The sequence below is a fragment of the Lactuca serriola genome, chromosome 8 (assembly GCF_051521515.1).
Source record: "Lactuca serriola cultivar US96UC23 chromosome 8, Lser_US96UC23_V15, whole genome shotgun sequence".
NCBI lineage: Eukaryota > Viridiplantae > Streptophyta > Magnoliopsida > Asterales > Asteraceae > Lactuca > Lactuca serriola.
In genome coordinates, this window is record NC_136415.1 from 89112030 (window position 1) to 89184118 (window position 72089).

The window sequence follows — 72089 nt, forward strand, 5'->3', positions numbered from 1 at the left end:
CCGCTACCTGAGGAAGATGTGTTCAAATATCGAAGCATGGTTGGAGGACTACAGTACCTCACTCTAACACGCCCTGATATTTCCTTTGCAGTTAACAAAGTATGCCAATTCTTGTCGAAACCCACTGATATTCATTGGGAAGCTGTCAAACGAATTTTAAGATATGTTAAGGGAACGGTGAATACTGGATTACGCTTCACACGCTCCACATCAACACTTTTAAGTGTATTTACTGATGCAGATTGGGCAGGATGTACAGATTATCGACAATCCACAAGTGGTTTTGCAATATTTCTTGGTCCAAACCTAATATCGTGGAGTTCTCGCAAGCAACCAACTGTGGCTCGATCCAACACCGAAGCTAAGTACAAGGCACTTGCAAACGGTACTGTAGAAGCTAAATGGATACAGACCTTATTAAAAGAATTAGGAGTACATCAGCCAAGGCCTCCTGTATTGTGGTGTGACAATCTTGGAGCAACGTATCTAACAGCAAATCCTATATTTCATGCACGAACGAAGCATATAGAGGTGGATTTTCATTTTGTAAGGGAAAAGGTGGCCATGGGAGCACTTGCTGTCAGGTTCATCTCTTCTGGTGATCAATTAGCTGATGGACTTACAAAGCCGATGACCAAACAAATGTTACAGCATCTAAGACACAATCTTAACCTTGTATCGGTTAAGATTGAGGGGGAATGTAAACGGATAACTTAGATAGCTTAGAGATAGGATTATGAATCAAATGTTTGTTGTAACTATATGATCCTTGTATTCAGGATCTCATTCCTATCTCTGTAATTTTACTGTATATAAATACACTCAGATACCCAATTGGGTTTTCACGGCTAATACCCTTCTTAACTGAATTAACTAGACGACTGAGTAAAGAGGAGGTGCCATTCTCTCTAGTGCCACAAGCTAAAACCTTTTTGCAATGTGTGCATTCTGCTTTTTTGGCACCTTTAACATATGGAAAATGCTGCCAAACAATGGACCGTAACTTAGTTTTGCATTATTTTTTTCTTCAATATCACCTTCAGTCTGCGGAGTCGATACTCGATGGTTGCTGACTTGCTTCAATGGTTCGATGATTCAATTGTTGGTTGCTCCAGTCGCTAGTCGCCAAAACGGAGGCTAAGGCTTTTTAGAAAACACGACTTGAATGAAAGAAACATTTTGAACGAACTAGAAGTCTGAAACGAGCCTTTTCTTTTTGGATATGTATTTTTATTAAAAAAATAAAACATATATTCAATTAATAATAATATTTTAATATTGCGGTGCGGTTCGGTTATTTTGCGGTTTTATGAGACATAAAACCGCACCGCACCGAAAAGTTGCGGTTTTTTGAATTTCTAAAACCGCACCGCCGGTTATATGTTCGGTTTCGGTTTTTCGGTTATTTTGCGGTTTTTCAGTTTGCGGTTCGGTTTTTGCTCACCCCTAGCAATAGTAGTTCATGAATTGATTAAACACTATGAAGTCGGGACAAGATAACTAGTAACTTTATAATTTGGTAACCAACTAAATAATCCATCGCGTAGAAATCAATCATAGGGAAAAGGTGATTCGAAGCTTAACGAAAGTTCCATTTAATCTTAATTTAAAATCGTTTCTGTTTTGTTTGTTTTAGTATAAGTAATTTTAGTTTAATTGTTAGTTAATAATTTGAGTTTTTCCGAACTAGCGAAATTAGATAACCCCCCCCCTCCCCCCAATTTGCAGTTATTTTTCTAGTTTAATTAGTAGCAATATTTTTTTTTATAAAAATCATACCCTTTTCCCTTGTATTCGACACCATTTCTTACATTTACTATACTATTTAAGCGATTAGATATACTGCTTATTTGTGTTTTAAAACTAGTTAAGATTCGATAGGATTTTATAAATTTAAAACTGTTAGTGCATAATAAACACATCAAATGCATATTGAAATATATAGTATAGTGAGATAAATCACCTGACAATCTCGAAACAACTAAGTATGTAGCTTTGCAGACAACTTTGATCAACATGTATCAACTTGTTTTGACGAAATTCAAATATTTGCGAGCAAAACTTCAATGCCTACTTATCTCTTTCCGAAACTCCCAAAGCTTCACTGCTTAACTACTAAAATTACAGAAAGAGAAGTCGAATCACGAGGGACCGAAATGCTCGAGGGTAATCAGAGAAAGACTCTTGAATCAAGAGAATGGTACTGCAAGAAATGGAGGAGGGATGGCCTCCTATTTATAAGGAGGATGGGGAGGCGAGTCGTGCTTTTGAGGTGGTGTAGAGGTTGGTTCCTAGTGCGCCATGCGTGTCCACTTCTAGTGGTATCACGTCATCAGCTTCGCATGTAAAACTCTAGAACTTCGAAAAGTCATTTCTTTTGCATAAGAACTCCATTTTTTATTTTCTTTATGTCTCTGGTTTCATATCAACGAATACTACAGCTTTCATTTAGACTTATCAGCTAATTCACATTTTATTTTTCATTCTACAGTTTGAGAAGGTTACACTGTAATGCCGCTGCGAAATTCTTAACTTCTTCATACCAACTTCATTCTCGACATTCTTTATATCGACAGATTTATATTTACGTAGACATCAACTTTTATTTAGATCGTTTTGTCTAATACATGACCTATATCCATTTCATATTTTATGACACACATTACGGTATCGTGTGGAACACGAAACTTCAAAAAAAAAACATAACTTCTTTATACGAAGTCAAATTTAAGCATTTTTTATACTCACGGTTTCGTATTGACGTCTACTATATCTTTCATGATGATTACTTTGGTTAAGAATTTATATATATTTCTCTTTTGAATTTTATAACAAACATTTTATATTAAAATATACAGTAAAGTGAAAAGAGGGTGTTACAAAACCTATGACAAATTCACTTCAAAGTGTCAAAGTTACAGTTCCTTATGATAAGCGCATGAGTTTTCCTAGTTAGACATGTAATATAGTCTTTTGAAACACATACATAGAGAAAAAATTTATTGATGTTACAAGACAAATCCTAAAGTCCACTATTTTATTATGTATAATAGATATATTATCATGTTAATCTTGTTGCGATTGAAAATGATGAAAGAAAAACAGGTTTTCCCATGCATGCATACATTGAATTTGAAATGCATTTCATCATGATAAAGAAAATTCACACATATGATGTCTCGAATATAGGTATCCAAAAGACTTTATTGGGGTGTACCTCTCCTGGAAGGGTAAATGCCTTATAAATATGATGTCATGATAAGTTGATATGTTCTTCGTATGTTGGTGTAGACATGTGATGGATTTTGTAACCCCTGGGGTTGTACTAGTTCCAATTTATTTGTTTTATAGACTGGATTTCCACACCGGACATTGACATTATTGCAAATTATAGCCTCTTATATCTGTTAATCCTATAATAAAATTGTTGTGTTACATCTATCGTCCATATTGGCTTCTTGGACCACATCTTCCCGTATGCACCCATAATCTGGCTCTTTGTGCTTGGGATTTATGTGGCACTCTTTAACACTCCTCTCCATCAAGTATAGAATTGGTGGTTACTGGTGTTGAATGAACTTGAAGAAACATATATAGCTAAAAAAAATTTAGAACAAATAACTCTTAAAGAATAACTATTTTTCTTAAGGGTGAAGATTTTAGTATATAATTCTTCAAAAGAGGATTTAACTATAAACCCATGTAAACAAAAACAATAACTTAACTTCCTATTGTTTACCTTTAAAAAAAAATGATGTTAACATGGTTTTCGCTATATTTTTTTTTTCCTAGGATTGATTTATAATTAAGCTTAAAAAAGAAGAAGAAAAGTAAATCGTGTGCAAGGACATGCTCTATGAGAGACTTTAAGTAAATGACATGTCCTTTTTAATATATTTTAGTAAATATGGTTAGAATCTTATTCGACGACGATACATTTATTGAAGTTTTTAAATATCAAATAATAACACCATGACACTTTGATGGTTGTTAATAATTAAAGGTAAATGAAAAAATAACGTGTTTTTATTTGTTTGTGTACTATTTAATTATAATTTTTCCGTTTAAAAAAAATTGTTATACTTTTATTTTATATATTAGAATATTATTTTTAATTCATTATTTGTTAACACAATGCAATTTAAAATTTTATCCATTTATAACATGGTACTAGTTTATAACCCGTGAGAACCACGGGTAAAAAATAAATTAAATTTTCATAGTAAAAATTCATAAATTATTTATCAATTACTTTAAATAAATCATTAATTATGAGATATACCAAAATTTTAAAATTATTATAACTTCAAATCTAACATATACGTAATTAGAAAAATAAATTTGAATTTTGAAGTGTTGCCTAATATATCTTTTTGACATGTGACATGATATTAATGAAGATTTGTTTTAGAATGACAAATGTCAAATGCAGATTAACACTATTTATTTATTAAAATAAGAAGATTTTCAATTGTTTTTCATTAGAACATTATATTTGGAACAATCCATTCAAGTATAGTAACAAAACTGTTTCGTATCCGCCCTGCATATATTAATGTGAAGTTGGAGGAGTTAGGGCTATTCATTATTCGGATAAAACCAAATTATCCAATTGTACAATTTGGATTGAGCTATTTGGTTCGGATATTCGGATTTTTGGATTGGTTTTCAATAAAACCGAATTATTATTTTGAATTTCGGATTGGTTTTGGTTTATAAAATAAGAATCGAATAGTCCAAAAAAACCGAATAAACATTTATTATTTATCTATTTATAATATATATCTATAGTTATTTATTAATTTTGTAATTTACTTTTTCAAATAAGTTCAAAACGTTTCACCCGATAAAAAAACATTAATATGCATTTTCTCTCAAAAGTTTTCTACCTATAAAATATTTGACTACAATATATCTTCTAATTAGTTGTTTATAAATTTCAAATCACAACTAAATAATTTGTTTTTGCTGCTTGTGTAATATTATAATTATATGTCGTTTTAAAATGTTTCGATTTTTGAAAACCGAATTATAAAAACCGATCCAACCGAATTGTAATTGGGTCGGGTCGGATCGGATTTGAATTTTGGTTTGGACTATTCGGATCTATATTTTGAAAACTGAAATCAATTTGGTGATGTCCATGGACCTGTATTCCCAGACTTTTTTCTCCTAAAAACTTGAACCTAAAAATCTTAACACGTGTAAAAAGAAACACCACACTTCGGATATACATTTCCATAATCACAAACTAAACTCTCATTTTCTTGTTGAGATTTGTGATGCTACATTATTATATGAAGGATGCTGCTAATAAGATACCCCTTAGACACCTTTTCATCAATTTTATAAAAAGTCAACCTATAATGAACTATTTGTAATCAGCTTTTTCGGAAAACAATGCAATTTCAACCAATAAAAATATTTCAAAAATTAATTAGAGTTGTCTAAATGGTAAAATGGGATATCTATTTAGCCGACCTTATGAAATATTTCAATGATTATAACGAACGGTCCAATTTTAAGGGTATTTTAAGATACACTATGGCTTGTTTTTAATATGTGAAAAGAAGATCAATGATTTCATGTTATACTTTTGGGTGTAAATATTTAATCTCAAAAGAGTTTCTTTTTTTTCTTTTCTTTTCTTCTTTTTAATTGTTTGGTTTTATCTTACTTTTGGTTTTGGGTTTTTTCATATAAAAACTATTCAAATTATATATTTTTTTAAACTATAAAAACAAGAAAAAATCCAAAACTTTTAGCATTTTATTTGAAAATAGACCACTTAAGCCATATTATAAAAGTTTAGGTACTGAAATGTAAAAGTATCTGAAACAGAAGCACCCAAATTGTAAATTATTTCATATCAGCAATTCATGCTGCTATTCCTTCAACCACCTTTGTGCAGATTTACATATCACGGTACCGGAATCAGCTCATCGGAGATTTGATGCTACACAATGTCGTTGGTTCAACGACAACCGACCGATTCGTCGGACTGCATGCTACCGGGACCACCCTCCCGCAACAATGGTGGATCCGCTGACCTCGTATCAACCGGCCTCCTCGCATATGCCGCCGGTAGCACCGTCCCTATCCTCGATACTCGCTCCATGCAACTCGTCTGCGTCTTTCCTATCCCTCCTCCTGTTGCCACATCCGGCACCAGCAGCACATCCTCCTCCTCCTCACTGTCCCCTTATGTCACCTCCGTCCGTTGGTGCCCTACCTCGCTCCGTCTAGACCTTCTCTCTCATGACCTTTCTTCGTCCCACTCTCACCTTCTCCTCGCCGCCGGCGACCGCCAAGGCCGTATTTGCCTCCTCGATCTTCGCCAGAAATCAGCCCCTCTGCTCTTCCTCCAAACCGATCAGAACTCCAAACTTGGAATCCAAGACCTTTGTTGGATCCAAGCCCGATCCGACTCATGGATAATCGCTGCCCTAATGGGATCATCACTCCTCGCTCTTTTCAACATCCCCACCGGACGTTGCTTCTTCAAATACGATGCATCGCCGGAAATCTTCTCTTGTATTAAACGTGACCCCTTCGATTCCCGCCATTTATGCGTCATAAGTTTAAAAGGCCTTCTCTTGTCAATCAAAGTCCTTGGGGACGTGTCTGATTCTGATGTCGTATTGGAAGAACTCAAAATCCCTACCGATGTCTCTGAGTTGAATAAGCTTGAGAGAGAAGTCGGTATCGGCGTTGGTTCAGCCGCTACACTTAATAATTCCCCGGCAACGGCGACGCTTCCCACTTATGCAGTCAAACTCGCATTTTCGCCTCATTGGAGGCACATTTTGTATGTTACTTTTCCGAGGGAATTAATCGTGTTTGATCTGCAGTACGAAACGGCTCTGTCTCATTCCAGTTTACCGAGAGGATGTGGGAAGTTTCTCGACGTGTTGCCGGACCCAAGTATGGAGCTGGTTTACTGTGCTCATCTCGACGGCCGGCTTAGCGCTTGGCGGCGAAAGGAGTGAGTAAATATTGTCGCTTAACCAAAGCAAAGCATATATGGTTTGCTTATTTGTGCCATTGTTATAATCCATCTCTAATTACAAAGTGTCGTTTAGAATTGCATAAGGTTTAGGAGTTTAAGGGAATTGGAAAACCTAATCATTTGCACATCACTGCAGAGGAGAACAGGTGCACGAAAAGTGTATGATGGAAGAATTGATGCCCTCAATTGGCACATCTGTCCCAACTCCCTCAGTTCTTGCAGTTGTCATCTCTCAATCGGATGCCACCCTCCAAAATGTCGGCAAGCATTTTTCCGATGGACATCAACCTTCATCTCCTGACAACGAATTTGATTTGGATTTTGATAATCCTTTTGATTTCCGTGATGATTCACATATCATTTGTAGAACACATTTTATATCCATTTCAGATGATGGAAAGATATGGAATTGGCTTCTGACTTCTGAAGACCCCACTGATAATCCAAAAGATACATCTGACCCTGCACATGTTACAGAAGTCCGTAAAGATCCATCAGCCTCTACTGTAAGCCAGGATAAGCTAACACTCAAGGTTAATAGTTAATACTTGATACTAAACTATGACTATTCAATTTCTATAAGTTCAAAGCTATGATTCTATTTTCCTTATAAATCAAGCATTTTGTGAATCAAAATCTTGGTGCAGATCAGTCTTGTTGGCCAACTTCATCTCCTTTCTTCAACACTGACATTGTTGGCTGTTCCTTCTCCTTCTTTGACAGCAACTTTGGCAAGTGAGTTGTTTTCTCTGTAATTTCCAATTTTCCATATGCTTCTTTAAAACTTCATTTTTACATTCATCACTTAGTGAATGAGAGATTTATGATATATGATGTGAAGGTGGTGGAAACCATCCTGCTGTGGCTGTTCCACTTGTTGCTTTGGGAACTCAAAATGGTTCGATTGATGTTATTGATGTTTCTGCAAATGCTGTAGCTGCAAGTTTTTCTGTACATAATAATCTTGTAAGAGGATTAAGGTGGCTTGGAAACACTAGACTTGTCTCATTCTCATATAGTCCGGTATTAAACATACTAAAACCACCAAATTCATCTTTGAATTTTTTTTATAAATATTTTATAAAAGTTAGGAACTTAATACAGGGAAGTGAGAAGTCTGGAAGCTATGTGAATAGGCTTGTTGTTACATGCCTTCGGAGTGGTCATAATCGAGCATTTAGGGTTTTACAAAAGCCTGAACGTGCATCAATTAGAGCTCTACGTGTGTCATCTTCCGGAAGGTTGTTCTTGAAAAGGAATATTGGTTGTTTAATTTGCTACTTCACCTAAATATGGAAGTGTTTTTTTTCTTTTTTGTTTAAGTATGGATTCTTGATATATTTTGTAGGTATCTTTTGATCTTGTTTCGTGATGCACCTGTGGAGGTTTGGGCAATGACAAAGACTCCAATTATGGTAAAATGGCTGATTGTTTTCCTACTTTCAAAGGATAATTACAAGTCAACAAAGTGGCCAACTTTTTAACCCTTTATCTCAATTTCACAATGGAAGAAACTGCAAATGTTAAATCGTTCCAACCATAAAAGAACATAAAAACTTTTGAAAAAGAAAGAATCATATTTGCAACTCTACAAAAGTATTTATTATAGTATTTTTCTTTTTGCAGCTTAGGTCTTTAGCTCTTCCATTCACAGTTTTGGAGTGGACTCTTCCTACTGTTCCACGTCCCTCTCACAGTGGAGCCTCTAGGCAATCTGTATCTAATTCTCAAGACAACACTTCTGCAGCATCTGAAGGAGCCTCTACAGACACCAGTGAGCTTCTTCTATTCTCTGCTAAATCTTACATACTTGATTTAACATTTTATACTTTATCTCTTTCTTACTGTAAATTCAATAAGGTTTTCATCCTCAAAACTCAAAAGTAACTTGCAGATGGAGCTCAAGAAGATTTTACAGAGACCTTTTCATTTGGTTTAGTAAATGGCTCTTGTGGGGTGTTTGAAGTTCATGGACGAAGGATCCGAGATTTCAGGTAATTTTTATTATCCATTTCTTCCATATATATATAGCATTTTTTCTTAATCAATTTTTTTTATATATTATAAGTTGATGATACATATTTGTTATTTCCAGACCAAAGTGGCCTGACTCCTCTTTTGTTTCTACTGAAGGGATGGTGACAGCTATGGCTTATCGTATGCCTCATGTGGTTAGTTTCTTTTTTTTTTTTTTTATATATATATAATAGTATTAAAAGATTTTGTCACTACTTATTTATATTTATATATGTGTAAAAAGGTTATGGGGGACAGATTAGGAAATGTAAGGTGGTGGGATGTGACAACTGGACAATCTTCCTCTTTCAACACTCACAAAGAAGGCATCAGAAGAATTAAATTCTCCCCTGTTGTTCCTGGAGATCGCAGCCTTGGACGTATTGCTGTTTTGTTTAATGACAACACATTTTCTGTGTTTGATCTTGTAATTAACTTGCTTTCTTACTCGTCATTTATGTCCCATGTTTTCTGCTACTTCCAATCTTTTTTTTTTATTATTATTATCATTTTTTTTTCAGGATTCACAGGATCCTTTAGCCAATTCCCTATTACAGACACGGTTTCCAGGAACACTTGTGTTGGAGCTTGATTGGTTACCTGTACGAACTGACAAAAACGATCCATTAGTATTGTGTATTGCTGGAGCTGATAGTAGCTTTCGTCTTGTTCAGGTTAACATGTATGCATCACTTTTTTTTTTTTTTTTTTTACTTTGTTTTCAAGATATCTATTTACAACCAAAACATATTATCCAATACTAACATTGTATACTCTTTTTTTTTTCATGCAGTGATAAAAAAAGTGGTTATGATGCCCAACCTGGATCTGTGAAGGAGCGATTTAGGCCAATGCCTTTATGTTCTCCTGTATTACTTCCTACACCACATGCCTTAGTAAGATTGACTTTATTCACACTAATATCATATGGTGTATATCTTTTTTATTTTATACTATTAAAATATCTTTTTTTTTTTTTTTTTAACCATAGGCATTGCGGTTAATCTTGCAATATGGGGTAAAGCCTTCATGGTTTAACACATGCGGTTCAATCCCAGATAAGGGGGGAGATTCAGATTCCCAAATATCAAGAAGTTCATCAGCATCTGTTGGAGACCTTCGTAGTTATTTAATTGATTTATCACCTATTGGTGACTCTGTTGTCCCTGAGTTACTTCTTAAAGCATTAGAGCCTTACCGAAGAGAAGGTAAAGCTTTATTTTCAGCCTAAATGCAACATACTTTTCAAATTTATTAACCATATTATTGCACTTCTTACTATAAGTAGAATGATGTGATAATAAAAAAGTTTGTTTTGTTTTTGGTTTGAATTAGGCTGTGTGCTTGATGATGAGAGGGTGAGACAATATGGTAGTATTGTGAATAAAGGTTGTGCTGCAAGGTTTTCTTTTGCAGCTGCAATATTTGGTGAAACTTTGGAGGCTTGTTTTTGGTTGCAATTGCCTCGTGCATTAAAGCACTCACTGAATATGTTGGCTACAAAGTCTTTGCAAAAAGCACCTGTGAAATTGCCATCTACCATTGATGAGTCATCTGTACTAAGTAGGATGTTCACCATGAAGAGAAGATCTGTACCAAGGTTAACAAACTCAAATTCACTCGTAAGTTTTCTTTTTTTTTTTTCTTCTATTTTTACGTGGTATAATTATTTCAGATGGAATTTTGGAATTTCTTTTGTTTTCTTCATTTCATTCCTTAGCCATATTGTTTATTTATTCCATCATGAATGGATGACAGAGTAATGGTGAACTTAGGATGATGGCTTTTGCACAAGAAGAGTTGTGGGAAAATGCTAGTGAACGTATTACTTGGCATGAAAACTTGGAGGGTGAACAAGCTATTCAAAACCAAGTCCATGAGTCAGTTTTCATCTCTTTCTCATTTTCTCTTAAGATGTTTGTAGTTAGAATTTTTTTTGTTATTAAGGAATTGTGGAGTTGATGAATGATTTATTATTATTTATAATAAATAAATAGGCTAGTGACAGTTGGTAACTTGGATGCTGCTGTGAATTTACTTCTTTCAACTCCTCCAGAGAGCTCCTTCTTCTACCCAAATGCTTTGCGTGCTGTTGCTCTTTCCTCTGCAGTCTCAAGATCTTTGAATGAACTCGCAGTTAAGGTAACATGCAGTTTCCATCTCATCTTTTTTATTTTATTTTTCCACCATAAATTATTTCTTTTTTTATTTATTAGGTGGTTGCAGCAAATATGGTGAGGACTGACAGGTCATTATCTGGCACACACCTCCTCTGTGCTGTTGGGAGATATCAAGAAGCTTGTTCACAGGTGCTGATTGCTCTCATGTCATTCACCTTCATTTTCTTCTTCTTCTTATTATTATTAGATTAGATTTAGAATTCCATCATGAATCAAGATTGTTTTTATTATGTTTGTCAGTTGCAAGATGCAGGGTGTTGGACAGATGCTGCAACCTTAGCAGCAACACATTTAAAAGGAAGTGATTATTCAAGGTATTTTATTTATTAATCTCTTCTTTACAATTCAATTCTTACTTTAATCAGTGGTACATATATATTTACTACTTATCTTGTATGATATTATATATATAATAAAACAAGACAACATTTTATTTCTCTCAAGTCTTCATATTAAGAGAAATATTTCCAATTAGTTTTATGGTATTTTTTTGAGTGTAGGGTAATGCAAAGATGGGCAGGACACGTGTTGAATGCGGAACATAACATGTGGAGGTATCATCATTTATTTTCAATAAAAATAAATAAATAAAGGTTTTCAAAATTACGGAGCGTATATGTATACGTATGTGTCCTTAATTTCAGGGCCCTAATAATGTATGTAGCGGCGGGATGTTTACAAGAAGCATTGGCGGTGCTGCGTGAGGCTCATCGACCAGATAGCGCAGCGATGTTCATCATAGCCTGCCGGGAAATTCATGGGGAGTTTATAGAGGGGTTAGATCCAAACGACGACGCATCTGCTACGATCAAGGAAAAATTGGTTGTGTTACGAGGATTAAACCCAGAAAGTGAAGAAGTTATTGGTGTCGGGGAATTATACACAAAATACCAACAGGAATTAGTTCATCTCTGCATGGATTCACAACCATATTCCGATTAAAATTTGGGAAATTCCCCAACCTACGTACTCATATTAAATCATATTGTACTACACATAACAATAACAAGATAAAACCTCACTATACACCAAATTACGAATTACATCCTTGTGGTTATATATATTCACTTACATTACGAATTTAGACTACACCTTTAAAATTTTAGTGATAATAATATCAGTCCAATGTATGTATTTTACCCTTTTCACCTTGTTCCTTGTTACATTAGGTTAAGTACGTTCATGAGAAGTAAAAAAAGATTAAAAGGAAAACAAGAAAATAATTGCCTTTGGGGTGGGAGTGGGACTCGGACTCGGACTCGGCCACCTCTCTCTTTCCTAGTTTCCTTTCCATATATAGGTTTTTCTTGTTTTTTCAAGGATAAATAATACAAAAGACACTAAGTTTATATCAAAATTCTAATTTAAGAATGTGTTTTTTTTTCTCAAATTTAACACTGTGTTTTTTAATTTTTTTATAATTCTAACCACTTGACCGGTCAACCAAGTTATCTGCTAACGTGACATGATGACGTGTCAATTTTGATTACATGACATGTTGACATGAAATGTTGACGTGTCAAATTGATTGTTTTTTCCACAAAAGACACTAAGTTTACATTTTTTTTTTATTTTGACACTAAGTTTAATTTTTTTATTCAATTTTGACATTTTATTTTTTTTGTTTCAAATTGAACATCATTTTTTCTAATTTTGTTCAATGTTGACCATTTTCCATTTGAAACCGTATAAATATATTTTTTTATTAAATTTGAAACTGTATAAATACATTTTTTCGTTTAAAAACCACATTTTTATATAAATACAAGGTTTTTTTTTACTTTGACCAGGGTTTGACCAATCTTAACCTAGGGGTATTTTGCGTATTTTGATTATATGTTAAGTTTGACCATGATCTAATTAATAAGTGACGGGTAGAGCCGATATTCAGAGTAGAGATTTATTCAGCTATTGTTCGGACTAAGATGTGAGTTTTCCTTACAGTACTTGTGTGTCGAAGGAACCAATGCCGACCCACTAGATTATGTATCCTGGTATTTAGGATGATGTTATGCTAGTTATATGATAGGTGAGTAGATATGTATGATTACCTATATTTGTTGGATATGTGTTTATGTTATTTGTTGCATATGTCGACATATTGTGGTTGGGTTGAGGCGGTCCTTCTTTGTGCTGAAGGTCAAGATACCCTGGTTAGTCCAGACATGCTGTAGGCCCTGCGATGCGGTTCAGTCAGGTCGAAGGCTCATAGAGCGGTCCAGATAGGTTGTAGGCCATGTGAGGCCATCCAATCAGGCTGAAGGCTCATTTTTGCATGCTATTGTTGTTATATTGTGTGATGATACTTTGGGGGAACTCATTAAAGTTTGTCTTACGGTTTCAGTTTATTGTTTCAGGTACTTCAGAGGATCGTAGGAAAGAGAAGGCATGGTCGTGCACATCTTCCTGTTTTTATGACAATGGATCTTAGGATACTTTGATGTTTATTATACTTTTGAAATAATGTTTTTGTAAACACTTTATGGTTAATTGGTTGCTTTTGAAAAAATTAAATTTCTTTGATTTTTGGGATGTTACATGTTTCTAGTAACAAAGTTCCAATAAGATATTCTGTAATATCGAAGACTCGGTCTGTGAGACTTTGGAATCTTGATATCACAGGAGATTAATGCATGTTAAGTTGGAATTCTATCACATCTTAAATAGTGATAGGAATTTGGAATTGTGAAATGAGCATCATTGGAATAATGTCCAATTGATTTGTTCACAAAGGAAGGACCACAGAAAGGCATAGTATGCATGTTCATAACATGGCACGACTGATTTTAATTCAAGTGGTTAGTTGATTACTCGAAACATTATACAATGAATAAAGTCGTAATTATTATGGTAAATAAATAATAAGATTATTTATATTCAATAGATTTGAGACCATAGTTAATTAGTTTATTATTGTGTTTCGGTTTGCATGTTTTACTTCTTCGATGATTTGATTATTTGAAATTCCACAGTCGCTCATACTTTTGGAAGTAAGTAGTGAATGGAGATTGTCATGAATTGAATTGTAGATTGTCTATGAGGATTAGACATTGCAATAAGATTGCTACAATGTTCATGAGTACTTAGAAAAATAAGGATTTTGAGTATTGGATAATCCCACACTCAGATAATTACTTCATGGATTCTATCACGAATAATTATGAGATGATAATATCTTTTATTCTTTAAACGGAGATATATGAGTTGTAATTTACATGTTGGTTATGTACTGGTATTACGAAGACGCATCAGTAACGTGATGTCATAAAACATAGTATCATGCATGATTTGGTGTGTAAAAGATACAAGCATAAAAGTCAAAGTTTATTCGTTCCTTTTGCCCTAAAGGAAAAAAGCGATATCTTTGGGCCCCTCAGTGATTTTTTGTCGACATTTAAAGTGCTTGCTCGAGCCCAGACTGAATGGATGTGTTCAATTAGTAGTCTGAATTCAGTCGTCATAAATCAGGAAATCAAGAAACAAAATCTTGGTTTGTGAGATTGATTCTAATCCATGTCTCATGTCCATACGATATCTTGTAGAATGAAGGAATATATGATCACTTATCTTGGGGCCAATGTCTGATTATATTAGAGTTTGACAGTGGCTTTGGAAAGCACTATTTGTTGTTTGGTTATATTTTCAATTGTAGTTATAGACTTATCCAAGTGGGATATTGTTGGATTAAGGTGTCTAAGCTTATAACTAAATTGGTATAAGCTTGAAAATAGAAGCAAAGTCCTTTTGGGCTGCCCTCATAACCAGAAATAACTAGAAATGATATTAGAGGAGAGAGAGAGAGAGAGAGAGAGGGAGAGAGAGAGAGAAATGTTTTGTTAATATATTATGTGATTCATATATTAATTGGGAATATATAATTGATATGTTATTAATTAATTAACATGAGATCAATAGCTAAATAATTGATTTGTTCATTTATATGGTTTATAAATTAATAATAAATCAATTAGAACTAATTAGTTATTAATCAGAATTAATCTGGAATTAATTTGGGATCAATTGAAATTAATTAAATATGTAAGAGGTGAATTGTTATTGTTCAATAGTTGAACGAAAGAAGCAATTCTAAAAACCTCAATGGCATTGATGGTTTTGGAGGCTCCTCTAGGGTTTCTAGAAGCCTCCTGGTTACATAAAAGGAAGGGATTTGAATTATGATTAAATATAGTATCTAACCAATTCAGATTATTCTTTGCTTGCAAGTTACCTAAACTATAAATATGACCCCAAGGCATCAATTGTCATTCATTTCCTTCCTAAGAAGCATAGGAACGAACTTTATTCACCTCCTCTCTCTCCTTTTTTTCATTCTAGGGTTTCTAGGTTTTTGGGTGTTAGCCATTTGTTAGGCGTGTCAAACCCAACAAATAAATGGGTACGATATACTCCAAAAGAATCCCACTATATTGCACTAAAAGGTAGTACAAGGTAAGTAGGGTCGATCCACAGAGACATGGGATAATCAGTCCATACCTCTTTGCACAAGGTACTATGGTCACTAACAGTAAAAGGAGGGTTTTAGGATGCAATGATTAAAACAAACACTTAAAAACACAAGTAATCAGCTAAATGAGTGAATTAAATTCAGAATTTGTAAGGACTCCAACTCTATGTATGACAACTTAGCAATGCGATTCCAAGATAACATGATATTTGCTCAATTCTATCTTAGTTGGTACTGGTACTTGAAAGTGTTAACAAGCTCTAACACTTCTCATTCGCCACATTAATTAACCAGAACAGGCTCTTTGATTAAACCTAACCTTACTAACCTAATCTAAACAAGCTCTTAGAATTAGATTAGAAATTTGCATTAAGCTTTATGTGAATGTTCCCAACAACACCCAATACTCCTCACAAGCTCGGGAGTGTAAAAGTGTGTGAAACGATTTACACTAAATTCATTCAATGGAAATCAATTTAGTGCTTGTTACTTAGTCCAATTCATAAAACCTCCATTGATGAAGAATTAGAGCTTGGGAAGAGAACTTGAGAAGAAGAAGGTTGAAGATTAAGAGGCTACCATCTGGATATTATTGTAGATCAGGGATCTACTCCTCTTTTGGATCATTTCTGAGGTAACAATCTGTTACCTTGAGTTTCCTTCTTCTTGATTTGTTCTTAGTTGCTATTTTGGGGATTATGGATTGAGTGGATTCAATTGCAAGTTTTGAAGCTAGATCTGAAGTTGAAACTTCAGATCCAAGTTGGTAATGATCCTATTTGTTGTAAAGGTGCTGCCCAAGAATGGTTGATGAAGCCCTTTTGTCCTAAACCCAAACCCTAGAGTGTAAAATGCTTAGATCTACTTGGATTCACGTAAAGTTTGCCACTTTACGTGATGGATGGCTTGTATAAGAGTAGATCTATGGATTTGAGACCCTGCATGGCTTGGAAAGCCTCTGTATGGGTTATGAGCTAGTGGCACTCGGCGAGTTGCATGAAGGTGGGCAGAAACTCGACGAGTTGGAAGAACAACTCGGCGAGTTGGTTGAAGATAGCCTTGGACTCGGCGAGTCTGTTCTTGGACTCGGCGAGTCTGGTCGTGAGGTCCTAACCTTTTTCTGGTTGAGCCGTGAATCGGTGAGTCAAGGGAGGACTCGGTGAGTTAAGTGCGAGGGGACTCAGAGTTGTTGGACTCGGCGAGTCTCGGGGTGACTCGGTGAGTTGAGTCGCGGATTGGGGAGGTTCTGAGCATGGGGACTCGATGAGTCATTGGGTTGACTCGGCGAGTTGAGTCAGTCAAGAGGTTGACTTTGACTTTGACCAAGGGTTGACCAGTTGACTTCCTGGGGCATTTTGGTAATTATTGGCATTTGTTTTGAGTTCAGTGTTGGTGTTGGCTAGTGGTGGAGATTGTGTCAGTGGTTGGAGCATCTTGGTATTATCTTTCAGTCGGCAGTTGCAAGGTGAGTTATCCTCACTATATCGACAGGGTCTACGGCACCAAGGCCGACGCTTTATCGGATTGTGATTCGGGTATCGTTATTATGTTTTGCTTTGCTATGTTTGCATCCGGTAGTTATGATGGTATATGTTAGAGACCTAATTAAGGTCGGTATCCTGGTATATAGGATGATGCTATGCTAGTGACGGGTTAGGTCGGTATCCTAGTTAGGATGATGTTATGCTATGTGATCTGTTAGATCGGTTTGTTTGGATACGATTCGTTATATGATTGAATGTTTATGTGCACATGGTTGTTGGACTGGGGTTGGGTTGAGGCGGGTCCTGCTTTGTGCTGTAGGCCGACATACCCATGGAGAACCGGTTATCCCGAAGGCCCAACGAGCGGTCCGGATAGGCTGTAGGCCCCAAGAGGGTGGACCAGACATGCCGAGGCTCGGAGAGTGGACCAGGCTGACTGAAGGCCCAGTACAGGCGGACCAGTCATACTGTAGACTCAGAGAGTGGACCAGGTGGATTGAAGGTCCGGTACGGGCGGACCAATCACACTGTAGACTCGATGTATATGGCTAGACTCGGAGGGTGGACCAGGTGCACTGAAGGCCGGTGCGGCGGACCAGTCACACAGTAGACCCGAAGTGCATGGCTATTCTGTGTTTTGTTATGATATGGCATGTTGTGCGTGTATGGTATATGTGGTTGGTATTTTGGGGGTATCTCACTAAGCTTTCGGGCTTATAGTTGTGGTTTAATGTTTTCAGGTTCTTCAGGAGACCGTGGCAAGGCAAAGGCGTGATCGTACCGCTCCTCATGATTGTGTTTTATGATGTGGTTCTGGGAAGACTCTGATAATAATTGTATTGAAAACCTTTTTGTAATAACTTTATGAAAATGAGTTGTTTTTGAAAAGTTTAAATTGATTGAATTTTTTAGACCGTTACAGATCGTTTGAAACCTATATACATATGATTTGAGCTTCAGCTTTGGTGAGTTCAAATTTTCCACCGGCCATATATTTTTTTAGATTGTTTTGGATTGGTTCTTATGTCATATTAAATTTATTAAAAATAAAAATTAAAATTGTGGTGATGGTGCATTTATTTTAGATCCAGATAAAAGTTAAAGAAACTTAAAATCCATAGATAATTTAGTAGTGTTATAATTTCTTTATGACAAAAATGTAAATTTGGTCATTGTGGTTTGCAAAAAACTATGGATAAGGTCTAAAAAGTTTCCGACTTGCATGGAAGGTCCAAAATCAAGAATTCTCTGTGGTTTTAGTCCAAAAATTAAGAAATTCTTGTGGTTTTGGTCCTTAGCAAACCTGAAAGGACGGTTTTGCCCTTTTAATTTCCTATTTTCATTTTTATATCCCTTTAACAATTTATTTATTAAAATTAAACAAATAAAAAAATTAGGACCACCTCTCTCTCTCTCTCTCTCTCTCTCTCTCTCTCTCTCTTAATCGGAGAACCACCCACTAGAAGGATTACTTAGAGAAACATCACCACCATGATAACCCTTTATTTCTCTCCAGAAGCCATCCCAATGCTCTTCACCTTCATATCCTTTGCAAATTCAACAACTTAAAGATGGCTTGATTTTACCACCTAATCCACCACAAGTTGTAATCAAGAAGCTATCCAAATTTATGGAGGCAACTAGGAAGGTTGAAAGATGCATTTATCATCGGTCTTAAAAATTCAGATACCCACCAACATCCTCGTATCCCTTTTCCCCCTCCCATCCCGTATATCCATGGAGGTATGATTTCATTAGAAATGGATACATAAATCACCATGAATGAGAGAAAGGAATGTTTGATTTTGTAGTGGTTCTAGGTTTTGATTTCATTAAAGTTGGCTTTGGTTTCTGGTATATTAGATTTCACTTTGGTTACCTGTGCTTTTGGTTTCAAGTTGATTTCACATTTGAGTAATTTCAATCAATTCAGAACATTTGTAAAAGAATCATATATGGATTTTTGGGCATATCAGTATTCCATTCTTACTTTATGCTTGACTGCAAGGATTTGAAGCTCGAAATTACAAATGCCCAGAGGATTACACAATTGCCCATCCCTCGAAACCTACATTTGGGTGTGAATCGACAACGATTTGAAAGATACAATCTTGTGTAGGGGGTTGGCTATAAATCGACAACGATCCCAGATTTATGCATGTTTTTTTTTTATCTAAACTTGATTTTGGTGAGAAGTTTGGGTTTTTTTTTCTCGAGTGGGGGTATGATGTGAAAATTGTGTGTTTATTAATTAATTGTACATAGAGAGTGAGGATAAGAAACGAGACCAAAAAAGAAGAAGGTGAAGTTGGGTCTAAACCCAATTAGGTTTTTAGTGTTCATAATCATCGAGGGGTAGAGTATTGAAGGATATGATTCGCCAGAGAAGAAAAAGTTCATCGGAAAGGGGGTGAGACGCCTATTGATTGATTTTAATCTATTGCGTGTATATGTTAAATTCACTTGTGACTTATAGGAAACGAATTGTGTTCTTGTGAAATCAAAAGGGAGATACAATCTTGAAAGAATTGTTGGGGAGTTGAGAGAGAGAGAGAGAGAGAGAGAGAGAGAGAGTGAGAGAGAGAGAAGGTTGGGTGAGATTTTATTTTTTTATTTTTTTAATTATTTAAATACCAAAATAAATAAAGAAAATTGAAAAAAGAAATGGAAAGTGTTTAACCGTCTTCTCAATTATGAAGTACGATGACGGACTAAGCAAGAGTATGAAAGTCTTTTCCTTTGTAAATCATTTCAACATCTGTCATGTTGGCATTGACAAAGAAGAAACTGTATCCATTTGTTATTGCATATAATTTGCTTGTATAATATTACAAAATTAATATGTTAATGATATTTTTAGTATAAATGAGGTGCATATATATTGTCGATCTGTTATTGCATATAATTTTATATAACTAAACACTTAAAGTAATGGAATTTCTAGCAACATAGGGCATACAATTCAAAAACATGAAGATAGACGATGTCTACGTAATGCTTCACAAACTGATCTGCCATCTGCATTAAACAAACAACGTCCTCGAAAAATTCCAAGCAAAACTAGAAGAAGGATTGACCATGCAGCAGGAGTACTACAACACCATAGAAACTCGCCCACGCTTCCTGAACTTTGCAATATTCAGCAACGTTCTCGAGAAAGGAAAGACACGTCACAACAAGATGCGGATAATCATCGCCTCCCTCCAGGAAAAAATCAAAGAAGCAATTGTCGACCAAGGAAACCCATGAAGGAATTCACTGACGATTAGCTACCGACCATTCCCTATCTTATGTCGGTTATGTGTGATTAGTTAACGTCCAACTAATGTCCTTTTTTGCTATCGTCTATGTAATAGTTTTCTTATCCTTTGTATTAACTCCATGTTCTAAAACAAGACGTTGATAAACTTTTACTTTATCGTTTGAACTTATTATCACATGCAAATACTTAAAACAAAACAAATGAAAACAAATACACACAATTAAAAAAAATATCAATGTTTAACGTTTTTAGAATCCATTTCACTTTTTTTTGGAAACAACACAAAAGAAAAAAGATAAAAAATTCATCTAACTCGGGCAAAGCCTGAATTTTTATTTTAATATATATTAATTCATGGGCCACCCATTTACGTTTCGTATATTGGCATGTTTGCAGGTTTGACATGTCCAGTCACTACATAGAAAATAAAATACAAGAACTGTCCATGTTATTTACGAAATAGGTCTATATATAAAATTATATTTACATGAATGATGCATATGTTAGATGTACTACACTGTCCCACTATACATACACAAAATAGAAACAACAAAAGAGAATAAAAAACCAAAAACACACTGAAATAAGTAGTAAAAAAAATTCAACCAGTACGGATCACCACCTTCTAGTTAATTAAAAAAAATCAAGCTCCTTGCTATTGGCCATATCTAGGGGTGACAAATCGAGTCATCGTGTCGTGTTTTTTCTGACACGACGCGACACAACAATGTTTTATGTAACACGAACACGGCAAGACACGATGCCATGTTTTTTTAACTAACACAAAAACGAACCAATTAAAAAATGATAAACACGACACGACACGAAAAATATAATATAATATAACAATTACTTTATTTTATTAATATTTAATAATTAATAATACATAACACGACAAACATAAAAAACACGACAAACAAATATTAAATTGTGTCAATTTTGTGTCGAATTTTAAACACAAACACAATCACGATACGACAAGATATTGTGTTTTTTATATTCGACAATTACAAGAATTCAAATTTAAGTTTCTTTCCTATTTAATTTCATATTGTATAATTTTTGTCCTCTCTTGTCATGCATATCCATACTACTGCACCAAACGCTCACTATTTTTGTCCAACCGGTGGCACGTGGCAAGTGGCTACGTCCTTCCCCTCCAACATAACAAAGTTTAAAATATTTTTTTACGTTGTCACTTTCGCAGTCCCTTTTGAAAACGGAAAAGCTCACAAAAGACCAAATAAGAATCGAAGATCTGTAAACTCTGTGGTGTCGCCGTATTTGACCCATCAAACGCCATTCCTTCCTCCACTCAATCATTCCGCATCTTCAGATTAGGGTTCCTGAATTTCTAAATCTCCTTATGAACTGAAAGTTCACCATCGAAGCACACAGTCACCAAGACACCAACGGATCTAAATTAACCTTCCATCGATTCGACACCTACTAAGGTTACTCGCATACTTCTGAACTTTCAATATCAATCATGACTATTAGTATTACGGTTGCTAAACAAGTGTGAAGTCGCGCAGCTTAATCCACTTCAATTCTTTCTATTCCTATTTCTTTTAGGAATTGAGCTAATATTCTCTGTGTTCTTTGTTAGTTTGATGCTTTCGCTTTGAATGTCAAACATATAAGTATATTGAATCCAAACAAAATCGGGTAAAACTATGATTCTTTCACTTATGATCTGTATACTAACTAACTATCATGCTTTGTTTAAACACTATCCTTAGGTACATATGGATTTATTAAGTTATGTTCCAACTGGGTTCATGGATCATTTGAAAAATGCATCCGAATTGATCACATTTGCATATGACGCACCTTTTGCTCGAGCTGTTGTTTTTGGAGTCCATATAGGAGGTATGTTTTTCATGAAACATAACTATATATAAGTCTTTGTCAATAGATACCAATAGGCTTTTGATACTGAGGTTGACTTTTTCTTTTATGTTGACTTATAGGTCATCTGTTTGTGGAAGGTCTACTCTTAGTAGTTATATTAGTTTTACTCTCTCAGAAGAGTTACAAGCCACCTAAACGCCCTTTAACGACCAAGGTTTGACTTTTTCTGCAACTTGAAGTTTAATTTTGACTTTTTAATCGTTTTACTCTCTGTGATGTTTGTAGGAGATAGATGAGTTATGTGATGAATGGGTACCAGAGTCTCTTATTCCACCTGTAACAGATGAGATGAAAAGAGAAGTTCCAGTACTCTTAAGGTCTCTCTCTCTCTCTCTCTCTCTCTCTCTCTCTCTCTCTCTCTCTATATATATATATATATATATATATATATATATATATATATATATATATATATATATTATAGCATCCTGCATTTATTTCTTTCTATTACAACATTATAGTTTCAATTAAATTTCTTAGTAAAAAGCATCATACTTTACAAAAATCTATCCAATTATAGCATTGTACATTCAATTTTTTGTATATTGATTTTTCAAGTACAAATGTTGTGATAGGAAGAAATGAAAGTATATTGCTATTTCTTGCACTTAACCTGATTTTAGATATGATAAATCATAAGCTTGACTTTATGCAATTTGTGTGCACCATTTACTTTCTATTTAATATGCTAACTATACACACACATACAAAATACAAAACATGCATTATGCATAAATGAGTAAATGATTGTAATATTTGAACTATTTACAGTGCTGCAGGACCACATACAATCATTAATGGCAGAAAAGTGATTAATTTTGCTTCAGCAAATTACCTTGGATTAATGGGACATGACAAGTTACTTGTAAGAAATAGTATTCTACTTCCATTTTTTCTGATTACAACATTTTATTTTCTATTTTTTTTTAGTTCTTATCAACACACTTTGAAAAGTCTACCAATTTTTTTGATATTAGGATATTGCACTTTAGAAATCTACCCAATTATGTCAATTAAAATTGCTTTGTATTTTTTCATGAGTAGAATACTACAATAGAAAGAAATGAAAGTATGATGCTATAATAAACAAATAAATAAAAATGCATTGCTATTTCTTGCATTTAACCCTATATATATAAATTAAATATCACAGGAATCATGTACTTCTTCACTGGAGAAATATGGTGTTGGATCTTGTGGTCCTCGTCAATTTTATGGAACCATTGGTACAAAACCCATCACTCCTAATTCCCAAAAAATAAAAACTTTTTTCATTTAACTAAATTTTATACACATCAGACTCTCTCTCTCTTTTGACTTTTTGACCTTATCTAGATGTTCATCTTGACTGCGAAACCAGAATAGCAAAGTTTTTGGGAACTCCTGATTCCATCCTCTACTCTTATGGACTCTCAACTATGTTCAGTGCAATTCCAGCATTTTGTAAGAAAGGAGATATCATTATTGTGTAAGTATATATATAAAATTTTGGTCTATGTTATTTGTATGAAGTTAGGAGTTAATGATTTCCCTGACTTTTTCTCTATTAAGTTGTTCTTTCTGTATGAAGTAAGAAATATATAGCTTAACTGATTAAGTCGTGTGTTGTAGAGATGAAGGTGTTCATTGGGGGATACAAAATGGATTATACTTGTCAAGAAGCACAATTGTGTATTTTAAACACAACGATATGCAGTCTTTACAAAGTACATTAGAGAAAGTTACTCAAGACAACAAACGAGCTAAGAAACTTAGACGTTACATTGTTGTGGAAGCTGTATACCAGGTATTTTATTTTATTTTTTTAGTTATTTATAAGTTATGGTTTCATATATGAATAAGAGTTTACACTTTAAAAAAAGAAAGAGAGAGGATCTTGTTGTTATCATTATGGTGTTTAATATATATGTTGTTAAAATGTTCAGAATTCAGGTCAAATCGCTCCACTAGATGAGATTATTCAACTTAAGGAGAAGTATAAATTTCGTGTTTTGTTAGATGAAAGCAACTCTTTTGGTGTTCTTGGTAAATCTGGTAGAGGTTTAACAGAACACTTTAATGTTGAGATTGATAAGATAGATATAATAATTGCTGCAATGGGACATGCATTGGCCTCAGAAGGTGGTTTCTGCACAGGAAGTCACCGAGTTATTGATCACCAAGTATGTACAACTCATAATACCAATATACTTACATTTTCTTTATAAAATACAATGATTGTATTTGTGGAAAATTAGGTATTTTGGTATTATAGGTTAATAAATGTAAAGTAGATTGTTCATGTTTGTGTAGAGGCTGAGCAGCTCTGGGTATGTGTTTTCTGCATCTCTTCCCCCATACTTAGCAAGTGCTGCAATTTCTGCTATTGATGTCATCCAGGAAAACCCTCAACTCATAACAAACTTAAGAGATAATTCTAAAATATTAACCACAGGTTTCTAATTTGTAATTTGTAATTTGTAATTTGTAATTTGTTTGTCTCCCAATTTTATTTTATGAAAATTACAGTATTTTCATATTATTCAGATGTCTTGTCTTATGAATATTACAGGATTGTCAGATATACAAGGGTTGGAACTTGCAAGTGATGTAATGTCGCCTCTTGTTTTCCTCAAACTAAAAAAATCCACAGGGTCTGTGAAGAGTGATCTTCAATTACTCCAAGATCTTGCTGATTGTGTAAGTCTCTTGTAAATGACCATTTTACCCTTTTGGTTGTTGAATAACGAATGGAATAAGTAACTACAGGTATTGAAGGAACACTCGGTGTTTGTAACAACTTCTAAACGATCAATGGTGGATAAATGCAAGCTGCCTGTGGGGATCAGAATGTATGTCTCAGCTGCTCATACAGAATCTGATCTGGAAAAAGCATGTGAAGCATTGAAGAAGGCTGCAGCTTTGGTATTAAATTAACTCATCAAAAAATTCCAATTTTTTTTTTGGTAGTGATGATGATTTATTTTACCATTTTTTGAGATGCTAAGTTGGTTTTTTGTTCATATGTATGTCTTTCTCCTGTTTAACTTTGTAATTTCAGTTTAATTTATACAACATAATTTTTGTAATTCATCCATATTGCTTCCACATGTATAAAGGAGGTAAAACTCTGAGTGATGCTGCAAAAGGGTCTTCTTGGGTAACTGATTGTAATCTCCCGTTAGCATCATCCTTTAGATTCAGAAGGTCTTCGGTTGGCATGGCGGCAGGTGGTGGTTTGTTGTGACTTTCCGGTGGAGGAAGAGGAACTGCCTTTATGTCATCTATTTTTCCATTATCATACACAATCTTTCTTTCACTTAAAAATGTCTCTAGTGAACCCAAAATCTCATCTGTAATCTTTTGCACATTTGGGAACTCTGATGATCTAGCAACACCTATGTCCTCACACCAGTTGTAAAACCCCACAAGTTCATCGCTCATTTTAGCTGCATAAACAAATTGATCAAAAGCCTTCACACCAATATCATACTCCATTTCTGAAAATCCTTGAAGCAAAACTTCAATCATTTCACATACATTCTCATAAACCCTAAAACTTTCCTTCAAAACAAGGTGTAGTGCAATAATCACAATCCTAGAACTTTTCGCATCACCAGTTGGCCTACACGATAAAACCCGATCAAGAACACGAAGCAAATGATGCAATCTCTCCAAAACCTTCTCAAAATGTGAACTATTGTTTGCAATACTTTGGTCAAATGCCATGAATTCAAGCTTTCGAGTGAGATACAAAGCATAAGTTTTCACAAAACCTGAATGCTCCCATGAATTTGAGTGAACCAAATCATGAAAATCAGACATATTCAAAACCCTTGTCCTGTTTCGGTTTACATGAATCATCTCTTCACCAAATCCAGGCTCCCCATCATCTAACAACCTGTGTATAAGCATCAAGACCTTCAATGCCACAATCCAATCATGTGTTTTACTCAATCTTTTAGAAATAGTGCAAATGCAGGCATTTACATAACTTGTAGAGTAAAACGTAAGGTTAAGGATCTCCCTTGTGTATTTCTCTTCAGGTGGTTCATTGTTGTGGCCTGTTGCCTTTACTATAAGCACCTCAACATCCCTTGCGATATTGCCAGAAACCTTGGCTATGCTTATGCTTGTTTGGTCTTTAACCACACCAATTGCCTTTCTGAAACTGCTTGAACCCATACAAAGAAACACGAGCTCTGGTTTCAAACCTCAAAACTGCAGAAAAGATTAATGAATAGTGTTGAAAGTAATCGATAAAAATTAAAAAATCTAATAACATATTATCATTGATTCATTTCCATCATCGAAGATTTAAAAGCGTTGGTGCACAAAATTCGGAGGGAAAATCTAAAATCACCATAATGAATTAATCGTTCTGTTGTTAACAAACTAAAATCGTTCGAGATGAAACTACGATATGCTATGAGAGCGAATATAGCGTCTATAGGAAAATTTTCTAGTTGATACAGCTGATCGTTACTATATTCGCTAAATTCAACAAAATTGATGTTGTAAAGATCGTTTTTGCTTCCAAAGTTACGATCGATCATTATAAATTGATCCAGGAAATGAAATCTGAATGATAAACACAAATCGATAGAATGCATACAGATTACAGAGACTGATGATAAACAGGTACCGATTAATTCTTGGAGAAATTTGATCGATTAAAATGGATGAAGAAGCTCCGATACATGACAACTGAAAGCAGCGATTGCGAACGCTTAGCAATTGGGATTTGGGAGAGAGTTGAAACCGCGTAGGAGAGAGAGAGAGAGAGAGAGAGAGAGAGAGAGAGAGAGAGAGAGAGAGAGAGACTAAAATAGACTGTTACTTGTTTACTTAAACCTCTGAAGTCTGAATCATTCTTCCATCTTTTCATTGGGTTATAATGGTTTTCTGCATCTCACAATTTACAAAACCCCCCTAAAGAGTTCTCATATCATAAAAATCCGTCTTTTAAATTAAACTTACAATAAACATGTTAGCAATTATTTTACCAATAAGATTTTAATTTGAATGGCGGAAATTACAAAATATTTTTATGAAATAAATTTTGGTCTAAAACATGTTTTAAGTGATATTTTAGTTCCCTATTTAAGAGACGTTTGGGTGTGCGTTATGGAACTGATGATTATGTGAAATCGCAATAATAGTTTGGATAGAGATTATTTAGGAGATTGGTAATCAATTTTGGGTTATTTGCAGAAATTATATTCTTTTGTCATTTTTTCATTATTAATAATTCAAAAAAAAGGAAAAGATAATTGTTGGATTATATATTATTATTCTAAATGATTTTATTAATAACATGTCTAGAAAAAAAAATATTATTATAGTTGATGAAAAAGTAAATCGTGTTATTTTAACTTCCAAGATATGTAAGTCGACTTTGACATGACTGTCAGACAGAAAGCAGTCTTTGAGTGTCTACGGGCGCCTCATGCTCAGGATTTTCTGCTAACTATCCCTATTGATGGTTTTGGCCAACATATGTCTTCTGTGGAGTACCGAACTATCCTTCGTTACCGCCTCATGATTCCCATATTCTCAATTGAGGAGATATGTCCAGTTTGTCGCAATGCATGTTTGGATACCTTTGGGGAACACGCGGTTCATTGTAGAGAACTCCCTGGTTTCAAGTATAGACATGATGTGGTTCGGGATGTTCTCTTTGATGCTTGTCGGCATGCTGGTATTTCTGTGAAGAAAGAAGCGCCAGTGAACTTTTTGACGGACCCACAGGATGGAAGGTCCACACTTAGACCGGCTGACATTTTGGTCTTTGGATGGATAGGAGGGAAGCATGCGTGTGTGGATCTTACTGGGGTCTCTCCTCTCGTTGGTTTGGGGAGCAGGAGTTTCACAGCTGGGCATGCCGCTTTGAAAGCCGCTGTGTGCAAAGTGGTAAAGCACGAGAATTCATGTATAGCAAATCAACATGTGTTTGTTCCTTTTGCATTCGATACATTTGGTTTTCTCGCACCAGAGGCGGTGGAGCTCCTTAATAGAGTCCAACGGGTCATGCATTCTAATGTCATATCTCCTATATCCACAAATGTAGTTTTCAAAAGAATTGGTTTTGCTATCCAGAAAGGTCTAGCGGTGCAGCTTGTTGCCTGTTTGCCTTCAATCGATATGTATTGAGCTTCATATAAAAAAATGTAGAAGTTCTTTATCGTTCAATGTATACACAAAACCATGTTATTTTCGCTTCAACTCAAAAAAATAAAAAATAAAAAATAAAAAATAAAAAATAAAAAAAAATTAATGTTACTCACATGTGAAAATGGAATTTTGTTGAAACGAAGATCATTGTGTCATCTAGGAAGGATATCTTTGTGGAATTGTTTGTTGCAATTATGATACGTAAGTAAATATCATGCTAAAAGAAGCCATTATCACACCCCAAACTTTACAAAAAGGGAGCCCTAAACACATCTTTAACATATATAAAGATAACTCGAAACTACAAGATAAATTACTAAAAACAGGAAGATTTGGCTATGATAACAAAAATTTGACAAATCCAAAAATAAAAGAGTTACCATATGGAGCAAATAAGCTTCACAATTCCTTCAAACATGAAATGAGTACGATCTTTGTGTCATTCATAAGCATGTTGGCATTTAAGGTTTCATTAATATGTACTCACGAAAATTCATAAATGAAAATTCATAAATGTTCGAATTTATTGACATTGAAGGATTTCATTAAAAAGTATATTGGAAGAAATTGCGAGAATTGATTAAGAAAGAAGAGGATGTAATGTGATAAATTCAGTTTATGTACACATGTAACTTAGTCCGGCGAAAATATGATAAAAATATTAGTTTATTGACTTTTAAATTTACTACTAAAAGTATATCTTTGAAGACATCTTTAGGAATTGATGCAATGAAAGATGATAAATTCAGTCATTCGATTTGACTCTCAAGAATTTCACTTAAAATATATCTTCAAAGATACATCGGATTTTAAAATGATAAATAACATGATGTAAGGAAAGAAAATGATCTAACTTATCAAAGATTGTTAGACTTTCATCGATTTGATTAAAAACATATTATATATAGAAATTAAGAAACTATCAATAATTGATATCAAAATAATCAAATTCTAAAAGACATAGTGTTTTAAAAAATATAAACCATAGACCTTTTGTGTGAAATTTTACTTCTCAACCATTATAATTTTGTGAATCGCAGAGACAAAACATGTTGTTGTAGCCGACTATATGATTTATTTATTTTTTAAAATGGTATATAACAAAATAAAGAAAAAAAATATGAATAGTTGGAATTCAACAAAATTACGATTTGATGATTGAAAATCATTAAATGAAACATGTCGTCCCTTTTAAGTTAGCTTACTTAATGAAATGAATTCGGATGTCCTTATTTGTCAAATAGTAATTAAATCCACACCCACATTCAATAATAAAAGGGTATGGTTTAATAAAAAAAATGATTTGAATAACATATACTCATGTAAAACAGAAAATGGAAAAGAAAAATATGTAATTACATTTATGGAGAATTTATTAAAATTCAAATAAAGTTATAATACAAATATATATTTTATTCAAATTAGTGATGAAATATATATATATATATATATATATATATATATATATATATATATATATATATATATAACCCTCTCAGAAAAAAATTTACAAAATGAAAAAAACCACCTTCTTAAGTAACATGTTTTTATGCAAAGAAAAAGAAAAGTTAAAAAAATAAAAAATATATATATTTTTATTTTATTTTTTGGTTTTCTCTTATATAAAAAGCCAATGGTGGATGATTTTCCGTTAAGCCCATTTCTTCTCCCGGTTTGCCCGCCAACAGACCCATCGATTTTGTTAGAGGAAGAATAGAATGTTCGCTCTCCGAATTCACACAGTTGATACCTCCCAACCGCCGTTTGCGACGCAGTTCGGCGGTGGTGCCGCTACATCCGGCACCAAATCCGCCGTCGCCGGAGGCTCAAACCCTAAGTCTAAGAAAAACTTGTTCAGTCCTACTGAACTCAAAGGTGTAGTCCACCTCTTCCGCAATCTACCAACCTTCAGCTCCTCCCCGACTATGACGTTGTTCAACGTCACTACACGCACCACACTTGCGTTTATCGTTGCTGTACCTAACTACCTTTCGCCTGAAGAGTTCATCACTTTCTGTGGCTCTCACGTCGAGTACTTCACCGATCTCTGTTTCATCAGGTATTGCCTCGATTACATCCGGATATTTTTCTTGTAATTTGTTTTTTGTTTTCAGTTGTGGATTGAATTTCGTGTGCGTTTTGCGATGTTTGAAGAAATGATGCGGTGGAAGAACGGTATAGCGTGCTTATTAAGCTGGTGAATCAAGCGGCTGCTGATGGATTCTGTTGTAGTTACAACGGAAAGCGGTTTGGTCCTTCTGAGGTATTCTTGATCTTGTTTTCTCTCATTTGAGAGATTATTTGATTTGAAGTACGTTCGAGTGATTTGCGTGTTAAATCATCACGTTGACTTGCCATATGTATAGAGTCTTTACATATCCATAGATGCACTTCTAATTGATTGATTTTGGATCATTTTCGTTTTGTTTAACTTTCAGACTGAGGTTTGCCATGTCTACTTCGCTCAATTAGTGGAATACACAGATTCATCAGAGATCACTAGCATCCCTCAGCCAGGGTATACAGAATTGCCTACTTGTCCTGTTTGCTTAGGTAAGCTGCTGTTAAATCGTCACAGATTTTATTATACCTATATCTTTGTGTGTGCACATGGGATTCACTGATGATATATTTCAATTATTCTTCAAATGGTAGAGAGATTGGATCATGACACAAGTGCAATAAAGATTACAGTGTGCGACCATTCATTTCAATGTTCTTGCATTACAAAGTGGCCCTTCTGGTCTTGCCAGGTTGGCTCCATTATAATTATACCCTTGGTGATTCATTCTATTTATTGATATTTCACACAATTCTTCGGGCACATATGTTAGAACTTAGAAGTATTGATATGTTGGCTTCTAACTAGTTCATTTTCACACAATCTCCTCCACATGAATTAACCTTTGTAATGTGAAATACTCTTATTAGATTATAGGTTTTGAGTATCTTCAGCTCTAATGGTAACTCTAAAGAGTCTTGATCTGAAGAAGATATATAACAAACTTTGCAAGAATGATTAGATTATAGAAAAACATGCCTCTTATATACTTTTATCAGCTTTTCTCCTCTTCATCAAGTTAATGAAATTAACAAAAAGTTAAAAATTGTGTTTGTTGTTAGGTCTGTAGACTTTGTCAACAACAGGATGGAAAACCAACTTGTGCAGTTTGTGGAACATCTAGCAATCCATGGGTTTGTCTGATATGTAGTTTTGTAGGATGTGGAAGGTAACATATTACTCCTAATCTCCTGTTATTAGAGCATTATTACACTTTGTAAAACCTTCCCAATTATAGCAATGTTATCTAAATACAAAGCATAAGTTTTCAAAATATAATGTCCTAATAAGAAACAAATTGGAAGTATAATGTCGTAATATAGTAATATGTATTAATGTGTGAAGGTATGAAAAAGGACATGCTATTGAGCATTTTCGTCATGCTCAACATAGCTATTCACTTGAACTAGAAACACAGCAGATTTGGGATTATGTTGGTGATAAATATGTTCACCGATTAAATCAATCAAAAATTGGTAGCAAATCAATTGCAACAAATCATCAATGTGAATCACTTGAAGGGGAATGTGGTGATAAAGAAGATGACGAAGTTGATGGAGCACTTTTTAGCACCAAAGTTGATGCGGTAACTTTATATAGATATATTTTTTATAAAGTTGCTAGATATTTTTCTCATTTAATTTGTTCTTTATTTGAAAAAAAAAAAAACAGATTGTAGATGAATACAACTTTCTTCTTGCAACCCAGATGGAGACTCAACGACAAGTAAGTCTCTTTTTTTTTTTTTTTTTTTTTGTATAAAATATAAATTATGAATTAGTGAATATATAATATTTTTTTTCCAGCATTATGAAACGTTGCTTGCTGAGGCAAAAAGTCGAAAGGAGATATTGATAGGTGAAGCGATACAGAAAGCTGAAGCTGAAAAGACACAGGAAATTCAACATAAACTGGAACAAGTTGCTAAAGAGACAAAATCTGTTTCACTTGTTAGTTTCTTATTATAGCATCCTACTTTCATTTCTTTTCTATTAAATCAATTAACTTTCATTTTTTTCCTTATTGGTAGATTAATGAAGATCTTGCAAAAGAGCAAGAAAATCTCAAGAGAAAATGCAAGGAAGTCCAAGACAGGTTCTTACTTGTATCTATATCTATATCTATATATATATTTGTATTTGTACTTATACCTGTGATTTGTGGTTTTAGGGAAATTGCATCATTGAAATCAAAGGAAGAGAAAATAGTTGATCTTGAAGAACAGATAAGAGACTTGAAAATTTATATAGAAGCTCAAAGAACACTGGCAACATCAAGTGATAGAGAGGAGATTAAAGGGGGAACACTTTTGCCTGTTCAACCAAATCAGTCAAGCCCCAAGACTAATAATAATAATTCTAGAAGAAGAGGAGGAGGAGGGCGAAAACGTAATTAGACCATTTTTTGTCTGGAGTTTTGAGTGTATATAATAAAAAAAAGTTGGAAATAAAAGGGTAAAAGAGAGAAAGAGACAGAATAAATGCCAATGGTGTTGTAGAATGTTGACTGTATTGTTAATTGCTTGCTTTTTCTTTTTTGTTTTTGTTTTTTTAAGGATGTATGGTTTGACTTTGACTAGAAAGTATAAAAGTGACATTTAGGTAGCTATTTGGTTTGATTATGACCCCTTTTTCCTCATACTTTCTCTCTCCAAAAAAGAAGATGATTTTCTGTTATTTTAGGTTGTTAAAATGACATTTAGGTTGTTAGAAAGATAACTAACTTTTTGATAAAGATAACGACTGTATGGCCAACTTTTTCATAGAATTTCCATTACCTTATTACCTGTCTATATAAACTATTATATTGAACCTACTCAGCATACTTTTATGATCTCAATTTATTAAAAAAATATCTTTTAGATTATAATGTCAAAATAATAATGCATTTTGTTTTATATTAAGAAATGCAATAATTTTGATCCACAAATGTTGCTAATCAATAATTAATATAGTAGGTGTTTGATAAAGACAATTGCTAATTGTATCCCTTTAAGTACCGTTGTTACTCATCCTCTCTCTTTTGTGTTGATAAAGGCTTGATTGACACAACACTTGCTCCTTTTCTTGGGTAATTCTAAAGCCACGAATTCAATTCCATATACACACATGACTTGATTGAATGATATATGTCATTTTAATATATTATATTAAATTTGTCTCATAAACTAATATATTATATTAAATTTATCCAAATTCTTGAAATGTTACTTTTCAATTTACATTAAATATCATTAATGATATGTCATTTTAATATATTATATTGAATTTATCCAAATTCATTACTTTTCAATTTACATTAAATATCATATATTCAAACCTTATACTTTTTAAAACTTTAGTTTATATATATATATATATATATATATATATATATATATATATATATATATATATATATATATATATCATTATATTTATATTTGATTTTCAAATCAAACCTTATACTTTTTAAAACTCCAATTTATATATATATATATATATATATATATATATATATATATATATATATATATATATATATATTACCACAAATTTTTATATAGAGATCTAAATAAGTATAAATAATAAAACATAAACTTTATTTTATTATTTATCAAATATTATAACTGTAGAATTATTACAATTACTATGTGTTGCAAATGGAGAAATGTAAGAATTCAGTCGAACAACATAAAGAGTTTCCCATCTAGCAAATCGTGATGATCTGTTGTAATGCCAAAGTGACAAAATAGTAGGCATTAGATATGTTCCTTGTAAATCAACCTTCACATAATGATTACCTCCAACAAAAGCAATAACAACAGCTCTATGAGTTTAGATGTCTTGGGGACCAAACCAAAGTGGAAAACATGTTGACGGACTATCATTTCTTAGTAATCTAACTGGTACGTATGGACATGGATGTATACCCTTGCTACCCAAGGGCATGGGATGAACTGGAAGGACCTTTTATGACTATATATGTACACATGATATATAACTAATATTTAAACGACCTTCGGACGAGTACCCGATATCCCACCAAACCACATCTCAAGCGCGAAAAGGAAATAGGGTGGATAGCCTTCCTAAGTCTTTTAAAAATTTCTTATATAACTATACATATAGAGGCATAAAATTTATAATATAAAAGCATAAATAAGTTTTGTAAAACATTTGGACATAAATATTATCTTCAGAAAAGATCGACTTGATGTCAACCTATAAAACAGTTTTGAAGGCATGGGTTTGATAAAACAGTTTAAGTATAAGGAAACATTTGTTTGAAACACAATTGTAAATAAGTTTGAAATGTGATATACAGAGTAAAATGTACAGTGTAATAAGGAGTTTAAAACATATAAAATGTATATAAAAATCATTTGAAGGAAACTGTTTGGTAAAACGGCTAATGTGTAGTAAATCATTTGAATGTTGCATATTAATCACATGTGATTGATATAATAACTAGCATAATTCTACTTTTATCCCCCCCATAAAACATTTAAAAGTAGTTTAAAACATTAATTAAGGGGTATGAACTCACATGTTGTGAGTGGTCCTGATGAAAATGTTGGATCAGTTGCTAAGTATCAAGTGGTGGCTTGAGTACACACGCGAATCCTATCTAGCATATATTGACACATATATGAATATAATTAGTGTTATGAACAACTAATTAATGAATTGGGACCACCTTAGGGACTAGTAAACACTTATATTGAAGTGTTACAACCATATATGATTGTATGAAGGGGTATAAGGCTTTACAAAGGAGTGTATGGCCAAAATACACACTATATGTGTGTGTGCGGCCAGGTGTGCGGCCTAGTGTGCTGCCAGCACTTGTGTGCGGCCATGTGTGTTGCCAGATGGTGTGTGCTGCCATGTGTGCGGCCAGATGGTGTTCTTGGTGTTCTTGGTACCTTTTATGAAGATCTTCAAGGAGAATGGATGATACTTGAGAGGATTTTCGAGTTCTATGCTTGAAGAAGTGAAAGAAGTGTTCAAAAATGACTAAGTGTGGTATATATAGGTGGAGTGTGCGGTTGGGAAGGGTGTGAGGCCGCAAACACATGTGTGTGGCTGCACACTCAAGTGTGTGGCCGCACACTCCATGTGTTGGAGTGTTTGGCCTCCTTTTGATTCCTACACTTTGAGTTAACCCTTTTCCACACTCCAACCTTGATTATAACACGTTTAGAACGCTCCAATAGAGCCTAAATGGTACTACAAGATAGCAAAACGAGTCTATTATTGATAAGAAATGAAGAATGCAAGTTAGAAATTTTCGGGTTGTCACAAAAGCACAAACACAGTTGGACTGTTTTTCTTCATGCATGTACACAAACGCAATGGAAAATGTCATATTTGTTGGAGTTACACCAACAATCTCTGATAGAGGCATCTCGTACTTGTTTGACTTATATGTTGCATCTATTAATAAGACATGTGGAAATGCACGCCATATTTCTAATGACCTTAGATGAGCAAAGAATAAATCTCCTAACTCCTTTGTCAAAACATTTTCACGACTATAATAAATATATCCATTTTGATCTAGATATTCCATAGCACCTTGCATTTGAGTTTTACCTTCTCTCTCTCTATGTCAAAGTTTTTCGTCTGCATTGTAGTTTTGAGAATAGATACACTTTTTGGATTTATGTTTTTTTAGTGCAGATAATATATCTTTTGGTTTGACATTTTTTTCAACAAATCTTCCACTATTAGACATTCATTTTCAGTTAGTCGTCATTGATAAGGATAACATTTCGAATAGAATGACGGCTCATGGTTATGAAGTTCACATATCATTTTTATCTTCCAAGAATTAACCACTGACAAATATTTACCTTGTAGGCTAAATGGACAATTAATTTTTTTGTCACTGTTTTTTTTTTTTTGAGATTTGTGTACTTTTATATGCACCTCCACGGTCACAATGAAATACAACATTAAAGTTGTGTTGAAAATTTTTTATGACGATGATATAACCTAAAGTATTTGCTACATTTTGCACCCAATCCATCAATTATTGACGAGAATTGAACACCTAGAGATTATATTATTATCAATAACTAACAAATCCACTTGATGATAACATTATTGTAACAATATGCTAATGAATTTATACCTTATCCGATTGGAATGGCGACGTGTCGTCGATGAAATAATTACTTTCATTCAAATTTTCATTTTCATTTACTTTATTTGTGTCTATTGGATGAATATTTGTTTCGAATGACACTGTGTCATCGACGAAATAGTTACTTTCATTCAAGCTATTATTTTCATCCACTTCATTTGTCTCCATTGGATGCATATCATCCCTCTAAACATAACACACAGAAAAACATACATTTAATAAAAAAAAACAATAAAAACAAAGAAAAATTAAGTACAAATACCTCAAAATATGTTTTACCTATCAATTCTTGTTAACTTGTCATTTAATAAAATTTATATTTATAACCAATATCGTACGTCTGCTTTTAATGCTTTTAATGAGAGTTATTTAAAAATTTGACCTTGCAAGTCGCTTTCAGTTTAAGAAATTAGAAATATTGATCATCTGTATAGAAAGAAATTAAAACCAAAATTTCATTTTTATCCCTTCTATTTTTGTTAATGTTTAATAGTTTATATTTTTTATTTAACAAATTAACTTTTTTTATTAATACTTACCAGTATTAAATAATATTCATTATTAGTCTTCTTGTAAATGTATTCATGAGATTGTTTTAATTATACATATGATTAAATAATAAGCTTCTATTTGATAGTTTTCAAAATTAGTAAAGTATTCATGAGATTGTTTTAATTATACAACTTTTATGATTAAATAATAAGTTTCTATTTGATAGTTTTCAAAATTAATAAAGTTTTAAGGGTTTAAGATATAAATTAAAAAAAAAAAATCTAGAATCTATTTTAACTATAACTTAAACTAGAGATGTAAATTTGTAATATTACATTTCATTTATTAAATTAATTGGCACACATATATTGACATGATGATTGACCATTATTAACTTGATGATTAACATTATAACGAAACCCTTTTCATCATTTGGTGATAAGGTTTCAAAGCAAAATGATTGAAAAGTTAAATGTATAATACATATACTATTATTATAAGTTGTTGGCAAAAAAATAATTGACAAGTTAATGACACATTATAATAGAACCGTTATCAACATTTGACGATATAATATGTTCATAAATCAGTGTGTACTCGACGGGATGCGCTAACAACACATTGCATAAATCTGAACGGACTTGACGTCAAATATATTAATTTTAATTGAGCCTAGAAAATAAGATATGATGACGCTAAAAAAAACCTCTTTGGATGATACAAACTGTATATTAATGAACATGAATGAAATTTTTTTCATCAATATTAACCGAGACTAACACATAAAACAAGGTTTGTGATGGTGTTTTAACGACAGATTATTTTGTGTTATTAATTCAACAAAAAATTTGACAAGGTTTGTTAGAAGAAAAAATGTCACTCTTTATTTGGAATGTTAACGAGATCTTAATGAGTAGTTAATTATTAAGAACATAAATATATTTTTTATCTATATATTTCAAATCAATAATTAATTATTAAAGTTTAATATAAAAATTAGTAAAAAGAGTATCTTTTAAAATTTACATTTAAGTTGAAGGTAGTAAAATAAAATAAAAATAAAAAACATAAAGGAAATTGAAAATTTTGCAGATGATGGCATGGGGACTTTATCGAAATCCTTCAAACCACGGCTCTGATACCAAATTGTAACACCTCAAATTTTAGACCAAAATTTTCATTTTTAAAACTTCCAAAAACATAGTTTCACAACCAGATCAATTACAAGTCATCTCAAAACCACAATTATCATAGTTATCCGAGTACATAAAGGATTATGTCCCAGTAGTAAATTCTCAGTGCGTATGTACAATCAGACTTTCGCCTTCCCGCGGTCCTGCGAAGTACCTGCCACATACAAATCAACAACTGTAAGCACAAAGCTTAGTGAGTTCCCCAAGATACCACATATAACACAACATAAGTAAACAACTATGGGTTATTTGCAACCCTAGGACTATCAGCAGTCCCGATGAGCTAACAACACGCTTATAAGGTTATCTACAACCCTCGGTTGGCTATCAGCATCCCCAGTCACAAACAAATATCATATCAGCACATAACATAACATAACAGCTAGACCCAGTTGGTCATGATATTACAGCTAGCTTACCATACGGGTAAGAGTAATTGAGGAGACTTACCTCATACTGATGACACGATAACCTAGCACCTAAGCTGCCATATCTAGACTCCGCCTAATTAAGAAAATAGTTAACCTTAATTAAAATTAAGGTTCAAACCACTCATGAGTCCAAGGTCCAGGTTAGACCTACTAAAGGAAAAAAGGACCATTTTCCCTCCTTAGGTCCAAAACCCTAAACTTTGACCAAAAGTCAAAATCAGCAAAACTCAACAAAAAGTCAACACCCAGTGAGTACGATGGGCGTACTACCCCTAACGTTGGGCATACAACCTAGATAAGCATACGACGGGGATCTTCAGATTACGCTGCGCGTAATTGGGAGTACGCATGGTGTACTCCACGGACTTCCATTTCCTTACTTTCTTGGTCTTAATCCGTTAAGACAACCACTCCATCCATATATTTGACTAACTAAAACCTATTAATCCATAAAGCCATGGGCTTTAAGCCTTTGCATGGCTAGGAGAGGCTAAAACATCATTTCATCCATTCCAAGGTACATAACTCATTCATGGAGCCAAAGGAAAGATCATGCAAACATTTTTATTAACTTAAAAGCCCAAAGATGCATGAAAGGACAGCTTAAACTCTTTGGAAAGTCTCAAACTCAAAAAGGGTAAAACTTTGGGGACTTAAGCACATAAATCTTACACTAAAGAGATCTTGAAGAATACTAGCCAAGGTATAAGCTTTATACCTGAAATTGATGTGCAAAGGTGGGAGGTTTCTGGATCTCTATGCTTAATGGCACCTTTTTCTTCTTCTTCTCTAACCTTCTTCTTCAACTACAAGAGCCAAGAATCATTCAAAACTTGTAAAATCACACTCACAAGCCATACCCACGAGATTAGGATTTTAAAGAGGGATGGAGGCTGATAAGGGTTGCTAGAAATGAGACCATCATGTTCTATTTAAAGGGGGGAAATGAATATTAGGGTTTGCATTTGAGCCTAGTACGCCCAACGTACTAGGTGGCCTCCTCGATTCTGCATGGTGCATGAGTACGTTGCACATACTCATGTGTACGCCCCGCGTATTGACTTGCCAACCTTTTACATTTAGGGACTAATTTTGACATAATAAGGAAAGATTCAATAATGATAATTGTACCTCATTTCAGAATGTTACACTAAAACCACAAACCACCAATCCACCATCGTCCCTCCCCTTCCTTCCTGTCATCTTCTTCGGTGACCTACAATACTACTGTTTCATCTAAATCCCTTCAAGAAGGTCCCTCAATTAGTGATTATGTTGATCTGGATAACAAAGCACTGCTTCCTACGGACGGTGATAGTGAGAAGGACCTTAGTTTAGAACATGTTAAGAGTAAAGAGGTTGAAGATGATTGTAGAAAATAAAATGTTGAATTGGGTGCTCTTTCAAAGGAGCAGTTGGTGGTGGATAATTCCTGACTTACACTTAAGCCAATCTTCTAAACATCTTGGCTCGCGTTGATTCGAATATGATATGCACATAATCAACAATATATTATTTTGTAGAACGACATATTTTATTAGAACCAAAAGCCAGTCGGAAGTTGATAAAAAAAACAAGACAAATAACAATGAAAGCTATCACAACAAGGGTTGATGGCAAAGAGCAACGTTAGAATGGTTGAAACAAAGATGACAACCAACAGAGTCGAATAGCGGATAAAAAACCAATGAGTATGTCTGAATGATAGCACCAAACAATACAGAGCAGCTTGAAACGAAGATTACAGCCAAAAGATGCAACATAAGCAAACCATTTCATAGTAAAAGAATGAAACAAAATGATATTATACAGTTTCATGAGCTTTCATTACGGCTAGTGGCATATCATATGAAGCCTAGAGACCAAGCATATATACAAATCAACGGTACACCAAAGAAGTGGAGAACCAACTAGATGCTAACATATGAATGATTCACGATACACCAGATTCAGAACCATCATTGAGGGAGAAATGTTATGATCAATATTCTGATATTCATACTAAACAAGTCATCCCAAAATCAAGTCAATCACAACAATCAAACAACCTCTAATTGGGGTCTCTCAAATGGAAGGAATCACCAATGCACCACAAAAATTGCCTACATCCATGGTTGCGGTGACAGAAAAGTGCGACAATACGTACATACGATTACAAGCGGTGGCAGCACTGTGATACACCGATGTGATGACAACTGATGGTGGTGGTGGTGTCGTGTAGAGAAAGAGGAGAAAAGAGAGATGAATGAAGGGGTCAAACAATGATGCGATTTCCTTTCAATTTTGAAGTTGATTTTTGGACTGAGTCGGTGGTGGTTTGATGATGGGTAGGAAAGAGGTTCGTCGGACTTGAATGTGGAGATTGGAGTGGGATGATGGCTTAAAATTTAGGGTTTTATTCTTTTAATTGTTTATTACATAATTGATCCCTATACTTTGTAAAATTAAAAAAATAAAAATAAATAAATAAGGGTATGTTGGTCTTTTACTCAAACTTAACGCCTGATTCTTAACGGCGTCAGCTAAGAGGGGCCAATAGTGTAATTTTTGTAAACCATAGGGACCCAACCTATTAAATTTTCAAAGATTGGACTAAACCTATGAATTCAATCAAACCATAGGGACCATTTCTATAATTTTATCTAGGGTTAATGTTATTAAAAAGTAGTCAAAGTTTAGGTTTGTTGCATCTTATATACCTCAACTATTTTGGAAAAAACTTTAAAAAATGTTAATGATTAAAACTCTTTTAATAAGTTTTAATCATTATAATTTGTTAAGTTTCTTCCAATATATATATATATATATATATATATATATATATATATATATATATATATATATATATATATATATATGATTTAAGTCATTCAATAAAACGATTATTTATAAAATTATATTAATTAGTAAATTATTTATAAAGTTTCTTTACTATAAATATATTGGTGGATGTTTAGGATTTGCTTAGATATTCATTCTCTTTATTTTGCTTTTGGATCGTGAATGTAAAATTGTAGCAACTCTTCCGTAAAAGCAACAAACCTTCTTTTGTTTATATACTACATTATGACCCGCGTTAAATGTGGGGAGCGTATAAACAAAATATAATTGTATATAGATATTGCAAAATAATTATAAGAAAATCAGGGTTATTGGTATTATTGAAATTTATAGAAAGTATACTGAAGTTGGTAAATATATATAGTCGTTGAAGGACCTCTTCGTAGATAATATTTTTTGTTTTATTAGTTGAATGACATTGCTCGTCACGAAGTACCTTCAAACATTTTTAACTTGTGGCATGGGAAACAACTATATATAGCTAACCATGCGCGAAAACGAGTCTACGCAAGTATAATCTAACATTGACAATGTACTTTCAAAATACATTGTTATTTCATGGTTATATTGCAAAATAGAATTGTTTATTTCAAAAAATATCAATTTATTTATGTTTATTCGAAAGGAACCACATAAACCCCCTACAATATTAAATATAAAGAAACTCTAACAAATAAATATAAAAACTGTTATGTTTGCTCGATTTAGATATTGCCCGTGACTCATTGAAAATGTCAAAATACATAATTGGCACACAACTTACTTGTTATTATGAGACAAATCAAACAATTTAAACACATGATGATGTCTTTTTTTATGATAATAATAAAATAATGGACAAATGAATGCTTACTTCAAGACGTATGCGGACGTTTGAGTAAAGTCGATGGTCTTAACTGCTGAGTAGTTATATCTTTTACATATAGCTATTAAATGGTTATTCAAGATGAATTAAAAGTTCATAATTGCTATTTCTTACCGATTTAGAAGTATATTTCGACCATTTTTGCATCAGATAAAAAACATATAGGTTCTTTTAGTATTATTACAATCCTACTTTCATATAAAATTACTTTTTTCACATGAGACCAAACTCAGTGTTTTTCTAACATTATTATCATCTTATATTATACATTCTTGATAGTTTTGAAAAGTTCTGCAATTTCTCATTTCTTTTTGAAATCGTTGTTATTTTTTGTTGCTTTTAGAAATAAGTTTTAGACTACTTTTTGTATCAGACCAAATTTGAAGGTTATTTTTGCATTATTACCATTGTATATGTTCCATTTCATTTTTATTATTTGAATATAGTTTTTGTAGTTCAAAAACGATACGAATATAAAAATACTGACTATATATTAACCGAATCTCTATAATGTATAATTAAAAATCAAGACACTTTAATCATAATTTATTGATGTTAGTTAAAATGTAATTTATTTGGGGTTGATGTTAGTTTTTGGTTATTTATTTGGGAAATATAATATGTATTCTTATCTATTAAATTTAACATTTGTTACTTTAGAATTTTATTTTGGATTGGCATAGCCATGATCATCCCATATTTAATACCTAGCACCTTTACTACCTGCTTACTTGCATTCATTAAATCAAGATTTAACATTTTTTTAAAAACAAATATAGACAAGAAACTATTGAGTTACTATTAAACTCAATGGATATGCTAAAAGATACATGACACTTGCCTTTTGTGAGATCAATAATACCAAATTGGACCACTTTCTACAAAATAATTTAAGAATCGAAGAAAACTTGATTGCCCAAATATATAATATCATTATTTAAGTCATAACCTGTTATATGCCGACAAAATTGAAAATTTTGGCCAAAACTCTGTTACATGCCAAAAGTTAGATGAGGGTTAATTTAAAAAATCGTCTTTCACTTTTCGTTGGATGTATTTTTTTGATGACAGGAACAATTATCAGTCCAAACATAATCTGTAAAAACCATCATAGCCAAATCATAGATCGCTTAATCAACAAAATAGAATACCACAGTAGTAGATGATAATCCAGTTAGAACATACTTTTCTAAAAGATCAAGAAATTGACAATTTATTAGAATCTTATCACACTGATAAAAGTCATAACAAAGTGCAATAGATTGAATTGATAGTTTACAATAATAATAATAATAAAATGAAGCCCTATCAGAGATAGAAAAACCTAAGGACGAGACAAAAAAAACATGTAACACTACAAAGTTGCAAACATCAAAAACGCATGATGTTAAAAATCTAGAAAAAAAAAACAAAAACATGTATTTAGAATGTAACATGACAAAAAATCAAATATTACAGGAAAGTATATGAAATGAACTAAACTAACATGTATTTAGATTATCCAAATTATTTTGAACAATGTTTCTTCAAAAATATACTTATTATTGTTTCATACATACATAGAAAGTTTAATAAAAAAAATGTTAATTATAATTATGCAATTTGATTCTAACATATAAAAACGACCACATAGAAAATTTAAGAATCAAATAAAAAATTTGTCTATAATACCGTAAATCTTATATTTAAGGAAATAAGATCATTCTTAATTTAGATTCTAAATTCTTAGCCTACTTTTGATGTAGTTCATGTAGTAATATGTAGGCAAGAATGTTGATATTAAGTGTTGTATATTGTTGTTACTGATAAAAAACTAAGTTGTAGTTTAAATTAAAAGTTCTTTTTTCATGGTAAGTATGTTGCTATAATTTGTAAAAAATAACATAGCTGTTGCAGTTTATAAAGGCTGTTGAGGATCGAGTACAAGTTATTAGGTTAAGCATTTAATATGAAAAATTATACATTGTTGTTTTATTTGACTTAATGATGTGATATGTTAAGCCAAAAAACCTTATGCAATATTTTATGAGATTTCAAAAATAGAAACATAACTTTCTTAGTCATAGTAAACAATATTTGAAAGGTTGTATTTACTATACAGAAACATATACAAATTAGAATAATTATAGTTTAACCCTTTCTAGATTAAATTGTTTATAAAATCCATCACCATAATAGTGAATAAAAAATAAATTAAAAGACATTTACAACACGAAAAAATCACAACGGGTTACTGTTAAAAATGTTATAACAATGTACTTTACACGTACATTCCTAAAAATGGTTTAATATGAAGTTATTATATTCGACAATAAAGTCAGAAACAGTAACCAAGTTGAGATAGTCAAACAAACAGAAATAGCAACAACAACCAATTTGATCCATTTTTAAATTAAATTACCGATTTATCCTTCTGATGAACATAGTCCATACTAAATTAATGATTTAGCCTTCAGATAAAAAATAAAAGTATCATGCTAAAAAATCATTTTAGTATACGTGTCATATCAATATCTATTGTTGAATTTTTTTTTCCGGCCCAATGTTTTTCGAGTTTCCTAAGTCAAATTACTCTTTTGCCCTTATGTGTCCTTACTTAAAGGTTTCTTGCATCTAATTTGCAATCAAATTAAAATAAATCACATAAATTTAGGAGTTTATTGATACCTTCAAAATGAAAATTCGAATCTTCCTTCTTTATTCTATCACAAATAAAATTACCTTTTTGCCCTAAACCTTAAAATCGTACTTAACATTTAAAAAAAATTATCTAACAGTATCAATAACCTTTAGCTATGATTTCAATTTAAAGTTAGAAATGTTGTAATTCAACCATCATATTAGGATATTAATTTACATTCAAACACTAAAAAATATCTCTTTATTCCTATTATACCCTTATCCTCTATTTTCTATTCGGTATTACCACATATTTATCTTAACATATTATTTAAGTTCTATATCAAGATTGCAATCCCTGTAATTCAACCAACAATTTAAGATATTATATAAAATCAAAATCAGTAACCAGGTTGAGATAATCAAACAAACATAAATAGTAGCGGCTTACGATTTGATTAATGTTTAAATTAAATTATTGATTTACACTTCTGATGAACATTATACATACTAAATTAATGATTTACCCTTTGGATAAAAAAATGGAAGTATCATGCTAAATGAATACACAAAAAATTGATTACCATGAATAGGAAAATTGGTAGGGTGCATTTGTCATTCTATCAAAGTACTTTGCTATATTATGTTTTAATTGGTTTCTATCAAAGTATATTTTTTTTTTGGATTAAAGGTACGTAATAGTTTTTCCTATTTATTTGAAAAGTTTCAGAAAAGTTGTTAATCGATTTTATGTAAGTTGTGACAAAGAAAATCGAAATATATGAATACATATATTTGATACAGGAACAAAAAAATAATCGAAAAAAATATAAAAAAGCTAAAGAAGATACCGACCTTCTAGTGCACGACAACGAAGGTTTGAAGCAGAGAATAATGATCAAAGTTATAAGCAATAAGAATGATGTTGTAGGAGAATGTTTGAAGAAAAACAATGATTGAAAATAAGTGTGAGCCACGGATTCAAGGATGAATCGTATATGTATGTGATAATTTGAATCTGATTTTTTGGTATTAATAGTTTCCTAATAGAAATGGATTTTATATTAATGATTTGCTAATATAAATGGATTTATATTAATGGTTGATATTTAATGTCTTAACTGAAATGATTTTAGTATTATGTTTTTAAAGTTGACCATTTTCAAATCTTTATAACTGGAAATTCAAGATTTAAAATATGAGAAGTTTTTATTATAATTAGATACATTCCATTTCAATGGATTTAAGTTAATTTTTCCATTTGGGAAGGGTGGAAAACATAGGATTGAAATACAATCAATGACCCAAATTGTTTAAGATGATATCATAAGATTTTTGTTTTAATATATATTAAAGATAACATAATTATTGATATGCTTATTTAATAAGCTTTTTAAAAAGAAAAAAACTAAACAAGTTTGAATTTTGAAGCCAAAAACTATAAATAAGGGAGTTAAATTATGAACAATATTAATTAGGGTTAATGATGACATATATTTTCAAAAGATGTCTTGAAGGAGATGTTTGCTTCATTTTGTAGAGATTTGTGTGAAGCCAAAATAGAGGTGTGATAATTGAAGATGCAAGGAAGAGGCAACACGCAAATTCTAAGAATACATGACCAAAAAGGAATCACCTTATAGTGCTACATTCTGTTATGAACACACAAAACATCAATTGAAGCACAACCATTGACATGAGGACGAAGAGGATTAGGGAATTATGGTTTAAGAGAAAAAAAAATAGAGGAGAAAAATGGGCGGCTATTCATGTTTCTGGCCAGATTTATCGAGAAACTGATATTTCATATATAAATAGAATAATATGCTTCAATTGATAACATAATTATTGATTTTAAAGATTCTATAATTAAATGTAATTATGCTCGAATTATGAAATATATTTTAGAAAGTATGAATAGATTCTATAATTAAATATTCTATAATTAAATGTAATTGTGTTTGAAATATAATTGCTAAATTTAAAGATTCTATAATTAATTGTTTGAATTATATTTGGAGAAGATGATGTCATCAATTTGATCTAAGGGTGGAAATCATATGATTGAGATACAATCAAGGGTCATGATTGCTTCATTAGTGAATTAAGGGTTCTCTTTTAATAATATTTAGAGATAATGCAAACATTATTAACAATTACAGTATTAAAAGTTTTTTTTTAAATTAAACGAAACTAAAAATATTGGTTTCATGATGATAAATTAAAGATTCAACTTTAAAATCTGAAGATGTTAAATGTTTTTTTTTTCTAAAAAAATTATAAAATCCTAAACCGAATACAATATATGAATTAAAATATTATCACAATGTAGATTAGTATATAAACTAAACAATTATAACATTCAAATTATGAACAAAAGTATATCTTAAGCCAAATTATGAATAAAATATATGAATTAAAATATTATCCGTTGACCTTATACACACCAATGTTTTTGGACTATTCAAATCAGCCACAATACATGGTTACCATATAGAGATACGTTGTTACATTTACTAATGACTTCAATAGATAAGGATTTCAATAGATAAGGATATGTTTATTTGATTAAACATAAGTTTGAAACATCTAAGATGCATTCCAGAACCAAGTAGAGAATCAACAAAGGAAAAAAGGATTATGATCCTCCAATCTAGCAGGAGTTGAGACTATCTTAGTCAAGAATTTGACGACCATCTAAGGAACTATAAAAATGTTTCATAGTTGACTCTTCTTGGAACGCGGCAACCTAATGGTGTGGTCAATTGACATCTTCTTCTCCAAACAACCACCATCTCATATTGACATCACCAACACATTCAACCACTAAAACCATTTCCATCTTCATCGCACATCACCATCGACATGCAATCATCTTCATCTATATCTCGCATCACCACATTCAACCATTGTATTACTATTTTTTTTGTCTTTCGAATTCCTATACTGCATAAAGGGGATAGCATAGAAGAACATACAACCTGGTTTGTTTTATCAATTTTGTTTTTAATGTCTTTACTTTTTTGCAGGGCCCTTCTTCTTCTTTCTTTAAATTTGATTTGCAGGTCGTGTTTGTCTGTTAATGATGAACATTAGTTTTTGTATTTTTTAAGAATGAAAGACTGAAAGTAGTGTATGATAAATGTATTCTTCAAGAAGGAAATACTAAAACCAACATATTCTTTAACAATGAAAGGCTGAAAAAAAATTGATGGTTCAAGAACGGTGCAAATAGTGTTGGTTGATCGAGACCAAAGGTGATAAGAAATGATGATCAATGGAGAAGAATGTATGATTTTCATATTTCAGTTTGGCCTGACAAACCGATTCTTAAATATATTATAACTGTTTTGTATATTCTTCAAGAATGTTGGATTATATAGAGAATGTAGTATATATTACAAATATATTCTTAAAGAATGTAGTATAGAAGGTTGTGTATATTATTCAACATGTTGTATATATTATTGTTTTATGTTATAAATGGTTGTTTTATGAGAATGCTTCTTATTTTTATAGTATATATTCTTGAATATATTGCAATACATTTTTCTTAAGGAATAGTATGTTATTGTCTAATATATATATATATATATATATATATATATATATATATATATATATATATATATATATATACCCTAATAAATAAGAATGATTTTGCCACATGTCATCTTCTTATTTATTTTGACACTTGTTATTTTCTAGATTTTTTGAATTATTTAATATCCACTTGTCAATTTTATAGAATTTTTCATTTTTAGTCAAATTTCACCTATTAAATACCATCTCATATTAATGAATTTAATTAATTAATTAATTAATGTACATAATAACTTCTTATTTGTGAATTTCTCTTTTTATTAATATATTAATTAATGTATAATTATATTAATGTAGATAATACATTCCATTTGTGAATTCATATTAATTAATTTTATTATATAAGTTAATTAAGATTAAATTACATAAAGGGTCCATGTGATTTACCAAATGTCACGAACTTAATTGTTACTTATTTTATTATGAACATGGTCCTTGTGGTTACCAAAACTTGCATGAATGGTCTTTTTTTTGCTCACACCTTTTACTTTTGGAGCTTTTAATAAACCCGTGTAATACACGGATCACACACCTAGTATATATATATATATATATATATATATATATATATATATATATATATATATATATATATATATAGGTGTATTCTTTAAGAATGTTATATGAGAATGAACTAGAAAACAAATTTGAACGTGTTGAATGAGATTGCATTCTAAAAAAAATTGATTTAATTTGAATGTGTTGAATAAAATGCGAAATATGATTTGCTTTTTATTAATTAATTTGACTTAACTGCCTAAAATATATGTACTTTTTATCTCTTAATAAAATATCATATTTTTTCCTAGGACATCCACATGCATTGAATTACATAGAGTTCAATGGATTGTTACATCATTTTTTTACATTTCATACAACTCCCTTAATGTTTTCTTACAATGCATTGAACTCTATAAAATTCAACAGAAAATTAAAAAAAAAAAAAACAAATTTATAATCTATATTTAAGAATTAAAAACTTTCTTTTTTTCCATTGAAGAGTTCAATAGTCATTGAACTCCAAATCTATTTAATGTCAATGTGATATCTTACTATGATAGAGTTTAATCCATTGAATGACAAATAGACTTGTCACCTCATTCAACTCTCTCATTGAACTCACCTGATAAAGATCCACCATTAAAAGTGTACTCAAGAAGGAAAGATCGAGTCACAACTACAAAAGTGTGATAGTTGTATTCTGTCTTTGGAAACTGACCGAATCCTCTTGGTCAAAGCACCGGATGATTTTAGGAAATCAGTTTAATTAATGATTATCCAAGAAATTAGGGTGTAGAATCTTGCCCTTGATTTCTTAATTTCTAGTATAAATAAATGGTTAGTTTGTCATAATTGTTATTCAAAATTATCTTTTGATTTCCTTGTTCTTGTAATCGGAGACCGTGCCCCTCTCGAATCAGACTACTATCCTTTATTTCTAATAAAATTCAACCAATTTTCATCTTCATCAGTTATGTACTTAGCATTTGGTTCCATTGCCGGAAAACGAAATGGTGCAAACCTGGAATAACTCAAACGATGGCAGTAATCAACCCGGAGCAATTTCCATTGGCTATACCCGCAAAGTTGGAGTTAGTTGATACGTTGAAAGCAGATATAGCAGCTCAGAGGGAGGAGATTGCAACTTTAAAGGTAAGAAATTGTTCCCAAGGAAGAAAGAGTGATGAAGGGGAAAGTTCCTGGAGGGGCCGACACGACAACCATATAGGCCCTAAAACAGAATCGAGTTCCCGACTTTTAGCGGAGGAGATCCTCATGAGTAGGTGCTGAAAGCTAAAAAATACTTCAAGTATTATCAAATACCTGATGAGGAGAAGGTTGAAGTGGCCTCAATGCATCTAGAGGTTGATGACTTGGACCTTTACTCTTGGCTCTCTAACGACCAACCCATCACTTTTTGGGAGGAATTAACCCAATCGTTTACAAAACCCAGATGAATTCTTGTGTAACATCAAACAAACTAGTTCAGCTCAAGAATACCAACAGGAGTTCGGTAAGAGATCCTCTAGGGTCTCAAATTGGCCTGATCATTGTCTCTTAGTGGTGTTCTTGAATGGTCTTAAAGATGAGTTGAAATCCGATGTAAGGATCCACCATTAAAAGTGTACTCAAGAAGGAAAGATCAAGTCACAGCTATGAAAGTGGAACAACTAACTGTATTCTATCTTTGGAAACCGGCTCAATCCTCTTGGTCAAATCACTGGATGATTTTAGACAATCAATTTAATTAATGATTATCCAGGAAATTAGGCTGTAGAATCATGTCCTTGATTTCTTAATTTCTAGCATAAATAAAAGGCTGGTTTGTCATAGTTGTTATTCATAATTATCTTTTGATTTCCTTGTTCTCGTACCCCTCTTGAATCGTGCCACTAACCTTTATTTCTAATAAAATTCAACCAATTTTCATCTTCATCAGTTCTGTACTTATCATCACCATTGTGGATGCTCTTATGATTTATGATGTGGCCAAAGTGATATTGTCTCTTATTCACCTCAAAGTTAATTGTAACATATATATATATATATATATATATATATATATATATATATATATATATATATATATATATATATATATATATAAGAATAAGAGGTCAAAAACCACAGGAAAATTGAGATGAAAATGTAGTGACTTACGATTAAAAGGAGAAGACAGAAGAGGGCATGAGAATGGGATTTGCCCAAAACCAGCCCTTGTAGTTGTTAAAACTTTACAAACGAAACTCTTCCTACTACTAATTCTAAAGGTAATAAAACACCAACATCTCTGACTACAGACAGATGTTGATATTGTGTCTATTCTATAAACTCTATAACACTATCTTTCCGGGATAACCACCTACCTCTAAACCTTTCATCTTGCTCAAATAAAAAAAAAAGTCAGAAACACCCTTCGGCTCTACCTCTGAGTTTGATTCCATCAGTTAGTTGCATTTGCACCACCACCACCACCACTACCTCCGCCAGCAGCGGCACTTGGCCCCACACCACCTTCAACCACCGGCGAGCCGCCCCATTTCCCTTCAGACTCAAGCGGCTCGATTATACACACACCACCATCAGTAAGTCCCAAAGCAAACTGGTTGGGTTCGGATGGATGTGCAGCAATAACAAGTGGATACACCCTTGAACTGAGAAAACATTTATTATTATTAGAATTTAGAAAGTCTACTGGATGAATGCAAGAAAGAAATATGAAGGTAATGAAGGAAAGTAGGTTGGTTTGGTATTACTGACTTTGGATTTGTAGGGAGGTAAGCGGTGGAACTGATCCGACAACGTAATCTGAGTGTTGATGCTGTTAAAATATCGATGCTTCCATCTTCAAAAGTTACATATATCGATTGACTATCGCATGAGTAGGTAGCATGTGTGATTGCACCACTTGCCTCACGTGGACCCCACTATATTTGTAAGAAAAAAAAAAAAAAAAAAAGACAATGTAATTCAAGTTCAATCATTGGAAGAAATGTAAGTAGATTGGTAGGTATTATTATGAGTAAAAACACCTGCTTTAGGCAATCTAGTTTAGGTGCTTCGAAAATGGCAATTTGGGATTCATGAACAACTAGCAAGTGAGTTTGATCTTGGTGGAACTGGACACGTGTATCAGCATGGGCAGCAGGGACACGTCCTCCTGGAATTTGTAATTGTTTGATTGTTTGCTTCTCCCATCCGTCCGTGCTCCACACACACAACTACAAAAATATAAATGCAACATTATAATTTTTTTTTTTTGTAAATTCATAAACATTTATAAAGCCTCCAGTTTCACATACCTGAGAATCAGCACCAGAAGATACCAACACATTAAGGACATTAGAGAAGGCCAGGCCTGTTATTCGTTTATGATGGCCTTTAAGTTTGGTTTTCACCTGCTCAAATAAACAATTAAAAAAAAAAAAGAATTAAACATCACTTCGATTAGAAACAGACCCTACATAAGATTTAGGTTTCAATAAAAAAACTAAAAAACGACCTCATCCACTCGGACATTGTATATTTGGATTGAAGAGTCCTCCATGCCTATGGCAATAATATTGTTATCTTGTGGATGGAAAGCCAGAAAGGTTGCTGCAGGTGGAGGGGGCATGAATGTAGTCATTGTCTGCATTTTACCAGATGTGTCAGAGATTAAAATACAAAAAAGAAGCTGAATGTACCTTTCATTAATTATATCAATTTACCAATTAAATAATGATCATAAAAATATAATAGCAAATATTCAAAGTATGCTGCGCTTTTCTGCAATTTAACCTTTTTCAGAACTGGGTAACCAATATTTTTTTAAACTGTTAAAAAAGTACCCTAAAGCAAATGGTTTTGTAGGTGTCCAAAAAAAAAAAAAAACAGTAAAGTGGGTAACCTTTTTCAGAATTGGGTAACAAATATGTTTTCAGAACGTTGTGCATTGTGTTTTCTGTATTTTAACCTTTTTCAATACCGAGGAAAAATATATAATGGTTTAATCAGTAAAGTGGCTACATCGATAAAATGGTGGAAGCATGTTGTGTTTTTCTGTATATGATATAAAATAAACAGCTTTTGTAGGTGTTGAGTTGTTACCTTGAAGGTCATCATATTGAACAAAGAAATCTTTCCACCAGAAGCAGACATAACATAGGAGTCGTTCTTTGATAATGCAAAGCATGCGGTGGCATCTTCAGGGTTTGTTTCACTGATATCATTTGTCATCAATATACCACTCACTGGTTGCCATAATTGAGGCAGTACACTAGCAGTTGCCTAAAACAAAACAAAGCATGTTTTTTACCAAAAAAACAGTCTTTCTTCATACAGCACTTATCCAGACACCAATGCAAAAAAATTCTTGAGCACAATAAATAGGTTGCCTATGTTACAAAGGGTAAATTCGTCATTTACTCTTCTTGTTCATACACAGTTAAATATAAATAGGTTAAATATGTTGAGAAGGGTAAAACGGTCAGATGGTCCATTAATTAGGCTAAATATGTTGAAGAGGGTAAAATGGTCATTTACTGTTGTTATCCAATGAAAAGAAACTTAGGAAATACCTTCCCAGTTGAATTACGGTCATTTCTCTGCCATTTCCACAATTTATGGACAGCATTGGCTGCTAGAGCTAAGACTGCAACTCCTGAATTAGTGTAAATCAATCTTGTAACCTACAAATGCACAGAGAGAGAGAGAGAGAGTGAGAGAAAAAAAAATGAGGGGAGGAGTCACTTGACTTTGATAGATTCACTGAAAGAGCAACGAACTTCTATTCATTTCTTTACTTCAAAAAATCTACCCAAATACAAACCAGTTATCACTGCTAAAAGTGGATAGATTTTTCAAATCGTAATGTCCTATTCAGAAAATAATTCAAAGTGTATTTATTGCTATAATTGGGTAGTTTTTTCAAAGTACAATGCCTTAATTTTGAAATTACAAGGATGCTGTAATAATTTAAGAATAAATGAAAGTAGGTTGCTATTTCTTGAATAACAATACCCGCATTGCAGAGGATGTATCATCTGGAAGCCTTGAGGATCTACACTGTGATGGTTCAGAGATTTCTGTCACTTTCAAATTTCTAGATTTTTCCATGGCCTCATCTCCAATTCTTTGCCTATCTACCAGATTCCGACTCTCACCACTCTATACACATCATTAAACATTTAACATCATTAACAAAAATATTTATATATAAAATTACAACACATAGTGAAAGTAAAAAACACTCACCATCATGACCATGGAGGGCATTGGGGGAACTCTTTCCATCATGCTTGGTCCACCGGGTGCATTAGCATTAGCACCACCAAATGTTGGCATCATTGCAGTCAGTCCCTGTAAAGAGTGTTTACTACTTTACTATATATGGCATTGTAGAACCAAGGGCAAAAAAGGAAAAGAGTAGAACTTGAATTAGAATCTGGTGTGAGAATCTTTTTACCTTCATGGAAGATGCGGATGCGACTCTGGAGGCATCGAAAGAACGATTCTCCATTGTTCTTAGTAACCTAACCCCATCTTGATTTGCTAGAATTTTGATTCCATTCTCGCTTGTTGAAACAGCTAACAGAATTCCTTCCTTGTTAAACCGTATAAAAGGAGAAGCCTGCAGGTAAAAGTTATGAGCCGTTATTATTAATAATAAAGCACATTAAAGAAACACCATGGAATGGAATCTCCAATTCCAATTCCGGTGAATTTCAAAAAACAAAAACACGGGATGATTACCGGTAAACCACCCTCAGCATCAATTGTTGTCAACAAGTTAACATTGTCCATATCCCAAAACTTAACCACACCCTCATCACCAGCAGCAATAAATCGGTTTTTTGTAGTATCAAACTGCACAAATCCCATAGCTCGTTTTCCAAGCCCATTATATGTACGTTTTACAGCACCTTCACTTTCATTCCATTCCACAATAAAAGATTCTCCTTCTTTATTTGTCCCACATGAAAATAACCTTGTCCCATCACAACTGTATCCCATTCTGGTGGATGAATGACCTGGCGCATCATAGTCTACCCTTGAACCAATATTGTCATACAGCCATGCCTTTATGTTGCCATCCGTTGCTGTTGAGAAAATAAACTGGTGCAAACAGAAAATAAGGTTAAAACTGGAAGAATTTTTGTAATAGTTGAGATGTTAAAAGTTTGAGCGAATTGGTTTTACCTGAATGTTTTCCTTAAAATGTGGACATACAGAATATACAGGTGCTTCATGACCCTCAAATGTATACTGTTTAGCCCCTGTTACTGCATCCCACACCTGTAAAAAAAACTTCATCTTTATAAGGAGGAAATGTAGGGAATTGGATTCCAATAGTATGTAAAAGTAATCTTAAAGATACAAACCTTTATCAACCTGTCATCTCCACAAGTTACAATGCAAAGTTGCTTGTTTGGATAAGAGAAAGCAAGATCATTAACATTGCCACCATGAGCCTCAATCTGTATAACCAAATCCAATAAACTTGTGATGATGATATGAATCATAAACATCAAACATATTTTAAAAAAAAAAAAAAAAAAAAAAAAAAAAAAAAAAAAAAAAAAAACTGCATTATCATTTATCACCACCTAAAAAGGAAAGCAAACAAAAACTAAAAAAATAATAAATATACAAACCTCCAAGTGGTTTCGTAGATCATCACCACCATGATAAGAGTATATATGTACAATATTCCTCGAGTATGCAACACCTATAAGAAATTTCATAATGATAATGTGGCTACATTAAAGCGACACACTCCTCTGATCTCCTTTAAATAACCCTTTTTGTTGTTTGAATTATAATTGCAAGATTAAAGTAGCCCTCGAAATAGAAAAATTCAAACATTTCCAAATTATGAAATTAAAAGGGTTGTTAATTTAAAAATCAAATGGCAAAAAGGGATACCTAAAGTGGAAAGGAGGGAGTGCATGATATTATGTGTTTTTTAAAAATAGTAATAACTCTTAGTTTACCAAAAAGGGTTCCATCAGGGCTCCAAGTTACACGATTGACTGATGCAGTATTCTCATTGTTCAAAGATGCCTAATACATATGCAAAGTGTAAAGTGTAAACTAGAGTCAACAGTCAAACGTCAAACAAAAAGGGTTTTCAGTATTATTTACCTGCAGGGGCATTGAACAAACACCAATATCCCAAACCTTGAAATCCTTCTGAACAAGCTTCTCCCTGCTACCTAAGTCCCATATCATAATTTCTCCAGATATTGTTCCAACTTTGTATTTGGTCAACATAGAACAAAAAAAAAAAGTCAACATAATATAAACTACCAACAACAGAGGTTAGATTTCTTGAGTATATAAAACTAACCAAGAAGCAGAATTTGCTGAACAGGATGAAAATCCATACTCATGACCATTGACCCCTGATTTAAGTTCATCACCACAGCTTTAGGTAGATCATCAGACGAATAGGAGCTTGAGCTTTGACCATGACTTTGACCACCATAAGCAATGGGTAAGATATTTCCATGCATATGATTAACCTGTGCTAAGATCAAAGATATGTTAGCATTTACTATCCACCAACAATCAATCTTTAAGAATGTCAAATTTACATGTTCATACTTCATCAGATATGCCAAATGCTCTTGTTCTCTTGAATGCATGTTCAGAGTCAGCAGTTTGATAGTCTACAGCTGGATTGTTGGCAGGAGGAGTCCTGGGTCGCTTTAACATAGCTTCCATGTGGAACAGAAAAGGGATGCAAATAAACAACCGAATTAACAATCATGAACAAAAATTACAATAAATGATCATGAGTCATGACCAAATTACATACCAGCATTATTAGGTGGAGCAAAACCAATAGGGCCTGCAGAAGCTGAAGGATGAGGCACAGCAGCTGGATTTGTCATCCAACCAGTCATGGAAGTTGCCATAGGTGGTGGTGCAGCCTGAAAAGGCTTGAAAAAAGAACAAAATTGTCAAAATTAAGATGTGTTACCCATGATTTTTGGTTGTTTAAACCAAGTAAACATAAAAGAAAATCAGGTTTTTTTTTCACTTACACCATGAGCACCCAAAGGTGGAAACCCTGCAGGCTTTGGTACGCTGGTCATTAATGGATTGGTAACAGGGGATGGGGCTCTTGCACCATTTGGCTGTGATTGACCACAAGAATGATCAATAAAAAGAGTTTTTATATCTGGATTCGGCTTCGGGTTTTTGCATAGCTGATGTTGCCAGTTTAAACTACAACACGTGAAAAACGATTAAAACTTAAAAGCATGTACGAAAATTGAACAAGCGTAATTACGAAATTACCCCTAGTATAATATCATTATCAACAAGATACAAACCTCTGATTGATGAGTGTCCTAAGTCTTGAATTCTTTAAACTTGGAAAGGTTAACTTTTCACGAAAAAGAGGATTTGCTTCAATCAACTTTTTAAGCTCACCCAACATTATACCCCTCGCAGACTTTGTGTCTCCATATTTGGATAACTGTTCGTTGTCTCTGAACACGTGTTACATCAGTATTTAATGATCAACAAAATTTGGGTAAGTATAGATAATTAATGTCATAAATGAGAAACTTGTCATGACTATCTTCCCTCACCTGAAGTTCTCTAGAGTCAAAAGTTGTGTTATTTCTTTAAAAAGGTCTTCGTTAAAGGCTGAGAACACTTTCAAGTCCTTGACTAGAATTTCAACAGCTTTAGAACGATCCTTCCTGTAAATTGAAAGCACATTCATAAGTTATCACAGTCGGTCATCAATGATGGCATTAATAAAGTGCATTTAAACATACTTATCTAGAGCTTCTAGGTACTTCTGCTTTTGTATCTCAAAGAAGATCTTCATTGAGTATCTGTTATCATCAACCTTTGTAAATCCAGAGAGGTATTTTTCCACCACATCCCATTCACCATTTGTCACCATTTCCTCAAAGTAGCGCATATTGAAGAAGAATCCAGACTCGTGCTCCAATCTCCACAACAGAACCAAAATTAAATAATGTGTCATTTACGTATAAACTCAAAACAACAAAAGAAACAGACAGATACACGATTTATTAAACCCTACCTGTGAACGGTTTCTTTAAATTTCTCTTCATCTAGAAATTGAAGTATTAAAAACACAAGCTCTCTGCTGAGAGACGACATAACTTTCCCTTTTTCCCCAAAACTGCAAGCAATTAAATCAGAAATTAACAAATAAATTACTCATATTCAACAATAACAACCTCTAAATTCTCAAAAATAAATAACAACGGTTTAACATTCATTCCCAAAAAAATCCAGCTAACGAATTCAAAGCAAGAATACTGTTTCATTATGTTCATTCAACGAGAAACCTAAATTTCCAAAACATAGACGCACATATAAACGAAAAAACGCCTATACTTATCTGCATAATCGATGTATAATCATGCATAAATACAACAAAATCCATATGTATAACAAGTAAACATGTCTAATTCTATGTGGAAATCAGGAAATCAAAACATCCGTTACCTTTGAAATTGGATGATGAGATATTTCGAAAACAGATCGGAGGGTTTCAGTAATACTATTTTCTCTCTCCTCTTTCGAGAGAGATTTGTAGAGAGAGAGAAAGTGGGGAGTTTGAGCGAGAGAGGTGCGAATAGAAGAACCACGAGACGGTATAAATAGTAGTGAAAGTTACGAGATAATAAGGTTGGAAATCAGGGATATTATAACAGCATATGATTATCATAGGCTTTGATAAGCACAATGTCTTATCAACTGATAGGTTATTACAAGGAAAAGAACTTCAATTAGGTATGGCATTTATAGTCTGGCTAAATTTTCGGACTTTATTTTACATTTAATTGTTTTTCATTCTAATAATTAAATATATTATTTAATTTGTTATATCTTATAAATGCACATTTATGAATTAGGTACAACATGAACAATATGCTTTAAGACTTTATTTTTTGGTCAACTCTAAATCTCTGATATATATAATCTGAATACGATCACGTATATGATATATCAAATTACATGATCTCTCAAGATTTGGGAAATTGTATAATGATGATATGAAATTAATGCTTTACACTTTCTTTAGAAGAAAACCTTAAAAAATCATATTATTATATATGTCAATTAACAACTAATTAAACAAACACGAATAATTAAATCGGGTAATTGAGAAGGTTATCATTTGTTGACTAAAATTAAAGAAAAATTAAATATTCTCTTACATTTTTTCCTATATAAATTTCTATCAATATGATATGATGACAAGTGTTATATTTGAATAATGAGAAATTAAATATTCTTCTATTTTTATTTCTACACATCGTTATCCAATTAAATAATGACATATGTCATATTAGTATATTAAAATATCATTAAAATTCATTAAATGAGTATTGTTACACATGTTACTATTTAATTTGGTAGAATGATTTGTAGGAACAAAAAATATGAAATATTTAATTTCTCGAAATGTTAATTTATATTTTATAGACTTGTTATCATTTCAAATGGATATGAAATAAACAAGAAGAAAGTAGGAGGATATTTAATTTATCCCAAAATTATGATTGAGCATGTAATTGTGGTTTATAGTGTTTTATACCGGATACTTAAAACCTAAGACTTAAGTTAAGGGACAAAGATATTTATGGGCGAGAGTCTTTTCGACCAATAAAATACATTTTCTATATATAGTTAAATATTTATATTTTGCAAAGTGATCATTGCATATAAGAATGTTATCAGTGTTCTTGAGTTTTAATTTTAAAGAGGGTGAGGAAGGGATGAGAGGGGGAAGAAAGGGAAGTAGATGGAAGGAGAGAAAGGAGGGGATAGATGCGTTCTCGAGTTGAAAGGGAGGGAAAAATTTACAGTTAAATGACGTTTTTACCCCTTTTTAGGGTTCATCGGTGGAAGAAGAGGAACGAGAGAAAATAATACACAGGGACAGTGTGAAGATGAAGATGTTGTGAGAATGAAGATGATGAACAGTGATTCGTTCATCAGTGGAAGAAGAGGGAAGAAGATAAGACTGATTCATTCATCAGCTTCACCATGTTAGTTGTAGTGGGAAGGAATATGCTTTGAGAAGGAAGATGAAGAACATGACTAGGACAAAATCGGTCATTATTTGCTTTCCCTCCCAATACTCCCAAAATTAGGAAGATGATTTGGTGCGTAAAATAGCCTAGACCCCCCCCCCCCCACCCCACCCCTTTCTCAAACACTTTCCTTTTTTTTCCTTTTCTCCTTAAAAAAAACTAGAGATCACCATTTTCCCTCTCATTCCTCTCCTTTTCTTCCCATTTTTCTCCAAAAAATAACTTGAGAACACAACGTATGTGTAAACCTGTTTAGTTGAAATTTATTTCTAGTTTATGAATGTAGATGCACGACAAGTAGATTTGCTCTTAAAAAATTAGAGTGTTGCAAGGGTTACGTGTTCTGAAAAGTTACTCGTTTATAGTGTTTTATATTGGATACTGGAAACTTAAGACTTGAGTTTAGGGATAAAAATGTATTTATGGCTTAGGGTTTTTTCAACCGATAAAATACATCTTCATTAAATATATATATTTTGCAAGGTAATTGCCAACATATAAGAACATGTGTAGATGTGTTTAGTTAAATTTATTTCTCATCGGTGCATATAGATGTACGATAACTATATTCACTCTCTTTAAAAATGTAGATTGTTACAAGGGTTTCGTGTTCTAAAAAGTTACTCATTTATAGTGTTTTATATTGGATACCGAAAACTTAAGACTTTAATTAAGGGACAAGGAGGTATTTATGATTCAGAGTCTTTTCAACCGATAAAATAAATCTTCATATTTAATTAAATATGTATTTTTCCAATGTAATCACATATAGACGCATTTAGTTGAAATTTATTTTTTGTCGATGCATGTAGATGCAATAAGTACATTCGCTCTCTTTAAAAATATAAATTTTTGCAGGGGTTTCATGTTTTAAAAAGTTACTCGTTTATTTATTAATTGAACTCCAAGTGGTTGTCTTAGTTGTCATTCTTCTCAACTTTGTGTTCAATATGGTGGGAAATGTCACATCTAGCTAGTTGTTGTAAGATGTCATTACTTTCTTTTTTGGGCACATCCTTAGACCAAAAGACCTAAAATTTAATCAGTATATTATAAAGGGTGAAGTCTTATGTACATTGATGATTGTTGTTAGATGTTATCGTACGCTTTAGTGGTTTGGAGTTTTATGTATACTCAATCATTTATTGTTAAAAAATTGCAACTAGATAATACTTTATGTATGCAATACTAGAAGGAGGAAAAACATGTGACATATTATCAAATAAAAAGAAGATGTTATATGCTCACTCATTAATAATAAGAGATTTTTAAGGTCCTTGGTTTCTGTAACTCAACCTTTCTTGGATATCAATATATATATATATATATATATATATATATATATATATATATATATATATCCAATAAAAATGACACTTTATATCATAATATGTTGGTTTGAGAAGTTATATCAAGGAAGTATGCTAAACACAAACTTATAGCTTTAGAAGTGAGATGCATAGCTTATTTAAAACCATCGAATTATGAAATCTTTATAAGAAAATTTACCAAGGAATTATGAATAGTATATCTAACTAGCAAGTCATTAGATATTTCTCATGACAAAAATGCAACCACTTTTTTCCAACAATAATAGTAGCTCAAAGAAGTTGTAATTAATCGACATCAAGTTTCTAGTTGTCAATGAGAGTTTAGGATAGACATTTACTATAAAACACACAAATTTTGATTTAGTGTTTGCATAACCACCAACTAAATATTCAATGCACAAGGTGTTTCATGAGCATACTACTTGTACGAGCGTTCTTATAGATAATAGACGAGTTTAGTGGGAGTACTTATGTATTATGTGTATTATATCCATACATTGTGTTATAATAATTTTCATTATAGAGTTGATGGTATTTTTATCATTGTGTTGAATGTAATAACCTACACTAGTTATGTTTCATGAGTATACTGTTTGTTTGGGCTTACTAAAGATTATAATTGGACCAACTGAAAATTGACATGTGCAGGGTTACATTATACGTCATGTTCATCCATATTCGATATATGTCATTGAGTGTGTAGGTATAGTGATAATGGTGGTTTAGTCACCTTTTAAAAATATGAAAAAAGTTGTGTTTGTTCGATACTTATGCATAAGATAGATTAGATTGTTTTAAAGAAAATAAAGTTAATTATTTAATAGCAACACATCTAAAGACGTTTGTAATACAACATATAACACCCAAATGAGAGATTGTTATAAGATTTTAATAATAAATATATAATATTTAAATTTATTAGTCATTAAGATGAGTATTTATGAATATGAGTTACATACTGTTATTCATTAACAAATTAATTGTCAATAGTATGACATAATTATAGTTGAATGGGCACTTGGGTATTTTGAGGGTGGTCCTAACATACAAAGGAATACAAACACTTTATATTATAGTCTTGATCCACAGTCATCAAAGATTGCTTAAAGGGAAAATAAGGGTCTAAGAAAGACCATCATGCATTGTTTGAATATGCCATTGAAATCCAACACGATACGTTTGATAAATGGGAAAAGTATGAATTTCTTTTATATATTGGTGATTCAGTAATATGGTTCGATCTATAGTTTAATATTTTTCATAACACCAACTACTAAAATTATTTACAAATCAAAATAAGATGTTAGCGTAAATAAGTCCAAAGCTTATAGCATAATCATCATATTTCATATAATACATGGAATCCAATATAATATATTGTGTTGAGTTCAAAAATGAACTTTCCAATACATATAGCTTTCTAGAGATGCATCTAGAATGGTGATGTATTTAGAATCTTATGCAGATTGCCCTATCAAGTTTTTTCACGAGCAACTATAGGAAACCAAGTTTATATTTATGATGAAGACATAGTCTGATCGATATATCGTCTTGATTAATTCAGAACCTCACATTAAAAAGTAACACTTTACATTAATATGACTATCTAAATATCTTTAAACTAAGAATACGCATCTATTCGTTTGTAAGTACTTAAGAGTACTTAAGAATATTCTTGCAAAAATTTAGTGACATTCACTAGAATTCTATTGATATCTACTTAAACATCCATTATATGATTTATTTAAAATAGTTTTTAAAAGAAATTTTATAAAATAAAAATCATTTAAGAAGTCAGCTTATGTAAAAAGGTCACAAATGTTCAAGTCTATAATATTTAAAAATGTTTAAACTGTCAATACATGAACATTGTGACAAAATAATCAATAGACAGAGGTAAAGTAAACAACCTTAAATACATATTTAAATTTTAAATACAATATTTTATAAATATTTAAAATCTATATCCATATTCGATATTCAATTAAAGTATATAATATGAACACATGTCAAAATACATAAGTTACGTCTGGGAAGCCTATTGAGCATTTTGGGGTTACACATTCTTGAGTATAAGGAAATTATACATTCTAAATACAAGGTCAACCCAAAAACATATTTGAAAACACCAAAATATTTGTTACATGTTACATATATAGAAATAATTATTTCAACAATAGAAACATAGAAAAAACATCATCAAAGCTAATTAAGATCAAATAATCAACTTCAAAGTAAATACGATGCAACATGCTTCTACATCTTAATTTCCAAGTCAACACATCTTAATGATAGCTAAAACAAGGCATGTGTAGAGTTATCATGATACACATTTATACCTATGGGGCATGTGTAAAGCTAGCATATAGCACACTAAACATTGTTCTCCTCATCAAACTAGGTTCAAATGAGTTATCACACGAGGGGTAGAAAACCCATTGTGAAAAATGAGTCCATGTGTGTGTCACAAAACCTTATTTTCTCATTTATTTGTAGGCACCTAAGTCTAAAGTGACCACACAAGTCTCAACTCATCATAAAATAGTTGCAAGTAGTCAAAATTCCTTTATTATGTGATATCCATATAAATGTGAGACATGGAAGTATCTTTATCCAACATTCGATCAACAACAAACTACACTATTGATCCATTATCAACTTATCAAGGGGTCTAATGATATCGATTCTCTTATTAGGGCAGAATGAACAAATAAACTCTTAGTGCATAGATCTCGCCCACTCATCATGTCATACATGGATATTCCCTATATGGTTGCTAATTATGGACAACATTGGAGAACACCAAAGCACAAAAAACTGCAAAACTAAGAAGTCCATGCATATCCATTTGAAGGATATATGATATTATTATCTTTTAATTACTCGTGATAGTTTCCATGAAGTAATATTCAAGTACGGATTACTCCAATACTTAATCTCCATTAAGTACACATGAGTATTAGTCGCATCTCTATGTTATGCCCATCAACATGCATAATCTACTAATGCCTCATGATAGTTTTAAATCATTACTTACTTCCAAAAGTATGTATGATTGTGGAGGCTTTGAATAAAATAATATTATGGAAGTTGGTTAAACATGAAAATGGAACACGGTAAGAAACTAATGGAATAACTACTATCTAGGATATATTAAATCTTCACTTAATAATCATAGAATCAGATAAATAATTGCGCTATATAAGTTCAGAGAAGATCAAACTAGATTAAACACACTCAAGCTAATTTATTTGTAAATCTAATGCTTTTTGACCTAGCATGACAACCATGCTTAGTCTATGAGAGTGGCTTAGTGAATGGATCGACAAGATACTTGTTGAGTATATTTATTGTATGGTTGTGTTACCTTGAATCCTTAGTCGAAGTGACTGCACCATTATAGTCATGAAGATCTCAAGAGAAACATCAATGCTTGTAACAACGCCGAGATATCTGATGAACCTCTTTTGCCAAATAACATTCAATGCAGCCTTACTATCTACAACATATTTTACTTCTGTTGTCAAGTCCACTATAGTGTCTTGCTTGTCACTCCTCCAAGTCTCTGCTCCACCATTTGGTAAGAACACAAATCCCAATTATGAATGAAAAATGTCTATGTCAACATGGAAGTGCCATCATTATAACTCTTTAGACCAAGCTCTTCCATAAATCAATAACATACCATTTATCATCCTTAGATACAAGACATCGAGCCTTGTACATATCATGACATACATGATCGATCCCACGGCCAAATCTTATGGAAATAAACCCATTCTTCTTAGCTCATCACTAGAACTTGGAGATTGAGCATTACTCAATGTCACACCATGCTACATAGACACGAACCCTTTTCATAATGTTCTACATCTTGAATTTCTTTAATACATTATCTATATATGCACTTCGGTTCAATCCAATGAGTCAATTAGATATATCTCTATATATCTTTACACTTAGTATGTTGCTACCTCTCTAAACTATTTCATAAAGAAACAATTCCCAAGCCAAGTTTTCTCACTTTATAAAGTTGGGACATCATTTCTTATGAGCAATATGTTATCTACATACAACATAAGGAGCACTACACTCCCGCTAGCTATGTACTCATGGCTCATCTTCACTCATAAAAACCAAACTGCTTGACTTTCACATCGAAAGTAGAGATTGTTTCTTTTTAAAAATGTCAAAATCAAAAGATCGTGGTTATTTCTAAATTGTCAAAAAATGGATGGTCATAATTGAATTATATCTCCAAGACTTATATAATTGTTTCTAGTTTAATATTTTATATTAGAGATTGAAATAAATCAAGTCCATAAGTAGAAATAATAAAGGTTAATGTAAAGAAAATCCCTTTTAAATTTTCAATTTTAACGGTATTATCTTTTTCTGGTCGGTTTACTCCATACCTTTCATTCATCTTTCTAGGTTTACTTTTTAGGTAATTACTAGAGGTTAATTTCCAAGTTATCTTAAAGTGAATATTGCAACATCACCCTTAATTACAACCTTTTTACGGTTTTACTCTAATTACTTTTTTTTTTAATTTACATCAATAATAATTTATATGCAACTTGTTAATTTCACTTAGGTTTTTTCCGGTTTATGTTGGTCGGACATTTTACGTTGACGGGTTGGTCAATGTTTTAAAAAAAATGGAACAATTATGAAAATGAGTCTCAAATTCAAGACCTTTCGGACGTAATAAATGTGTCTTACAACAAATCAAGCAATATTGTTGTAATGAAAGCTAGTTTTTTTCAAACGACAAACTAGGTAACTTACTCCTAAATATCACCTAAGTCACATATGAGAGAGTTACTCATTACCATTAGGCTAAAGACCCCTTGGACGTAATAAAAGCTATATATATATATATATATATATATATATATATATATATATATATATATATATATATATATATATATATATGGAAATGTTCAATAAAGAACCAAGGAACCAATCAAAAGCGTAGAAATTTAAAGTGATCAACGGCAAAAGGAATGGTTGTCGACTTTTACAATTGACACACATGCACCAGATTATAACAAAACTCGCTTCTTTTTTTTCGTTTAAAATTTTTTTTAGGCCATGTCTTTTATCGAAAAAAAAAACTGAGTATACCGTTGTTCACGATTTTCCGTCATCTTTCCAAAGAGATCAATGATGATATAGAAAAAGAATTTTTTTTTTTCGAAAAAAAACTTACTTCATTTTCTTTGTTGAAAATTTTAAGGTCTATTTTTTTATAGAAAAAATTAATAAATATATCAAAACTCATGTTTTTTTGTACTTTTTAAACAGAGATTCATATTCATTAAAAAAACGATATTTCAGTTCAGATTCACATTGTGAACCTGTTCAGATTCACATTGTGAACCTTCTCAGATTCACAGTGTGCATAATAATAAGTCAGATTCACAGTGTGAATCTGAACTGATCGGAGCTTTTTCACAGTGTGAATGTTAAAAATTAAAATATTTATAGTTTAGATTCACAATGTGAATCTACACTGACCGGATTTTTTTTTTGTAAACCTTCTCAGATTCTCAGTGTGCAAAATAGTAAGTCAGATTCACAATATGAATTTGAACTGTTCGAGCTTTTTCACATTCTGAATGTTAAAAATTGAAATATTTACAGTTTAGATTCACAGTGTGAATCTATACTGTTCGAGGTTTTTTTTTAAATCGGAGTTAATGTTTATTAATAAAGTACAAAAAATTAATATTTTTGGTATAATTAATTTTTTTTATAAAAATAAAATTAAATATTGAAAAAATTAACAAAATAAAGTGAGTTTTTTTCGAAAACAAAAAGTTCGTTTTTTATATATCATCATGGATCACTTTGGAAAGAAGACGAAAAATCGAGAACAATGGTATATTCGGTTTTTTTTTATAAAAAATGTGGTCTAAAAAAATTTTAAACGAAAAAAATAGGTGGATTTATGATAAGGAGGTGAATTTTTTGGTATAATCCGGTATATGTACATCTAATGTAAAAGTGTATATTTATTTCCTTTGTCGATGATCATTATGATTTCCGACGCTCACGATTGATTTCGTGGTTCTTTGTCAATTATGGTTCTCTATTGAATTTCAATATATATATATATATATATATATATATATATATATATATATATATATATATATATATATATATATATCTTTTTTTAACTAATGTCATGCTGTGTATAAATATCCATATAGAAATATAACATTAATTATATACATTTGATATAAAACATATATTTAATTAATGCAACATATATGTCAATATATACATTGGATTCATTACAATATATATATATATATATATATATATATATATATATATATATATATATATATATATATATATATATATATATATATATTACTTTTTTTAGCTCATGCAGTGTATAAATATCCATATAGAAATATAACATTAATTATATACATTTGATATAAAACATATATTTAATTAATGCAACATATATGTCGATATATATATATATATATATATATATATATATATATATATATATATATATATATATATTCTATTCTAATAAAAGAATAGGTTTAATCTCATATTGACAAATGTCATGCAATTAGAACCCCTCATTAATGTTATATATCATACTAGTTGTGAAACCCGTATATTATACGGGTTGATTAAAACAAAATGTTAAATAAAAACGATTAAATGAGAAGTTTATTTGAATTTGAAATTTGAAATAAATAAAAATTATGAGAAAAAAAAAAAACATGCAAAAAGTAAATAAATTAAAATTATTGTTTAGTTATCAGACCCGTATACTAAACAGGTTAATTATAACAAAATGTTAAACACAAAGGTTTAAACTGTAAATTTATTTGAAATTGAAATTGAAATTTAAAATTTAAAATTTGAAATTAATATTTAATTTATGGAAACTAATTAATAATATATTAGAAATGGAAAATGAAATAAATGACAAGTGGAAAACAAATATATCTCTAAATTATGACAAAATGACATGTGGCAAATTGAATGAGAGAAGGACATGTGGCAAAATCATTCTTATTTATTAGGGTAGATAAAATATAAGATAAATTTATAATAATCTATTAAATATTAGTTGTGAAACCCGTATATTATACGGGTTGATTAAAACAAAATGTTAAATAAAAATGATTAAATGAGAAGTTTATTTTAATTTGAAATTTGAAATAAATAAAAATTATGAGAAAAAAACATGCAAAAAATAAATAAATTAAAATTATTGTTTAGTTATCAGACCCGTATACTAAACAGGTTAATTATAACAAAATGTTAAACACAAAGGTTTAAACTGTAAATTTATTTGAAATTGAAATTGAAATTTAAAATTTTAAATTTGAAATTAATATTTAATTTATGGAAACTAATTAATAATATATTAGAAATGGAAAATGAAATAAATGACAAGTGGAAAATAAATATATCTCTAAATTATGACAAAATGACATGTGGCAAATTGAATGAGAGAAGGACATGTGGCAAAATCATTCTTATTTATTAGGGTAAAAAATGGAAAATGAAATAAATGACAAGTGGAAAATAAATATATCTCTAAATTATGACAAAATGACATGTGGCAAATTAAATGAGAGAATGACGTGTGGCAAAATCATTCTTATTTATTAGGGTAGATAAAATATAAGATAAATTTATAATAATCTATTAAATACTAGTTGTGAAACCCGTATATTATACGGGTTGATTAAAACAAAATATTAAATAAAAACAATTAAATGAGAAGTTTATTTGAATTTGAAATTTGAAATAAATAAAAATTATGAGAAAAAAAAACATGCAAAAAATAAATAAATTAAAATTATTGTTTAGTTATCAAACTCGTATACTAAACAGGTTAATTATAACAAAATATTAAACACAAAGGTTTAAACTGTAAATTTATTTGAAATTGAAATTGAAATTTAAAATTTAAAATTTGAAATTAATATTTAATTTTTGGAAACTAATTAATGATATATTAGAAATGGAAAATGAAATAAATGACAAGTGGAAAATAAATATATCTCTAAATTATGACAAAATGACATGTGACAAATTGAATGAGAGAATGACATGTGGCAAAATCATTCTTATTTATTAGGGTAGATATCATGCCACTTGTCAACCTATTAATTATTCAAATTTTAAATTTTAAATTTCTCACTCTAATTTTATTAAATTAATAATTGATTCTTCATTTTAAATTTCAAATTTTAAAATTTCTCCCTTTAATTATATTAAATTAATAACGTTAGATTAAAAAATAAAATAAAATAAATATAATTTATAAAATGATATAACTCCACGTATTTATTTAAATCAACGATTATAATTTTATATAACTAAAAAAATATCTCTTAACTAATAATTTATTTAAAATAATTTATTATTGATTTTGATTTTTTAATATGAAAGTTTAATTAATTTTATAACCGTAGTTATCACGGGTTATAAACTACTATATATATATATACATATATATATATATATATATATATATATATATATATAAATATATAGGGTTAGGTTATTTTGTTTTTTCACTATCTATTGTGTGCCCGTATAACTGATTTTGGACCAATCATTTTAGTTATTTTAAGAAAGTAATTAATGCATATTACATGTCGAAGATATAATAGGTATTAATTACATCTTCAGCATTTAATATGCATTAATTACTTTTTAAAATAACTAAAATGATTGGTCCAGAATCAATCACACAATAGATAGTGAAAACATTTGAACCTAACTCTCTCTCTGTCTCTCTCTCTCTCTCTTTATATATATATATATATATATATATATATATATATATATATATATATATATATATATATATATATCAATCATTTTGTATTTTCCAGAATAAATTAATTTAATAATTAAAATAATTAACTAATCATTTGTAATTAATATGGAGGAGTAAATAACCATCCTTAATTAATTCGGAATGATAGATTATTCAAAAGGATAATCACAATTTATGGTAACTGTCATTTTTAAAAACCATAATTATGGAATATTCTAATATTTTAGTTAGAGAAATTAAATATCCTCCTACTTTTCTTCATAAATATCTTCTACCCATTTTAAATGATGACAATTGTCCTAAAATACAATTAATTTTATCAAAATACGATATTTTTCACTATTTTACATTGGTAGAAAGACAAATAGGAAAAAAAAGTAAAAGGTAATTTAATTTCTCTTTTAGTTATTTGGAGTAACTAAAAGTTTTATTTGTCATTTCAAAATGATTGACTAGAATTCATTATCACATTTACACGAGAATTGTGTTTATGTGAGAAATGAATTAACTAATTAATTACTACAATCATGATATATATATATATATATATATATATATATATATATATATATATATATATATATATATATATATATATATGGAAAATATTAAATATATTTTTTAGTTAACAAAGTTAATATAAGCCAATTTTTAAAGTGTACTAGAGGTGTTAATGGTTTGGTTTTAAGGTAAAACCGAAGTCAAACTGTTACTAACATTTTTTGTGGATCGAAAACCGAATCCATATCGTTGAAAATTAAACTTGAACCAAACTTAACCGTTACTAAAGGTTTGACTCCGGTTTAAGCTTTTTAAGCCCATTTGAGTTGTGCCTATTAGACTAATTTTGAAAAATAAAACTACCAAATAAAATATGTCAATGATTGTGTCAAAGATTATGCTTCACAACACAAAGATTAGATTGTGTATGTTTTGTTTATAAGAATTAATACATAAGTTACGTGAGTTTTAAACTTTTATTATTTATATATAAAAACTAATATATAATAAAAATATATACATTTATGATATATATATATATATATATATATATATATATATATATATATATATATATATATATATATATGAAATCGCATGTATATGATCAGTAGTTTAGCACTATTTATTTATATCTACATTTATATATTATTATATATTATGTTAATTATATATATACAAGACATTAATTGTAAAAATATAAAAAGTAGCATTAATTATATGTATTTTTGTAATTGAAGTAGTGTTAAATGCATAAATATTGGTTGATTCATCGATAATGTTTATACATTACACCGAAAGGTTTTAGTTAGAGCCTACTTGTCATAATTTTTCATTTTTTAATATAACACTAACGTGATATGATTATAAAAAAAAAAAAAAAAAAAAAAAAAAAAAAAGACTCCACCAATATACCCAGGAAAAAAAATAAGAACAACAAAATAAACAAGTTACATAAAAATTATGGAGTATAATGAAAAAAACATACATTAGATAAAATCATAAATATATAAATAACAGGTTTTGTTACGAATTTTATTTTAAATTAATATAAGAAACTATGACAACAGATTATATATATATATATATATATATATATATATATATATATATATATA

The 72089-nt window shown here is 31.6% G+C and overlaps 4 protein-coding genes and 1 pseudogene across 11 annotated transcripts; 3 read left to right on the plus strand and 2 right to left on the minus strand.

Annotated features, from left to right (window-relative positions):
* The first annotated feature begins 5921 nt into the window (after nt 1-5921).
* On the plus strand, nt 5922-12281 carry LOC145071175 (uncharacterized). Its single transcript, XM_079018096.1, has 20 exons — nt 5922-6985; nt 7146-7542; nt 7657-7744; nt 7851-8032; nt 8114-8250; nt 8358-8424; nt 8636-8783; nt 8904-9003; nt 9105-9180; nt 9270-9452; nt 9547-9707; nt 9819-9921; nt 10017-10233; nt 10361-10647; nt 10784-10905; nt 11023-11167; nt 11242-11334; nt 11446-11519; nt 11706-11759; nt 11850-12281. Exons 1-20 carry the CDS (start codon nt 5964-5966, stop codon nt 12145-12147), a joined length of 3954 nt encoding a protein of 1317 aa, XP_078874222.1. The 5' UTR covers nt 5922-5963; the 3' UTR covers nt 12148-12281.
* A 9333-nt stretch (nt 12282-21614) lies between these two features.
* On the plus strand, nt 21615-25402 carry LOC145065577 (long chain base biosynthesis protein 1-like). 6 transcript variants are annotated; one of them, XM_079012610.1, is made up of 13 exons: nt 21619-21870; nt 22026-22084; nt 22159-22288; nt 22390-22484; nt 22556-22647; nt 23102-23195; nt 23484-23556; nt 23666-23798; nt 23942-24116; nt 24256-24492; nt 24623-24764; nt 24882-25009; nt 25079-25402. In XM_079012610.1, exons 3-13 carry the CDS (start codon nt 22165-22167, stop codon nt 25244-25246), a joined length of 1461 nt encoding a protein of 486 aa, XP_078868736.1. In that variant the 5' UTR covers nt 21619-21870; nt 22026-22084; nt 22159-22164; the 3' UTR covers nt 25247-25402. The 6 variants fall into 6 exon arrangements, 5 of the variants coding, with proteins under 5 accessions (XP_078868738.1, XP_078868736.1, XP_078868734.1 ...); XM_079012608.1 differs by having other exon boundaries at nt 21619-22084; XM_079012607.1 differs by lacking the exon at nt 22026-22084.
* On the minus strand, nt 24817-27185 carry LOC145065578 (putative clathrin assembly protein At4g32285 pseudogene; annotated as a pseudogene). 2 transcript variants are annotated; one of them, XR_013688455.1, is made up of 2 exons: nt 26925-27185; nt 24817-26530 (listed from the first exon to the last, which is right to left on the minus strand). The product of XR_013688455.1 is annotated as a putative clathrin assembly protein At4g32285 pseudogene, transcript variant X2 (transcript). The 2 variants fall into 2 exon arrangements; XR_013688454.1 differs by having other exon boundaries at nt 26955-27184.
* Nucleotides 27186-30132: 2947 nt separating this feature from the next.
* Nucleotides 30133-33148, plus strand: BRIZ1 (zinc finger (ubiquitin-hydrolase) domain-containing protein). Its single transcript, XM_079017314.1, has 10 exons — nt 30133-30542; nt 30638-30746; nt 30922-31036; nt 31139-31236; nt 31607-31713; nt 31890-32130; nt 32217-32270; nt 32351-32494; nt 32575-32639; nt 32715-33148. Exons 1-10 carry the CDS (start codon nt 30202-30204, stop codon nt 32938-32940), a joined length of 1500 nt encoding a protein of 499 aa, XP_078873440.1. The 5' UTR covers nt 30133-30201; the 3' UTR covers nt 32941-33148.
* An 18206-nt stretch (nt 33149-51354) lies between these two features.
* LOC145065556 (topless-related protein 4-like) lies at nt 51355-58852 on the minus strand. The gene is made up of 25 exons (XM_079012576.1): nt 58700-58852; nt 58269-58370; nt 57994-58173; nt 57802-57915; nt 57541-57699; nt 57250-57433; nt 57021-57144; nt 56807-56919; nt 56550-56724; nt 56345-56454; nt 56194-56263; nt 55855-55928; nt 55582-55677; nt 55400-55495; nt 54953-55315; nt 54666-54830; nt 54455-54559; nt 54221-54367; nt 53779-53889; nt 53309-53488; nt 52722-52850; nt 52522-52617; nt 52252-52440; nt 51980-52146; nt 51355-51873 (listed from the first exon to the last, which is right to left on the minus strand). The coding sequence occupies exons 2-25, from the start codon at nt 58346-58348 to the stop codon at nt 51663-51665; spliced, it is 3438 nt and encodes a 1145-aa protein (XP_078868702.1). The 5' UTR covers nt 58349-58370; nt 58700-58852; the 3' UTR covers nt 51355-51662.
* Between the last annotated feature and the right edge of the window lie 13237 nt (nt 58853-72089).

What these genes read in the sequence shown, in the direction of transcription:
- LOC145065556 (XM_079012576.1), bottom strand. Translation starts at nt 58,348, where the DNA reads ATGTCGTCTCTCAGCAGAGAGCTTGTGTTTTTAATACTTCAATTTCTA. An exon ending in AGGACACTCATCAATCAGAG is followed by an intron (nt 57,434 to 57,540) that starts GTTTGTATCTTG and finishes CACGTGTTGTAG; the next exon opens with TTTAAACTGGCAACATCAGC. An exon ending in GAGATGACAGGTTGATAAAG is followed by an intron (nt 55,496 to 55,581) that starts GTTTGTATCTTT and finishes TTTTTTTTACAG; the next exon opens with GTGTGGGATGCAGTAACAGG.
- LOC145071175 (XM_079018096.1), top strand. Translation starts at nt 5,964, where the DNA reads ATGTCGTTGGTTCAACGACAACCGACCGATTCGTCGGACTGCATGCTA. An exon ending in TAACAAACTCAAATTCACTC is followed by an intron (nt 10,648 to 10,783) that starts GTAAGTTTTCTT and finishes AATGGATGACAG; the next exon opens with AGTAATGGTGAACTTAGGAT. An exon ending in TGAATGAACTCGCAGTTAAG is followed by an intron (nt 11,168 to 11,241) that starts GTAACATGCAGT and finishes TTTATTTATTAG; the next exon opens with GTGGTTGCAGCAAATATGGT.
- LOC145065577 (XM_079012608.1), top strand. Translation starts at nt 22,165, where the DNA reads ATGGATTTATTAAGTTATGTTCCAACTGGGTTCATGGATCATTTGAAA. An exon ending in AACGCCCTTTAACGACCAAG is followed by an intron (nt 22,485 to 22,555) that starts GTTTGACTTTTT and finishes TGATGTTTGTAG; the next exon opens with GAGATAGATGAGTTATGTGA. An exon ending in GAAGTTCCAGTACTCTTAAG is followed by an intron (nt 22,648 to 23,101) that starts GTCTCTCTCTCT and finishes AACTATTTACAG; the next exon opens with TGCTGCAGGACCACATACAA.
- BRIZ1 (XM_079017314.1), top strand. Translation starts at nt 30,202, where the DNA reads ATGTTCGCTCTCCGAATTCACACAGTTGATACCTCCCAACCGCCGTTT. An exon ending in ACCGATCTCTGTTTCATCAG is followed by an intron (nt 30,543 to 30,637) that starts GTATTGCCTCGA and finishes CGATGTTTGAAG; the next exon opens with AAATGATGCGGTGGAAGAAC. An exon ending in TACTTGTCCTGTTTGCTTAG is followed by an intron (nt 31,037 to 31,138) that starts GTAAGCTGCTGT and finishes TTCAAATGGTAG; the next exon opens with AGAGATTGGATCATGACACA.